At 37.7% G+C, this 72,089-nt stretch overlaps 1 protein-coding gene across 1 annotated transcript; it reads left to right on the plus strand.

The window, feature by feature from the left end:
• Nucleotides 1-2,436: 2,436 nt before the first annotated feature.
• On the plus strand, nucleotides 2,437-55,578 carry ZGRF1 (zinc finger GRF-type containing 1). Its single transcript, XM_068975563.1, has 27 exons — nucleotides 2,437-2,457; nucleotides 3,395-3,475; nucleotides 7,669-7,728; nucleotides 9,155-9,340; nucleotides 10,007-12,203; nucleotides 15,496-15,569; nucleotides 17,498-17,548; nucleotides 19,088-19,174; nucleotides 20,855-21,040; nucleotides 25,436-25,589; nucleotides 28,955-29,616; nucleotides 30,498-30,636; nucleotides 31,162-31,346; nucleotides 32,132-32,328; nucleotides 35,614-35,753; nucleotides 38,396-38,539; nucleotides 40,437-40,551; nucleotides 41,640-41,902; nucleotides 44,849-45,008; nucleotides 48,371-48,448; nucleotides 48,649-48,796; nucleotides 50,545-50,672; nucleotides 52,339-52,462; nucleotides 53,815-53,991; nucleotides 54,130-54,264; nucleotides 54,981-55,242; nucleotides 55,418-55,578. Exons 1-27 carry the CDS (start codon nucleotides 2,437-2,439, stop codon nucleotides 55,576-55,578), a joined length of 6,315 nt encoding a protein of 2,104 aa, XP_068831664.1.
• The last annotated feature ends 16,511 nt before the right edge of the window (nucleotides 55,579-72,089 follow it).

Raw genomic sequence — 72,089 nt, forward strand, 5'->3', positions numbered from 1 at the left:
CAATAATGTGTGTGTGAAGATATGTATGTATTTCTGTACTAAATTATCACAAAACATCTAATCTCTCCCCTTTTTTTGAAGTGTAATCCTTTAAAGTAATCTACCACTTAACAAGAGTTTGTACCGTCTCAATACCTTTTACATTGCAAAGCCCTCAAGTAATATTTCTAATTTAGGAAAACAATGGGGGAATTTATTTTGCAGTTGGTAGACAGCATATAAGTAATCCTAAAGAAGTAAATACTGGATTTCTAACCTGTAAATTGTGATGGTAATAACTTTTCAGGATTATGAGACTGATAAATATTATGTGTAAAGAATCCAGTCCCATTCTTGCCTGTTACAGTAGGTTTTCCAGTCACATAATGTAGTTTTTGTGAATGGGAACACCAGAATTTAGACTACTTAGTTTTGAATTCTGAATCTGCCATTTATTTACTTCATGATCTTAGGCAAATTACATACCTATGTACCTCACTTCCTGTTTTTGTAAAATGAATATAAAAAATAGTATCTGTACTATAAGGTGTAAAATTTAAAGCATTTTAACAGTGTTCTAGCATATAATTTACACTGAATAAATAATAACTGTTATTAAAGGGATCTAATGTTAACTGCTACATGCCAAGCATTGTGTTGACACTATGTAGTCTTAACTACATATATAGGATGTCTAACCCATTCAGTGGCTAGAAGAAAGTTGCTGTTCAAGCAGCAGTCAACGATGTGTTTCTTTGGACCTCTGTTATCTTCTTGGCATTCACTAGGCATCTGTCAATCCTGTTAGCTGGAGGGGAGCGATTAGGATATGGAGTTATATTTCTGAAAGGCAGTGCCTCTGTAGGTCTGGCCCTGTGCTGTGAACTATATCATGGGACAAGTATTCATATCTCATTTGTGTACCGTTTGCCCTGCCCTTTCTCCATTTAGCAGCCAGAGCAATCTTTGTAAAACCCAAGTCAGATTATGTTAACTTATTCTTGAAATTCTGCCTTGGCCTCCTACTGTCTTTTTAAAAAGTCCGAACAACTTAGCATAAAATAGAATGCCCTTCGCATCCTGTTATTGCTCACTTTTTCAGACTTATCTCTCACAACTCACTATCTTACACTTGATTATAAACTAGAGTTCTTTGATTATGCCTTCCACAGCTTTTTTGTACATGTTATTCTTATTTGGAAATACCCTCCTTGGGATTTTTCCTTGGTTAATGATTATTTCGGTTTACAGTGTATGCATTATGTCTTTCAGGAAACCTTGCTTGATGCCCTAGACTGAGTTGGGTGCCCCTCCAGTGCTTTTCCTTCCATATTTTTTGTAATTACTGTTTATTACCCTGCTATACTGAAATTCCTTGAGACTAGGAGTAGTATTTTGTTCATTTTAGTATCTTGGCCTAGCGCTGTGTACACACAGTACATAGCACACAGTAAGTAGTAAATATATATGATTTATAAATAACATGTAGGTGGCCTATTTTTGTACATTTTATACATATAAAGGATGAATTTAATCCAGAATTGCAAATTATTGCTTTATTGAATACCTGTAGGTTTCAAACTTGAGTGTGTATCACTGTCACCTGCAGTGCTTTTTAAATTACAGGTACTGGACCCCAATGCCAGCCTTTATGATTTAATAGCTCAAGACTCAAGAATTTGAATTTCTAACTAGCTCCCAGGTGTTGCTAGTGCTATTGGCCCAGGGATCTAAGGCAGTGGTTACAAATAATAATACTTTTCTTTGGCATCTCTATTTACTTCAGTTCATTGTCAGTGATATTAGATTTCCAGATTTGCCCACAATAACAGTTTTATCCAATAGCATGGGATAAATATAGTACTCATTGCAATTATATTGAAAAAGTTTTTCCTTGGAGAGTGTATTATAATGTATATTTGGTTTTAGATACTATGTTACATTGACTTTGAAAATGTAAAAGGAAAAATTTGAAATGCAAGGGGGCCATCTTGTGGTGATCATAGCAATTCAGAGAATTTTAAAATTGAAGCTCTTAGAGAAACCAAGCTTCTGGGGCAGGGAGAGAATCCATTTTCTGATATATATTATGGCACCTGGAAAAATGTCTGCAGCCTTCTCATCTGTGGGTTGGTTTTTTTTCTTTTGGCTTACCCTGGAAGCTTGTGGAATCTTAGTTCCCTGACCAGTGATTGATGCCAGCCCTTTGCAGTGAAAGCACAGAGTGCAAACCACTGGACTGCCAGGGAATTCCCTACATGTGTGTTTCCCTTGGTGATTACATAGTCTCAACACTTAAACACCCCTCCCTGGTCAAGAGTTTGTGGGGAAAAATTGTAGTTGATACTTATTCTGTTCATCAGGGTTGAATATTTGTCATTTTTCATTTTAGGTGCTATAAATAGTTGAATGACTACTGATTATTTTCTGCACCTGAACCTAATTTCAGAAGAAATAATGGAAAGCCAAGAATTTATTGTAAGTCTTATTTGTTTTCACTGTTTCCTTTTTCCTTCCTTCCTTTCATGTTTCACAAATGATTTGCCAGATTTAGCTAAAAAACCTAAAATAAATTTTTAAAAAACCCCAAACCTGGGACTTTCCTGGTGATCCAATGGCTAAGACTCCTTGCTCCCAAAGCAAGGAGTCCAGGTTTGATCCCTAGTCAGGGAAACAGATCCCACGTGTTGCCGTTAAAAGTTCACATGCCACAGTGAAGGATTCTGCATGCCGCAGTGAGGATAGAAGATCCCACATGCTGCAACTAAGACCTAGTGCAACCAAAGAAAAACGAAAAACAAAAACCCAAACGTAAAATAGGACACTGTGTTAAATTTGAATTTCAGATAAACAGTGAATAATTTTTTAGTATGAGTATGCGTCTCTTAAATATTGCCCTGTATTCTCTCTGGCAACCCTAGAGTTCACATCGGTCGTGTCCGACTCTTGGCGACCGCATGGACTGTAGCCTACCAGGCTCCTCTGTCCATGGGATTTTCTGGGCAATAGTGCTGGAGTGGACTGCCATTTCCTTCTCCAGTCACATTGGTTATGCAAAGTTCTTTGGAACAAATTGTTCGGAAGCTTGGAACCAGGGCATAATTTCTTTCTCTCGAAAGACTGGCACTTCTATTCTATCTAGATTAATGGTTCTTAACCTGTTTGGTGTCAGGACCCTTTTATACTCTCACCTCTCCTTTCTCACCTCCATTGTCTTTAATGACCAGGTTTCTTTCTTCCTTTTCTTTTAAATTGATGTTTCATTGTTATGATATCTGTGCTTTTATTTTAATAAATAAAAGATCCTTGTGATGTCTTACATATTTTTTGTATAAAGGAAGGGTATAAAAATACATATAACATTTAATACGTATAAGTAGAAACCATTTCTTTCCTTTATACTTTTGGAAATAAGGTACTATATACTCATCAAAAGATGAAGAAGTCAAAAGTGTGGCAAGATGGAATTCTGAAGATCACTCACTTAGGAAACAAAGTAAGTGCAAAACAGTGGACTAAGGAGTCTAAAAGTTGGGTTCTTTTGATTGAATATTAAGAAAAGTCTGTAGATAAAACCTTAGATATATCCATAAGCTGATATGATGTGAAAACAGAAGTTGTCAAATTATTCCTATATCACAGTGATTAATTTGTGGATTATAAAAGTCAGTTAATACTATTTAATTTCCTTTGATTTTTTAAAAAATCAGATTTTATATGAAACTTTTTAGGAATTTTGGCACTTTTTTTTTCATTGCAGTAGTAAGAGTTTAACTATACCAAAAAAACTACTATAAAATATATTTATACCACAGTAATGCTCACAGTGTAATGGTACCTATAGAGTTGACATATTTTGGAAAAGCTGCCAATTTCTGAAATTATCTGTAGGATTCTTTTCTTCTGTTTTTGGATTTACTTCATTATTTTCTGATATCCTATCAAGTTTTGAGAGAACTGTTTACTAGGATAAATCTTTGACCCTACTAGATATAGTGATCCTTCTATGGGTTTTTTTTCCCACCCTGATTATCATTATCTTCATCTGTCAAATTTAAATGTTCTACTCTTATCCGTTCTCATGACCTTATTTAATACCCTTGTCTCCTCATTCATCATATCACCTCTTCTTCGTTTGACTTGTGTGACACCACACTCCCCTAATGTTGCTTACTGTCCACTTCTAAGTATTTTCTGCTGGCTAATTGTCTTCCCATGATTAAAATTTTTACTCAGGACTCAGGCCTTCATGCTTTTGTAGAGATATATAAAGATACATAAATTATCTCTTTCTCTATGGAGGAGAGGGAGATTTATTGGAAGGAATTGTGTAATGTGATTGTGGAGGCTGACAAGTTCCAACATTTGTAGTTGGCAAGCTGGAGACCCATGAGAACTAATAATGTGGTTTTAGTGTTTATGCCAACAGGCCTGACACCCAAGAACAGCCATTATTTCAGTTTGAGTTATAAGTAAGGAAAAAACTGATGTCTTAGTTCAGAGAGAGGCAAGAGTTTTCTCTTACTTGGCCTTTTTGTTCTATATAGGCCTTCCACTGAAGGGATGAGGGACAGCAATCTACTGTAGTCATTTATTTTATTGAGGTATATTTCTGACATGTCATTATTTTAGTTTCAAGCGTACAACTTAATGATTTGATATGTGTATACATTGCAGAATGATCACAGTAAGTCTATTTCCCATCCGTCACCATCCATAGTTAGAAAAATTCTTTTTCTTTTCCTTGTGATGAGGACTTTTAAGATTTACTCTCAGCAAATAAACAATTGTTGTTTTTTAGTTGCTGAGTTGTGTCTCTTTGTGATCCCATGGACTATAGCCTTCCAGGCTCCTCTGTCTATGGGATTTTCCAGGCAAGAATACTGGAGTGGGTTGCCATTTCCTTTTCCAGAGGATCTTCTCAACCCAGGGTTTGAACCTACATCTGTTGTATATTTTGGACTTCCCAGGTGGCTCAGTGGCAAAGAATCCACCTGCCAATGCCGGAGATGTGGGTTCTATTGTTTCTCTTAATATTACCAAATTTAAAAGAAGAACTTTATTACAGATGAGTTGATAACATATTAGACACGTTGGCAAGATTGTATCCTCCTGAATGAAGCCAGCAGTTAAAGATCTCCATCTTCCCTCCTTTAATACATATCTATCACTCTGAAATTATCAGTAAAAGAAACTTTTTAATATAGAAAGACTACTTGTAAGAAAACAAACCTCTTAAGGAGGTACCAAGCACATTTAAAACATGCAGTGAATAGTAACTATTGTTATAGATTTTGTCTTCAAGGGACTTTTATCTAATTTTTATCTAAGAGCCTAATAATTAAAATATGTACAGAGATACGCTTAAGGTTTTATGAGATTATAAATGAGAGATGTTAAAATTTGACTCTGGTTCAAAGAAATCTTTCTGGATGAAGAGTATTCTTTTGAGTATTTGTTTCGTTTTGTACACAATTGATAGGTTTGAGGGAAGGAAGCCAGGATGGTGTCTTGGCTGTAACAATGTCGAGGTGTAGCACAGTGTGAAACACTCCTGGGAACTAGAAACAATTGACTGTGGCTGGAATAATGGTCCATGTTGGAAAACTGTAGAAGATACAGCTAAAGACGTGGGCAGGAGGCGTATTATAAAGGACTTTGTGTGCTCAGTCTGAGGTGCCAGTGAAGATTTAGGAGCAGAAGAATGATGTAATTGTGTTTCTGTTTTTAGAAAGATCCCTTTGGCAGCTATGTCTAATATACCTTTTAAGTGACTTAGGATGAAAGATTGGATTTAGAAAGACTTATAATAAAGAGGTTGTAGAATAATATAGACAAAACATAATGGGGCTCTGACCATGCAGGCGTTAGCATTGACAATGGAGAGAAATGGTAATGGAGAGAAATGGTAATAGAGAGAAACTGAAAATACAGAATCTGAAGGTCTTGGATATGAAGGAGAGGAGAATCCAGAGTGACTTTTAGGTTTCTGTATTATGTTTATGGTACTGAGTAAGATAGGATCTCTGAAAAAGAAAAGCACATTTAGAGGGAACAATGAAGATTCTGAGTTTCATTTTGAAACTATTTCATCGATTAGGCTAAAGCCTTTGACTGTATGGATCATAACAAACTGTGGAAAGCTCTTAAAGAAATGGGAATATAGACCGTCTTACCTGTCTCCTGAGAAACCTGTTTGTGGGTCAAGAAGCAACAGTTAGAACCCAGTATGGGACAACTGATTGATTCAAGATTGAGGACGGAGTACGACAGGGCTGTCTGCTGTCACCCTGTTTATTTAATCTACACGCTGAGCACATCATGAGAAATGCCGGGCTGGATGAGTTACAAGCTGGAATTAAAGACAGGCGGGAGAAACAGCAACAACCTCAGATATGTGGATGATACCGTTCTAACCGGCAGAAAGGGAAGAGGAACTAAAGAGCCTCTTGATGAGGGCGAAAGAGGAGAGTGAAAGACTTGGCTTAAAACTATTAAAAAGACTAAGATCATGGCATCCGGCCTCATTACTGCATGGCAAATAGAAGAGGAAAAGGTGGAAATAGTGACAGATTTTCTCTTCTTGGGCTTCAAAATCACTGCAGATGGTGACTGCAGCCATGAAATCAGAAGACGATTGCTTTTCAGCAGGAAAGCTATGACAAACCTAGACAACGTGGAAAAGCAGAGACATTACTCTGCTGACAAAAGTCCTTATAGTCAAGGCTGTGGTCTTCCCAGTGGCCACATAAAATTGTACGGTTGTGAGAGCTGGACCATGAAGAAGACAGAGCACCAAAGAATTGATGCTTTTGAACTGTGGTGCTGGAGAAGACTCCTGAAAGTACCCTGGACAGCAAGGAGGTCAAATCAGTTAGGGAAATCAACCCTGAATACTCGTTGGAAGGGCTTATGCTAAAGCTCCAGTATTTTGGTTACCTGATGCAAACAGTTGACTCATTGGAAGAGTCTCTGATGCTGGGAAGATTGAAAGCAGAAGAAGAAGAGGGCGTCAGAGGATGAGATGGCTGGATGGCATCACTGATGCAATGGACATGAACTTGGCAAACTTCGAGAGATGGTGAGGGACAGGGAGGCCTGGCTTGGTGTAGTCCATGGGTTCGCAAAGAGTCACACATGACTGAGCGACTGAACAGAGAACAGCATGGCTAGAGAGCTAGAGAGACACAGGAGAAAGCCAGAAAATGATCATCACCTTAGTTTCCTTTTTCTCCCATATCCTGCACATTCAGTAACTTTTACTTTTTATGCCTCAAACAATTGTCTTATCCCATTGCTGAGGACTTATTTCAAGTTCTAATCATCTCCTTGATCCTTCATATCACACCATTACAATAAGCTCTTTACTGGTACTGTTTCCTGATTTGCCTCCTGTAACTTACTCCAATTCGGTTTTCTCTCCAGTTTCATTCTAAGATTCTCCTGGTAGGGATTAATTTCTTGAATTTATGAGTATGCCTTTGCTTTTTTACACACACTGAATGGATGATTAGTAAACATTTGAGACAGATGCACTTTATAATCCAAGTTTACAAAGTGGGTAATCCTTTAAGACATGATTTATTTATATAACAACTTTTTATTTGCTTTGAAGATATTTAAGAAAAGTAGAATTATGTTGTGTCCTTTTTTTTAAACATTGTTAATATTTGTTTTGTTTTAATATAGGCAATTTTATATGATGACAAAGGAGGATGTTTGGAGAGTTTATTTCTTAAGTGCCCTGAGGTATTTTAATATATCTTATATTTAAGCTATTGTTAAAAAATCTTTTACTTCTTTTGTGAATATTGTTAAATAGTATAGTAATGGCACTAATGTTAGTAATTATAGATAGTATTTATTGAACATTTATTATTAGCTAGACTCTGCTAAAGGCTTTTAGATATTATTTAATCTTTATTCAGCCCTGTGATTTTTATAGACCAAGAGTATAGTACTGAAAGATTAAATAATTTGCCCATGTTTATAGAGTTAAAGTGGTAAGGCTAGGATTTGAGCTAAGAAAGTTATTCTAACTCTGTTATGTGGTTTTGATAATCAGAGAACTACAGTGGGATATATTTTGTGAAATTCTTATTTGAAATATTTTCTCAAATATTCATGTTTTTTCTCTGGAGAAGGAAGAAAAGGGAACCAAAAGAATATTTTAGTATAAACAATAAGGACAGTAGAAGTTATTTGTTCTGGATTTATTTCCCACTTTCACATACTTCCTAGCTAACCTAACCTCTTTGTGTTTGCCCTATCTGCTATAAAATGAGGACCATGGACATATTCTACTTGATTGGTCAGAAAATTAGAAATAGCATAGGTAAAGTGCCTCGCTGTTTAGTACAGTGATTCTCAAAGTGCTAAAGTGTATATTGTTATTATCATTGTGTTGATTTTGGCCATGGTACTTAATCTGTTTTAAAATTATATGACAAAAATGGTGGTGGAATTCTAATATTGATCAAAAGAGGGTCTAGGAGGAGCATTATTTTAGTAGATACTTAATTGATGGTAACAATGGTTATTGTTATTTCATTTAAAGTTATTTCATGAGTAAAGATTGAGTAGCTTATCTATGATAATACACAGATTTTCCATATTACCAGCTAGGTTGATAATCTTTTTGTGTTGCAGTCTGAAATGGTAATAGTACTGTATTCTGTTTATTAAACTGATTAGAAATGCTATTTTGATTAGAAATGCTATTAGGAATATAATTGTTTAAGTAATAGTTTGTAATAATTTGTGATAATTTTATATATCTAATTCAATTAATTTATAAAGATATACATATATAACTGATATTTAATAGCTCTAATTTAAGAATTATATTTAATTTTATGAATTCTAAGTGAAATCCTTGAGATGAAGCACAGTTTTCTTGTTTGTCTTTGTATCCCCAGCATGTAGCAAAAGTGCTCGTATAATCCTTAATATGTATTGCTGAATAAACAAATTAGTGAATTTATTTTGTTGTATTACTTTTTTGTGTGCTTGTTGATAGTTAACTAGTACATAGTAATAAATAGTTATTGATTCATTTAGCAACTATTTATTGAATATCCACTGTGTCTTTGCTTGTGCTTGAAGTTTATTGCAACACGTATATAATCAAATAATTAGACATATATGATTTTGATGTTTATTCTTTAAAATTTAGGTTAAACCTGGAGATGATTTAGAAAGTGATCGGTACTTAATCACAGTTGAGGAGGTTAAAGTTGCTGGAAGCACAGCTGTCAAGCAGGATGTCATTAAAGAAGCACCAGCATTAAATTCAAAGAGGTTTATGTCTTCTGGCCGATCCCTTGGGTGTCAGCCTGCTGGTTTAAAAAGGAAGTTTACTGTAAGTTTCTCTGTTGAAAATAATAAATCAATATATATTTATAAAATCATTTCAAGAAGTAGTGAATTGTAAAGCTGTTGCACTTGTATGATTAAAACTGTACTTCATAGTATAGGCTATGGTAGAAAAGACTTCCCTGGTGGCTCAGACAGTAAAGCGCCTGCCTACAATGCAGGAGACCCAGGTTTGATCCCTGGGTTGGGAAGATCCTCTGGAGAAGGAAATGGCAACCCACGCCAGTACTCTTGCCTGAAAAATCCCATGGATGGAGGAATGTGGCAGGCTACAGTCCACGAGGTCACAAAGAGTCAGACACGACTGAGCGATTTCACTTTTCACTATGGTAGAAAGGAAGTAAACTCTAATCTTAATACAAATGAGTGTTTGCATTTTAGCATAGCAAAATTTATATCTTTTCTTTTTTTTTGGCTGTGCTGGGTCTTAGTTGTGGCATGTGGGATCTAGTTCCCAGACCAGGGATCAAACCCAGCCCCCCTGCATTGGTAGTGCAATCTTAGCCACTGGACCACCAGGGAAGGTTCCCAAAATTTATATCTTGTTACTTTATCTTGTAAAACATGCACATTCTTTTTTCTTTTTTAGCCAGTTCATTTTACATTTTCTTTATCGTCTATAGAATAGCTAATAATTGTTTAATATTTTTAGGGTTTTCAAGGACCACGTCAAGTGCCAAAGAAAACGGTTATTACAGAAAATAGTGAACCAGCTGCTTCACTTGAGTCTGAGAAACCTGGTCCTGTTTTTCTTTCTCCATTGTACAGCACACCTCCTTTGTTTTCTACAATTGGCAAGAAAGATACAAGTAGTATGCCAACAGACTCTGAGAACATTGTCACTTACAAGAACAGAGAGCGAAATGGCATACCTTTTTCTTCAGTTATCTCTACTCCATCCTTCAAGATTAACCCAGAAATGCTATGTGAAGAAAATTATGTTTGCTCTCCTGTCAGTTCTGTAAATAAGCATTCAGATTCTTTACTGACCGAAGATGAGTCCATGAAAAGAGATAGTTTGGCATCTCACGGTTTAGGAGTTTCACAAAACATTAGAAGCAAAGCCCAGATATTAGCTCTTCTGAAGTCCACATCCACAAGTACGTCTAAGGAGCTAAATTCTGAGATTATAGGCCATTTCCCTCAGATACAGCCCCAAGGAAGTTTAGAAATTCCTGCTGAACCAAATTGCTTAATTGAACAGGAACAGTATGCTGAAGTGAAGAGCACAGAAAGTTTGCACAACCAGCATCAATCAGAAAACGCCATGAGAAGTAAAAGCCGGTGGGCCATGTATTTATCCACACAGAGTTCACCTGCACATTCTTCTACAGTAGATGGAAAAGATATGGAAGAGAAACCCAAGACCCAAGAAGGTAATTTAAACTTGAAAGACCTTTCGATGCAAAAAAGGATCCAGTTCTTTGAAACATGTGCTGAAAAGGGAAAAAGGTATAATGAAGATAAGCCAATAGATGATAATGATCAATCCTGGGATCAAGAAGGAAAACTAGAAATTCCTTCATTCTATGAAAACAGTAGCTTCCCAATTAATTGTAGCATTGTAGTAAATGATGGCTTATTGTTAGATTCTGACATTCAAAAAAATAATAAAAGATCTGTTGATCAAAATGTCCAGATAGGCAAAAAAGGATCAATTCTTCTTAGAGAAAAAGCACAGGAGACAAATATAAATGGAACAGCAGAAAAGAAGTATGAACATCTGCAAGTTGAATCTTCACTAAGTAACAATTCTGGGATCTCTGATGATATATTTTCTAAAAGTAGCACTAACGATGAAATCCTTAGTAGTGTTCATGAACCCATGAGTGATATATCACAGCCACTTGTGGAAGTCACATTTAATCTAAACAATTTCGAAACCAGTGACACTGAAGAGGAATCACAGGAAAGCAGCAAAATTTCCCAGGATTCAGAGGATTGGGTGAAGGCAACTTTGGTTAATAGCAGCGATTCAAGATGTGAGAATATAAGTTGTAAAGAAGTTGGCAGTGAACGTCTGCCTCTCTTAACGTCTATTGGGGGCAAACTTTCAGAGACATTTCCCGTGAAAGAGATTCTGCCTTCACAGTTTTGTGATAGAACTTGTGTAGGTTATGACACAGGAACTTGGAAAGCTGGAAACACTGGGAAAGAAAGAAAGGAGGTGTGTAGTGACACATTAAGCAATTTTGACTCATCTTTAGAGTGGACTGATGATAGATATGTAGAAAATGATGAAGGCGCTAATAAATCCATTAGTGCTTCCTTCCCAAGTAAATCTGAAAGTATGAACGCAAATTTACATATTCCTCATTTTTTAAACATAGCCACTGATCAGAAACCTGAAAACAACCTATTTTCAGAACAGGCTCAGACTCGGCCTTTTATTGTGGGAAGTGACTTAGACAAAAATACCAATCAGGTTTTACCATTAACCTCTAGCAGTGGTAACAGTATCCAGCTATTAAATGCCAAACAGATTCACTCTAAAGAATGTACTGCACTTGATAAATCACAGACCCAAGCTTCCAATTCTTTGTGTTACCCTTTGGGAAAAACACATATTTCCAAAGACAAAGAATCACATATTCCTGAATCTGAAGAGGTGGGAAGGAGTCAAAGTTTATCCCAGGACCATATTGATGTAGAAACTTCTGGAGAAAGCAAACAATACTGGAATAATATTAGAAATTCTTCAGAAATTTCTGGATTAGTAAATAGCATTTCTCTCTTAAAATCATTGACTGAACACAGTACGGCTTTGGAAGGCTTGGAAGCATTGAAAAATACCTCCTTTAAACAACAAGGAACTCTGCAGACATATGAGCCGGATAGCAATCCTGAAGGTTAGAATGGCAGGTCTCATCCTTGTTTTATTTGTTTATGGCTGTGTAATATTTTACTGTGTGGTTGAACCATCATTTGTGCAACCAGTCTCCAGTATTTTGTTACTGGAAGTAATGTGACAATGAGTAAGCTTTTATATCTGTGTAACTCTCTGGGTTTTTGCATGTTATTGCAGGTGTGTCTCCAGGGCAGATTCCTAGCAGTAGGTTTGTTGAGTAACTGTGTGTCTGTTAGATACTTCAGAATTCCCTCAAAGGAATCATATCATTTCTCACTCCCACTAATAATGTAAGAGAGTGCCAGTTTCAGCATAGCATTGCCAATAGAGTGTGTTGCCAAGCTTTTGAATTTTTACCAATCTAATGAGAAATGAGAGTATATTTTAAATTTGTATTTCTATTACTACAAGTGAAATTGAGCTTTTCATATACTTAAACATCATTTGTCCTTTTTCTCGAACTGTCTGTTCTACCTTTTTATCCAGTCTTTTCACGGTTGTTGGTCTTTTTATTCTCTTTTACTTGGAAGAATTCTTTAAAGATTAGAAATATCAGCGCTTTATCTATGATATATGTTGCAAATATTTTCTTTCAGTATGTTATTGATTGGCCTTTTGACTTGGCTTATGGTATTTGCCAACAGCATATATTTTAAAGAAAAATAATGTAGGACATAATTAATATTATGTATGTATGAACAAATGAACAATGTACTTTATAATATTCAAAAGTTAAAATTGAACTCTTATTTGACTATCTCAAGGAATCCCTGAGAAAAATAGAAATAAATTATTGTACCTAGAAAATGTTTTTTTTTAATGTAGTTAAATCTGATGGTTATTATTATAGTTTATTTTCTAAAAAACTAAAAATGAAAAACTATTGAAAAATAAATGTGGGTAGATGTGGTTATGAAATATCAGATAAGGATATAAATTTCTAATATAAGATTTAGGAATTACAAATTTTAGTTTTGGGAAATTTTTTCTTTTTTCTCATCAAGTTGGAGAAGAGGATTATAGTTAATTCTCATTATTTGTGTGATATATGTTCTATAAAGTTACCAAACAGTAAATTAGTGAACAGTAGGCCATTGCTTTTAGGAGAAATGAAGGTTAGGAGAAATGCAGGGTTAGTTTCCTTCAAACCTCTGGTCAGAACATTTCATCAGCTAATTAGTATAAAACCTTGGTTTTTTATTTATTTTTTTTAATTGAAGGATAATTGCTTTACAGAATTTTGTTGTTTTCTATCAAACTTCAACATGAATCAGCCGTAGGTGTACATATATCCCCTCCCTCTTGAACCTCCCTCCCATCTCCCTCCCCATCCCACCTCTCTAGGTTGATACAGAGCCCCCATTTGAGTTTCCTGAGACATACAGCAAATCCCCATTGGCTGTCTATTTTACATACAGTAATGTAAGCTTCCATGTTAATCTTTCCGGCATCTCACCCTCTCCTCCACTCTCCCCAGGTCCATAAGTCTGATCTCTGTGTCTGTTTCTCCATTGCTGCCCTGTAAATTCTTCAGAACCATTTTTCTAGATTCCATATATGTGCGTTAGAATACAATATTCATCTTTCTCTCTCTGACTCACTTCACTCTGTGTAAGAGGTTCTAAGTTCATCCACCTCATGAGAACTGACTCAAACTCGTTCCTTTTTAATGGCTGAATAATATTCCATTGTGTATATGTACCACAACTTCTTTATCCATTCACCTGTCAATGGGCATCTAGGTTGCTTCCCTGTTCCAGCTATTATAAATAGTGCTTCAGTGGACAATAGGGTACGTGTGTCTTTTTCAACCCTGGTTTCCTCAAGGTATATGCCTAGGAGTGGGATTGCTGGGTCATATGGTGGTAAAACCTTGTTTTATGTGTGTTTCCATTTAAAGATGCCTTACTTAATATATACTGGTGATTGATTAACACTGAAGTTATGACCACCAGCCCTCTAGCTCGTGCCTGAATGAAACTTATCACTTGTTTTCTACATGAGGGACACCATAGCCTTCTTGCACTTAGGAACACTAGGCAGCACTACACTTAGGAAACATTAAAAATAGCAAAGTCATCAATAAAAAGCCCTCAACTATGAAAAATGTACTAAACAGATCACAAAAGGGACCCTTGGAGCAGGAGCGCTGAAATTAGCAGGTGGAGTGTCTCCTTCTACCTCAGCTGGGAATGTGCACATCAAGAAACTCATTTTTTCATAGTTGTGCATGTCTGCAAATGACCTCAGAAATATAGCTTTGATTTGGGGGTTACAAATAAATTTTAGTAAGTAAGTGGGATATGTGAATAATAAGGATTGACTGTATTTTCTGACATAGATGTTTCTCTAACAAATGACTAAGTTGGTTTTCTTGAGACAGTTTGAAGAGATGAAATTTCTTATTAGAATTTAACAAATGACTTCATGGATTTTAATTCAGAATTAGAGAAGAATCCGTTTTACCACCATTTTAGGATGTGTGAAAATGTTAAAATAAAAACAAAACATATTTTCTCCAATATGTTAAAGTTTTTGTGAGATAATGGGATACATTTTAGAAATGTTAATTTAGAAGTTTATTCTTGAGTGAAGGCAGTGAAGGAAAAAATTTTCATCCAGTACCTTTAAAAAATTCTTTTTATAAATAAGCTCAAGTTCTAAAATTTTTGTTTCATTTAAATATAGTCTGCATATTTACAGAAAAATAAACCAAAAATAATAATTGGTAAAAAATGAAGTTTACACTGGATATAGCTACGTTTGTTTGTTTGATTTTACCAGAACTGAACACTTAAAAATTACAGTCTTATTGGTGACTTTTAGGGGAAAAAAAATCCCATTTTAAACAGATAACTGATAAGGTATTTTGACTTAGCCACCCTGTCCTCCTTTCCATTCTGCAGCCTTACCAGCTTTTCTGTCTCAGAGTCTTGACACTTCTTTTGCCTTTTTCCTGAACATCTTTATTCCTGCATAGCCGATCTTCTTATCCTCAGGTTTCAGCATTTCTTCCCATGAGAGATCTCTCCAGATCATCCTGCTAAAATTACTCTATCATATTGCCCTGTGTTATGAAATCCTTTTGTATCACAAGCTGAATTTATTTACCTTCCGTGTCCCTCTGTTTTCAAGGGATCTTGTTTGTTTTGTTCACTGCTATTTCCACAGTGTCTGGCATACTGTAATTTCAAAATAATGGTTACATTCCTTGTTTCACTCAGTTTTAGAAAAAATTTTAGAGCACTACTATATGTTTGATGAATAAGATCATTGGATTTTGTCCATTATAGCTGGGAAACCATTGACTACAGTAGTTTCACAAGCTATACCAAAGTCTCCTCATCTGAACCGGGATCCTCATCAGGTACATTTTTTTTTTTCTGTCAGTATATTTATTATTTTCATATAGAATGCTCTAGGATTTGTAATGATATTATAGAAATACCGAGGGTTTGAAGCTATCTTGGTTCACCATCTCCCCTGTATCTCAGTGATTTTATGCATCGCTTGGCCAAAGGAAATACCTAGCAGTTCCATTTATTTAGTTAGTAGTATTAAAAACTTATCATGCCCAATTAACTTGGCAAGCATTTTGGTTTTTCTTTCCAGTTTTATGGAGATATAATTAACAGTATAACATTGTATTAGTTTAAGATATATAACATAATGACTTGATATAGGATATGCACATATGATTGTGAAATGATTACAATAAGCATTTTATTTTTAAACATTTACTAATGGAATGCATGTACTTGTTGGACACTGTCCAGTTTCTCAAACCTTGGAATAGATTCAGTTTCTAGGTCCACACTGATTTTTGCATGGTAATTGATTTTTATCATAGTAATTTCCTAAAACCCAGCTTCACAAAGATAAGATGTCACTGACAGAAATGACAGGAGATTTGATGTTGAAACTGAGCTACCTTGAATTAGTAGTTTGTTCAGTTTCTGACAGATGTCTAATGACATGGTGTTTCCTTCAAATTTAAATCATCTTGTGGAGCCCCCATTGAGTACACTGAGGCACCCCAAAGTACCTTGTTACACCAGTTTGGGAACCATGGAAATAATGTAAAAAATAATACTGGGATTTCCCCAGTGGTCCAATGCCTAAGATTCCAAGCTCCCGATGCAGGGGACCCAAATTTGATCCCTGGTTGGGGAACTAAGATCCCACATGCAACTCAGAGTTTGCATGCTGCAACCAAGCTTTGGCACAGTCAAATAAATTTTAAAAAAATTAATAATACTAATTAGGGGTGAATTGAAATTCTAGAATAAATTATCTAAATTAGTGTTTCCCAGTGAAGATGCTTTTAGCACATTTGAAGAAACAGTTCTTTTATTGTTTCATTTACCCCTAGTTTGTATCATATTTTATTTTTCATGTTACTGTTTTTTAAAAAATATTATCAAATTTTTCCTCATTTTTTAAATACAGAAAAAGGTAAAAAAATAAAACTTACCAAACCACCTGTATGGTAAAGAACCTTCGTGCCAGTGTAACAGATATAACAGACATGGGTTTGATCCCTGGTTCAGGAAGATCCCCTGGAGGAGGAAATGGCAAACCACTCCAGTATTCTTGCCTGGAGAATCCCTTGGACAGAGGAGCCTGGCAGGCTCCAGTCTGTAGGGTCTCAAGAATCAGACATGGCTGAGCGACTTAGCATGTATATCACCTGGAGATAATTACTGTTAACAGTTGCAGCTTTTTTTGGCGTATTAAAAAATGTGGTTAGATTAATGGGTACAAATAGTTTTATTCTAAATAGTTTTATATCCTTTCTGCTTAATATCATATTTTATTTTCTCACATTATTAAAAACTCTTAAATGTACCTTTTAAAGGTTACTTACCATTCCATCCTGTGGATATCCTATGCTTTGGACAAGCTGTTCCCTATTTTGGACATTTAGATGATTTCTAGCATTTTGCTTTTGTAAATAAAACTTTAGTAGATAATTTTGCACATAAATGATTATTTACATTTTAAAGTGTTTCCTTAGATTTAATTCTCAGAAGTGGAACTGATAATTTGAAAGGCCAAGAACAACTTTCTTAGATGTTGATATAAGTCAGATTGAAATATTTTCATGTTTTAATGTCAAATGAATATTTGTTTCACTTTATATTTACCAGTACTAACATCTTTTAAAATTCTTCCTAAGTGAAATAGTATTTAATCAACACTTACCTTTTATTTCTTTGATTACTACTAATGGTATCCTTTATTTTTTCTAACTTACTATTATCTTTTGGCTTATATTAATGTTCTGTTCCTAAGATGATAAAAGAAAATGAAGCTGAACCAAGTGAATCACTTCAGTCTTTGCAGGTGAATTAACTTTAAAAATGTAATCAGATACTGTATCTGTATATATAGGTATGGCATGTAATTATATGTTTGTGTTTTATATTGCCAGTTTTCGAATTTATTTGTAATTAGTTACACTTTTCTACTCATTTAGATGAGCCTACAGGCTTGTGTAAGTGCCCTGTGTAGCCAATAGGATTTGGTTAAATAACAAATCTTTTATCATAAAGCTAATTTTGCAAACTTGCAAGCATTACCTAATCCAAGAATTGCCATTGACAGTTACAGCTGCATCTGCAGGCTGTGTTGCTTAAAACAGCACGGAACAAAACAAAATTCAGTGTGGTGACTCAATCATTTTTCACCCTTATATTAGTATTACAAGATCAAATGTATAACATAACAGCAGCTTCCTCATTTAACTTACAAATGATCACATTCTTACTTTATTTTTCCACTTAAAAAAATACGGTTTAAACTTTTTCAGTGAAGTATAAATTTCAAATTAACACTGTCACTGTTTTTCCCTTCAGGATGAGTTGCCATTTAAAATAAATGTCATATATTTTTAAAGCAAAATGTTTTATAATCTCACAGTAATGACAAAGGTCTTAGAATCTTTTGCAAAATAAAAGTAATTTAAATCTCTTCAGTATTAATATCGAAGTACATTTTTGTTTTTATAATAGCTTTCTTGCTACAACTCTGAAACAAATTCTTCATATATAGTAGTGATAGAAGGCACTCTCAAAATTTAAAGGTAGGGTGCTCTTTGAGGATATGCTTAATGCCACCTTCACTTTTGTTATGTAAGTGTAATTGCTCACACATAGCAAAGGAACTAGAAGCTATTATGCCATGCTAATTAAGTTTTAAAATTCACTAGTATTAAAAATGCTAGTTCTAAAATATGAGTTGAATGTTTCTAAGAGCTACTTGATTGGCAGTTGTGCTTATAGAGTTATAAATGAAAGTGACCATGTGTGAAGAAATACAGTTTACCTCTTTTGGTGACAATTTTTTTCTTCATAATTATTAAACATAAAATTACTCCTAGAGTTGAGTTCATTTGTTAAGTCTCAAAGTCTCCCAAGTCTGTAATTCACATTAGAAATTATGGCTATTTTAGTTACTTGAACTAAAAATGACTAGTTGCTGTGGTCTATATCTTGTGTTTTAGAGTTGCTAGAAAATGATTCATTTTTTAAATAAAGTGTTACACTTTTTATGATTTTCCTCTTTTAATTTCACACTAATTTTTGAATTAAATAATCTGCATTAACATAAATTTTAGTATGGGATTTATAACATACTGTTTTAGAAGATTTCAATTAAAGTTCAGAATTAGAATTTTCTAATATGCTGAGGTTTTACATTAACTAGTATTGTCCTTTCTTTGCTAGAGCACTCCTTTGCCAGGGGTAGTTTATTGTGTATATGTACAGAGAGATGCGAGATAGAGGTGACGTGTGCTTTAAGTTTGGGAACATTTTCCCACCAAACTCATAAACCACCTATAAAGTTATTTTAGTTAACACACGAATTGATATTTTATCCTAGTTCTTTCCCTTGCGCACTGAAGAAGAGACTGCTTTTCTAGCTGTTATTCCTAAACAAGTGGAGAGAGAAGCCTGTAAAGACCCCAAGGTAAAATTTATGAATTGATTTTTTTACTCATTATGTTTTCCTGCTGTTTTTGACACAACTTTAGAGTTTTCATAGACAGGTTAGTGATCAAAATGAATTAACCTGATTTTAAGAACAAGAAAAACTAATGACGGCTATCCCTTTTTTGGTCTTGAGCCCTCTCTCTGTCACTGACTAATGCATTATATACACATAGGATACCTTAGGGATTGGACACAATGATATATATAAAGTACCATTAATGAATGTTCAGTGCAGAACAAAGTGAAGATGTCCATAGCTTTTCATTTACTATAGTTTACTTCACCACTTTTACTTCAGGCTAAATGGGTAGAAGTATATATAATCAAAGCTCTAAGTAGTACTACCCACTCCACAGCAAAAATTGATAGAGATAACAGGATATATATGGGTGGGTTTTGTAAATAATGATTCTGTTCTTAAAACTCAACATACCTCTGGAAAAGATAGGCATAGTGGCTAACAAAGCAAGGCATCTGTTTGCTTATAGAGAATTTGTATTCCCCATCAAGCAAAGTAGTAATATACAGTCTTTAAAGGTTTAGACTTTTTTTTATTGATATGTGTTATATTTTAAAATTCAGAGTGTTTTCAACAAAACTCCTGTTCCAGAGGCATTTTAGTTCCTTTAAAATGTGTGGTTTAAAATCTCCATTTTTAAGTAAGAATGTTCAGATTATATATTATTGTCACTTTGTTAATTTATCAGTTAGAAATAAATTCATTCTTTACATCCTTTCCTTCAGCTCTACACACTATTTTTCCATCTTCTGGGTAGACTTTGTCACCTTGTGTAGAGTAAAAATCCTAGAACCCTCAAGGGGGCAGCAGAGAAAGCCATTTGCAGTCTGAAAGCAGACCAGGTCTCGGGTGGGTGAGAGCACCCCTCGGAGGTACATGTCCATCTTGATATTCTTAGACCTCGTTTGTCCTCAGAGCTACAGGAGCTGATTATCTGGGAGGCTAAGAGCCCAGCATCTCCCTTGCTAATAGCCTGATAGTTTACAAAACCTTTAAACAAAGGACATGCTTCCTCTGTTCCTTCTCTTTCTTCCCTTCCTACATTCCAAGCATGGTGTTAAATGCACACGATACCTTGATGAAGTGGAAGAGTTTCTGCCCTCAAGGAGCTTGCAGTTCAGTTAGTATACAGAAAAGAAGAAACTTCATTGTAGCATAATATGATGGCTATAGGGGCTTCCGCAGTGGCTCAGTGGTAAAGAATCCGCGTGCAGTGCAGGCGCCACGGGAGACACGGGTTCAAACCCTGGGTCAGGAGGATCCCCTGGAGGAGGGCATGGTAGCCCAGTCCAGTATTCTGGCCTGGAGAATCTCATGGACAGAGGAGCCTGGTGAGCCACAGTCCATAGTCATAAAGAGTTGGACACGACTGAAGCAGCTTAGCATGCACTCACACACATGATGTCTGTAATGCAGAGCTGTGGGGAATTTCCTGGTGGTTCAATAGTTACGAGTCTGTGCTTTCACTGTCTAGGGCCTAGGTTTGATCCTAAGTTGGGGAACTAAGATCCCACGAGCTGTGTGTCATGGCCAAAAAAAAAAGTAATACTTAATAGAAAACTGAATTATGCATTGTTTTCTTTGTATATATGCATTGTAAATACATTTCTCACTGCTCGTTTTAATACTTTACTGTAGCCTGTTGAGTTTCAAGGGCACCAAGTGAAAGGATCTGCTTCTAGCACTGTGGTGGTCAGAGGACACAGCTCTCAGGTCGAATGCAGTCAGGTTTTGGATGGCACTGTGTATGAAAGCTGCACAACAAACGCTTGTTCTTTGACACCAGCGTTGCCTGGCACTTTTTTGCAGACTGACTTCTTGCAGGTATAATTATTCTTACAGTCGCACCTTGCCAAATCATTTTCTTTATGTCAATACTAAATTTTGCAGAGAAAGCATATTTACATCTTCGTACAGCTGTAAGTTAAAAAACAGCTTAGTAAATTCACATGAAGCATCATAAATCAAAGTAAGTAAGATAAAACTGTTTGAAAGATTTACTGCCTTTTTTAGAATCAGGAACTTGATTATTTTTCACTTCAGAGAATATTAGGAATTCATGACAAGAGCAAATAGGCAGATTATATGTAGAAAATATATTTTATAACAGCTATTAGATTTGTTTTCCTTCTGATATCCACCCCTCTCCCCTGCTAAGTAGGTGGTAAGTACCTCTCATTGCTACCAGATAGAAGAGGTTATTGAGAAAAGGATGTATACATGTATTTGAAACAGTATCTGTTAAAGAGATTTAAAATTTTTCCATTTTATATTAAAGCATAAAACACATACAGAATAAGTGCACAGCTCAGTAATTACCACAGGGTGAAGACAGCCGTGTAACCTCCACCCTTAAGAAACAGAGCATTACCATGGTTATTGGGGTTTATCAATTTGTTTATTTCTTATTAGGAGCTCTTGTAGTCGGTACTTTGGTTTGACTTTCTTCCATATTGCTAAGCTTACACTGTTTCCCCGTCCTTTTAATATATTGTAATTCAGGGATACCATTAGTTCTTAGTTTCATCAAAGGTAAGAGGTGTTTCTATTTCTCATTTCTTGTTTGTTTTGTTTTTGAGAGGAGAATAAAGAAGTACTCCATACTGAAAAAGAAATTTATGTCCATTTGTTTTATTTTTAAATATTTTCACATACATCAGTATGGTCATGTTTTACATCCCAAGTTTATAAAAAGTGTTCTAAGGCAAAATGACTGGATTTACCAAAAGAGATAAGAACTTTTAGAAGTGTGACAGATTGCTTGCACACAGCAGTATCTGAACTTAAAAAATTATCTTGTATTTCATAAAATCCCAAGATACTATAATTAACTGTAAGAAGCACCATTATAGTGTATGATACTAAGAAATTAACACTAGTCAATTAACCTTACACAGTGCTTTTTCACTGCCTTTTAAAAAATGTGGTAAAAAACACATACTATAAAATTTACAATCTTCACCATTTTATGTGCACACTTTGGTAGTGGGAGGTACATTAACAGTGCTACGAAATAGATCTTCAGAACTTTGTTCACCTTCACTTGGATTTTTAATGTTATATTTAGTGAAAGACTCTTAGATTTATTTGAACATAGAGTTTTATTGTATATCACACTGCTTTGTTTTCTTGTCTTTCCATGAATACAATACTTTTTGTTTGATTCTAAACCGTAGTTTGATCTTCTTGAGGACATATAAACAATAGAATTGCTTTAATATGTCCAATATTAACAAGGCACAAATTCATATTTGTGATCATTATTTGACCAGTATGACTCTTGCATGTAGTTGCACTTGCACAGGCAGAGATAACTGTGTCCCAGCTGTTGTCTGTGCTATGGAGATGTAAAATGTCTTTATTTTCAAGGTGTATGCCCACCTCAAAGATGTTAAGAGATAAGAAATATGAGCCATACGATTTGATGAAATATAATATACTCTACTTTCCCTGAATGGAATTGGCTTCATAACATCTCTTTGTTTTTCTGTGTCTCAAGTTATAACTATAAACTATATATATATGTATATATAGATAGTTAGGTAAAGTTATGGATGTATACACACTTTTTTCTAAACTGATAAATGAATCTCTATTTTCTAGTTTCCAAATGAAGAAAACTTTCCAAAAGGAGATACTAGCTTTACTATTCAAGACAATTTTCAAGTGAGAGCTGAGTTTAATAAGGACTTGACTAAAAATGATTGTAAGTATATTATAAATAAAATATAATATTAAAAAGTTATTTGACATTGAACAAACTAGTATATAAATATTCATGCTTTTTCCCCCCCCCAACAGCAATTTTAGATTTCCCTCCTAAAGATTCAGACCATTTATATAATTATTTGGATAATAATTTTAAATCAACAGAGAGGACTTCGTGGGAAAAAAATAAGGTATAATGTGAACAAAGTTGTTTTTCTTTCTGCTTTGTTTTTGTGGCCACACCCTGCAGCTTGTGGGATTTTAGTTCCATAATTAGGGATGAACCCATCCCCGATAGTAAAGCGTTGAGTCCTAACCACTCGACTGCCAGGGAATCCCCTAAACAGTTTTAATAGTTGTCAGTAAAAAATTTTGGTGAATCTTAGAAACAGCAAGTGTAATTACCCTGAGACTGAAGAGCTGGGTGGGTTCAAGAATGTGAACGAAGGGCATAGTAGCTGGATTGTGGAAAGTCACAGGGAAAGCAGTAATCAAATGAAATTGGGAAAGTGAGTAGGACCAGATACATGAAGTCTTGCAGGTCAGATTAAGAGGTTTAACATTGGTCTATGTTCCATTGCGAAATTACTGAAGGGTTTCAGCAGAAAACTCATTACATTTACATTTTTAAAAGGTTTTGCTGGATGCTGTATGGAAGATGGATTTGATGGACACTGTGGTGGAAGCAAGGAACCCAGTTAAAATGAGCTGTAGATGACAGTGACTTGAAGAAGAGACTGCGGCAGTGAAAGTATAGAGGAGTTGGTAGTTAGATGTAAGATAAATTTTGGAGTCAGAAGCATGGATGTTGCTAGATTGGATGTAGAGAGCAGAGTGAAGGAAGGGGAGGAGAAAGCCTCCTGGATTTCTGACTTAACAAAGTGGACTGAAGTGGGCTTTACTGAGTGCAGTCAGCTGCAGGGCTCTATTCGTCTGCTAGGGCTGCTGTAACGGAGGGTGAGTGACTTAAACAACAGAAATTTATTTTGTCACAGTTCTGGAGGGTAGAAGTCCAAGATCAAGTTTCGGATGAGAACTCTATTCCTGGCATACGGACGGCTACCTTCTCACTATGTTCTCATGTATACTTCCTTGGTATGTGCACATGGATAAAGAGAGTGCAAGAGAGTGAGAATTCTCTTCTTATAAGGACACTAATTCTGGTGGATCAGGGTACCACTCTTAGGGCTTCATTTAACCTTTATTACCTCTTAAAGGCCCCATCTGCAAACACAGTCACACTGGGAGACGGGGAAGAAAGCAATAATAAAAGGTGTTGCGTCGTACTGGGGACCCACTAAGAGGCCTGTAAAACAAAACTCAGGATTGTCCTCCCTGAAGAATAAGAAAAGTAAGGTATTCACATACCAGTTCCCATCTCTTTGGCTGAAGGTTACTCCTTGTTGTGTTAACCACCTGGCACGTTTTGCCTGCTCTACCTGCTGTCGCAGCCACTGTCCTCAGACAGAAAGATGTAGATGCTGAGGTAGGAAGCCTGGGACAGGTAGAGGAGCAATTCCCCAACCGTAGATTACCTCCGAGATAGGCCAGGGAGACATGGCAGGACGGCAACAGCGTCTGCTACAGTGGTTAACGGTGGGACTCTTAGGAATTTTTCAGTGGGCTGTGCTTCCTGCCATGCAGAAGAGTCTGATCTACTGGGAGAGACACAGAAGCAGACTTGCAGAGAAAGAGACAGAGTTAGTGGCAGCAGAAGCCCCGATTCCAGCTGGTTTTGAGGCCCTGGCCCCAGCTCTGTTCAATTCATACTGGATTTTTTTTTCATTGGAGGATAATTGCTTTACAGTGTTGTGTTGGTTTCTGCCACATATCAAGATGAATCAGCCATAGGTATAGATAGGTCCCCTCTCTCTTGAACCTGCCTGTCACCTCCCACTCCATCCTACCCCTCTAGGTTATCACAGAGCACTGCAACCCATATTAGATTTTTAAGGTGATTAATTTCTAGAAGTAGCAACAAAATTAAATCCTATTAGAAGGAGAATAACATAGAGATGATATGACTGTTCAGATATGGAATATATTAGGAGTTTATTCCATTTAGAAGCAATACTTTGAAGTTTAGATCAACTGTAGATATACCCTAGACCTAAGGGCATAAAGAGAAAGCTGTTCAGGCCTTGGGTTTGCAGGAAGTGTTGCCTTCCCAGCTCCAGACATGAGGTCTGCTTAAGCCTGTGTCCCTAAGACTGGAACCTGATCTTCACAACCAAATCCCCATAACTTATATCAGTCCAAATCAGAATCTGACCCATTTCAAATAAATCTAACAGGTTTATGTTCTGTATTTCCCTTTCCAATATCCTTGTTTATTTTAGTGCATGTATTCTGTCCTGCCCCTTTTGGAAGGAACTTTGCCCCACTATAGCTCTGCACAATGTGCTTGAAAGCATTGTTTTTATAATACAGTTACTAGAATTTGTTCAGGCTATAGGGGAAAAATGCAATAAGAGGATTTGGTCTGTAGTTTAGTCTCTTCTTTCCGGGTAGGTGATGTCACCAGAACAGAAGATCTCAACATTAAGCCCTGTTTCTACTTTATCTTTTAACTCAAGAGATGATGACTTCATGCTAGAATTCTCTGAGGAGTCCCTGAAAACGCAAACTTTACCTGGTAATGTTCACTTTCTCAACGTACATAATTGTTCCTGTAATTATCTAATTATGGTTCTAATCTATCTGTCCATGTAAAATGAAATTTTTCATTTGAGAGATTGCTGCTGCTGCTGCTAAGTTGCTTCAGTTGTGTCCGACTCTGTGTGACCCCATAGACGGCAGCCCACCAGGCTCCCTGGTCCCTGGGATTCTCCAGACAAGAACACTGGAGTGGGTTGCCATTTCCTTCTCCAATGCATGAAAGTGAAAAGTGAAAGTGAAGTCGCTCAGTCGTGTCCGAGTCTTCGCAACCCCATGGACTGCAGCCTACCAGGCTCCTCTGTCCATGGTATTTTCCAGGCAAGAGTACTGGAGTGGGGTGCCATCGCCTTCTTCGTGAGAGATTGCTACTAAACTAAAAATAATCTTGAAACCAGACTCACTGTCTTATACCCTCATGCCTTCCCACACTCTGCTTTGACTTTTTCTGTTGAGGACAGCTCTTACTTCCAAATCCAGTACTCCCTTCTAGTTCTCTGGTACCTTCCTTCTTCTTTATCCTCTCATCTTCTCATCTCAGACCTCTACCATTGCCAACACTTCTCACAGCTGTAATTCCAGAGCCTGGCCCCTCTGTAGCCCCTTCCCCTCCCAGGGAACGGGTTCATTGTGAATGTCAATCATGGTTGACCTTCTCATAACCTCTTAGCTTCCCCTCTTTTGCTCTGGGATCCTGGCATTATCAGGGAGCTCTTCAACTGCTGCGACCTCAACTGCATTCTCAGGCTTCTGTGTCGTCATACATTACACCTGTTCCCTATGAGTAATTTCCTGCTTCTTGATAAGATAATATATCTATAGGATCTCTTCCACTAACTTCTGTTCCTCTCTGTTTTCTTGCAATCTCATCAGTGTATCTTCCTTTGATTCTGAAGTTAGGCTGAGTGAGGAGTAAAGTTGTAGGTAATTTTTTGGTTGTGGGTGGATGATATAAAAATGAAAGCTGTAAAGTGTCTGGAGAATTGGGTTGGGGAAGGTTTAGTGAGTGTGGGTGGTAGAAGAAGCAAGGTAGGAAAGAGTCAGTGTGGGAAGAGTGAGCATTGAAAACAAGTGAAGTGATAGTGACAGACAGATGGTCTACACAGACCTGCCATGACTTTTACTATTTAATCAGGTTTTAACTTTCCTGTCAATGTTGCTTAATCAGTTTGTTAGGATTACATCATAACACTTTACAAAAGAATGCCATTGACTTACCTGCTGTCCTGCTACCCTCCCAAGTGACTGCCAGGGTTTATTTCCAACGAAACAGAAACTCTGTCAAGAAGGAACATTATTATAAAATAGGAAACCATAGCATTTTAGGTAAAAACTTCAAGCTGATATAGTTCTCATGCAGTATTACTATTTATTCAGCAAATATTACTGCTTTTAATATTTTCAGGAATATATCAACTACTAGTGATGCTGAAAGGAATTCTGAAACTCAGCCAAAATCTGCCATAACATGTGTTTACCACAGTTGAACTCTTATCACATAACAATGTATCAAAATAAAGCTAAAAGTCTTCTTTACCTTGAAGGTCAACATATTAATCCATGAGTGTAATAAATATATGAGAGGTTATAACACATCAATAAATAAACCTTGAACTTCAGTCTCTGGAGAAGGAATATAAAGTTGAGAACAAAACCTAAGTTTGGTTTCTTGTCTTAACTCTGCCAATTGGTAGTTATGTTACCTCTAGGCCTTGGTTGGCAACCTCATCTGTAAAGTGAGAATGATGAATCCCTTCTTGGTTGTAAAGTACTTGAAAATTTCAGTGCTATATAAATATAATGCAGTATTTGGTGGGGTAGGTGTGGTGGTGGTGAATGGAAATTATTAGCTAAGAAAAGAAAAAGAGAAGGATTTCAATATCAACCTTAAAAAGGTTTCAGAGTCTAAAATTAAGTTTGAAATTTTTATTTTTTTGAGACCAAAACCATTAAAATTTTTTTTTAATTTATTTTTTTTTAATTTTAAAATCTTTAATTCTTACATGTGTTCCCAAACATGAACCCTCCTCCCACCTCCCTCCCCATAACATCTCAGTGGGTCATCCCCATGCACCAACCCCAAGCATGCTGTATCCTGCGTCAGACATGGACTGGCGATTCAATTCTTACATGATAGTACACATGATAGAATGCCATTCTCCAAAATCATCCCACCCTCTCCCTCTCCCTCTGAGTCCAAAAGTCCGTTATACACAGCTGTGTCTTTTTTCCTGTCTTGCATACAGGGTCGTCATTGCCATCTTTCTAGATTCCATATATATGTGTTAGTATACTGTATTGGTGTTTTTCTTTCTGGCTTACTTCACTCTGTATAATTGGCTCCAGTTTCATCCATCTCATCAGAACTGATTCAAATGAATTCTTTTTAACGGCTGAGTAATACTCCATTGTGTATATGTACCACAGCTTTCTTATCCATTCATCTGCTGATGGACATCTAGGTTGTTTCCATGTCCTGGCTATTATAAACAGTGCTGCGATGAACATTGGGGTACATGTGTCTCTTTCAATTCTGGTTTCCTCGGTGTGTATGCCCAGCAGTGGGATTGCTGGGTCATAAGGTAGTTCTATTTGCAATTTTTTAAGGAATCTCCACACTGTTCTCCATAGTGGCTATTCTAGTTTGCATTCCCACCAACAGTGTAGGAGGGTTCCCTTTTCTCCACACCCTCTCCAGCATTTATTGCTTGCAGATTTTTGGACCGCTGCCATTCTGACTGGTGTGAAGTGGTACCTCATTGTGGTTTTGATTTGCATTTCTCTGATAATGAGTGATGTTGAGCATCTTTTCATGTGTTTGTTAGCCATCTGTATGTCTTCTTTGGAGAAATGTCTATTTAGTTCTTTGGCCCATTTTTTGATTGGGTCATTTATTTTTGTGGAATTGAGCTGCATAAGTTGCTTGTATATTTTTGAGATTAGTTGTTTGTCAGTTGCTTCATTTGCTATTATTTTCTCCCATTCAGAAGGCTGTCTTTTCACCTTGCTTATAGTTTCCTTTGTTGTGCAGAAGCTTTTAATTTTAATTAGATCCCATTTGTTTATTTTTGCTTTTATTTCCAGAATTCTGGGAGGTGGATCATAGAGGATCCTGCTGTGATTTATGTCTGAGAGTGTTTTGCCTATGTTCTCCTCTAGGAGTTTTATAGTTTCTGGTCTTACATTTAGATCTTTAATCCATTTTTAGTTTATTTTTGTGTGCGCAAAACCATTAAAATTTTTTAAAAGGAAATGTGATTTTCTTTTCTGGCACAAGGCAGAAGGTAATTTTTGCTTTTTTGTATGGATACCCACTGTTTTCTAAAGATTGAGTGATATCTATAATACATTTTTAATCAGCTCTTTTTTTTTCAGTAATGAAAAAATCAAGTTCTCTGGAGAATAAGAAGAACCTTCAAAGGCTTTCCTTTGAAGTAAGTAGAACCCGAGCTCCGCTTGTTACTTTGCCACCTGCCAGTGGGCCACCTGACTTAGATTCTTGTTCATTTATGATGGACTGTGACAGGCAAAAGTCTTCCGGTTCTCCCATATTCAGCCTGTGTGAAGAGTCAGCAGTTCCTTCTTTTAGCTTTGGGCCCAAGGACCAAAGTGAAGCTTCTTTCTCTAACGAATCTAGGGAAGTGACTCCAAGTGATGTTTCACTTCTTGATAATACATCTACTCAAAGCAAGTGGCTGAAATATCAAAATATACGCCAGTGCAACTTGACTGCTCCAGACAGAGTTGATGAGAAAGTAACAGATGGCTTCTTTGCTGAGGCTGTTTCTGGGATGCATTTTAGTAACACAGGTGAAAGAGAGAATGATGCTGTGAATGAAACTTCTTTAGACTCTGTGCATTTACAAATGATGAAACACATGCTTCTACAGCAGCAGCAGGATTTTAGCAGTCAAGATTCGGTTTGCAGAAAGAAGGCATTTTCTTTGAATATAAACGAGGCTTCTAAGACTGAGGAAATTCAGAATTTGTTAGGAGAGTATGCCTACTACAACTGCAGTCTAACAGGAGATTTACAGGTGAGGAAATGTACCAGCGTTTTCTTGGTGCATCTTTTCCAGTACTTATCTGAATTTCAGCAAAAGAATTACCAAAGTCATACAGGTGAAATGATTTTAGTCTTAAAGCCAGTGGCTTTAGGATTTTTTTTTAGAGTTTTCCAGAACTCTTGCTACAGTCACATTTTTAAAAAAAATTCTTTTTATTTATTTAATGAATTTATTTGGCTGCACCAGGTCTTAGTTGTGGCCTATGGGATCTTAGTTCCCTGATCAGGAATCAAACCCAGGCTCCCTGCATTGGGAGCATGGAGTCTTAGCCACTGGACCACCAGGAAAGTCCCAGTCACATCTTTGACTTAAGACCTTTCTAGAGGTTGAAACCACTAAATTAACATATTTGAGAGTGTTTGGTGCAGTATCTGGCACATAAAAGGTATTTAAATTATAGTTCTGTTTCCACCATCACTTCCACCACTACTATTACTGTTGTTTTCATTTTTACTATCAGCTCAGTTTTGATTATTTTCATTTCACTATCAGCTCAGTTTTGCTGACCAGATCATTATTACGGTAAAGGTACATCCTATTTACATTGGTTATGAACAATTCTTACTGTAATTGTGACCAGAAGTAGAGATACATAATGATTCATTCACATCAGATAAATTTTTCCTACAAAAATATTTAAAAATTTATTAAGGGGCCAACAAGAAAAGTTAGTCTCATTTATCATTAAAAGTGCGATGTCATAGCCTTTCCTGCTATACTCAATTTCTCATTTAAAATTAGAAAATGATTTTCATGCATTCTGGAAATCAAAAGAAAAAATACCTATAGAATTTGCTTATGAACAGTATTTTTCTGGAGTTATTGTAATAACTTGAATTATTGCATTTCAGGAGGTAAATGACTCTGAGCTATGCTTCCCAAGTGGACAGAAAGTAAAATCTGCATGTCTTCCCCAAAGGCAAATTCACATACCGGCTGTTTTTCAGTCTCCTGCTCATTATAAGCAGATTTTTACATCTTGTCTCACAGGTATGAGACAAGATTTTTTAAAAAATTTTATTATGATTGATTGCTGCTTAATGTCAATAGTATAACTGTGAGAAAGTGTAGTATCTTATATTATGAATTTTTACATTAAATTTCTGCTTGAGATTTGGTATTTTCTATATATTTAATCCAGGTTTTGACAGTAACATATTTTAATTTCAGATCAAAATTGTCTATTTAAGACAATTTAAGAGTGGGAAATGACAGCATTATCTTTTTCAATATGTAGTATAAAATTTTTTTTAAAACTAGAAGTGTTAGAGGTAGTTTTGATAAATCAAGTAGGAAATTTTAAGTATGGTGTGTGATTAGTTTTGATTGTTTTTTAATACAAGAGTAATACTCGTCTTTTTAAAAATGGATGTTAATGTTATGTTACAGTTTACTCTGTCAAAGGCTATTTTCAGATTTAACTAATAGTACATATCTGATACAAATGTGAAATTATTTTGTATTTAATTTTCATCTGTATATATTTTTAAATTACCTTAAACATTTTTTTTGTAGAACATTTAAATATATTGCTATTTGGATTAGCACAAAGGCTGCACAAAGCTCTTTCGAAAGTTGACATATCATTTTACACATCATCAGATGGAGACAAACTGAAAAATGTAGACAATAATGTGCCATCCTGCCATCATCAGCAGCCTGCAAAACTGGTCATGGTTAAAAAGGAAGGTCCAAATAAGGTGTTTTTCCCTCTTCCCCTCCTTTTGTTAGACTTACTTGTTTATAAAAGTCTTGGTACCTGTTGCTGTACAAAAGGTTAAAGTGTTAAGTCTTGACTAGGAGTCTTCTGCTTGAGGCATTTAGTAACTAACATATAGTAAACACTCAGTACATTTTTTCTGAAAGATGATCTGCATTCGAGGATACAAAAATATGAGTTAAGATCAGCTTTCAGATTGCTTGGGAACTTGCTGCAAAGTAGCAGATGGAGAAAAAGATGTAAAAGGAAATTTTATATAATACTGGAATTTATAAAATAGGAGGGATGCGCAAATTACAGGAAGAGCACTGAGAAGGGAATGTGTCACCACCTGAGGGCTTAGCGATTGCAGGGATGAGCCTGAAGAAAGTAAGGGCTGAAACTGGTCTCTAGTATGAGTAACAAAACTGATAAGGCCAGAGGAATAGAGAAGCATACTGACTTAATTCATATTGCTGATAACATTATTATGGAAGAAGTTAGTAAAATGTGTATAATGTTGACTGCTGGTTTGTACTTGTAACTGTACTTTCACTCATAATACAACTTTCCTCCACTGCTTGCGTATTCCACTTCATCGTTAGTTGAGTTTGTAAATTTGGACTTAAGTTTAGTTGCAAAAGCAAGAATTCATAAATAATATTGGAGAAGTCTCCAAGCAGCTTTTAGAAAAGTCTTGACAAACATGGTACTAAGACAGCAAAATAAATAAATAAATAAAAACATTATTTTTCTTACTAAGTTTCAGTATCTTTGTCCCCTCAGGGTCGTCTCTTTTATACCTGTGATGGACCCAAAGCTAACCAATGTAAATTTTTTAAGTGGTTTGAAGAAATGACCCCAGGATATTCAACACAGGAAAAATCTCTACCTAGCATGGTTTTAAGTGATATAAAAAGTATTGGCTTCTACTTAAGAAGTCAAAACATACCCCTCTATGAGGAATGCCAACTTTTCGTGAGGTATGTTTTATGATGCTAAGTAACTGCCTCTAATTGTATCAAAATAGTAACCTCACATCACCAGTTTTCAAAGAGATTGAGTTAGGAAAAATATCTAAAAGATACCTCAGTTTTTATAACTATAAAATGGGAATAATTCTCTAAAGCTGTTTCTGGTCCCGTCTAAATATTGAGCAGATATTTGGGATGGCTCAGTGGTAAAGAATCTGCCTGCGAATGCAAGAGATGCAGGAGATGTATATTTGATTCCTGGGTCAGGAAGATCCCCTGGAGAAAGAAATGGTAACCCACTCCAGTATTCTTACCTGGAAAATCCCATGGACGGAGGAGCCTGGTGGGTTACAGTCCACAGGGTTGCAGAGAGTCAGACACAACTTAGCAAGTAAACCACATTAAACAAACATTGAGCAGTGTCAGCAATATCAAGATTACTGGCAGGAATGCCATTTTTCTAACCACTTTTACATTAATCATAATCCTAAGGAAAACTCTGAAACAAATCCCAAGAATAATTTTTATCAGTGCAGGATAATACATAGTGATCATTCACAAACCTCAGCTACATAGTTTATAGTGTCATAGAATGCTACTTTTTGGAAACAGTTGTTATAAAAGTTGAATTACCCAAAAAGTAAAATAATGATCATTTGGATGATAATTTAATAATAACAGCATTTATTGGGAGCTTGTATATGTCAGGTACTCTTCTAAACACTCTGCAATATTATTTAATTGTCATAATTTATAAGCTATGGAAATATAATCTATTACTCCATTTTACAGTTATAGAAACTGAAGTATTCTTTTAGATACCATTCCTATCTGTCTCTTTTAAAAAGTAATGACGTTTCTGTGAGGCTTGTCTTTGACACAGTATATTTTTATTGTGTATATATAGGAGATCCAACCAGTCCATTCTAAAGGAGATCAGTCCTGGGTGCTCTTTGGGAGGAATGATGCTAAAGCTGAAACTCCAGTACTTTGGCCACCTCATGCAAAGAGTTGACTCATTGGAAAAGACTGTGATGCTGGGAGGGATTGGGGGCAGGAGGAGAAGGGGATGAAAGAGGATAAGATGGCTGGATGGCATCACTGACTCAGTGGACATGAGTTTGAGTGAACTCCGGGAGTTGGTGATAGACAGGGGGGCCTGGCATGCTGCAGTTCATGGGGTCGCAAAGATTTGGACATGACTGAGCGACTGAACTGAACTGAACTGATATATACATATGAAAGTGTGTTTCCCGATGGCTCAGTGGTAAAGAACTCACCTGCCAATGCACAAGTAGAAAGAGATACAGGTTTGATCCCTGGGTCAGGAAGATCCCCTCGAGAAGAAAATGGCAACCCACTCCAGTATTTTTGCCTGGGAAATCTCATGAACAGAGGAGCCTGTTTGGCTACAGTCCAGTTCAGTTCAGTCGCTCAGTCATGTTGGACTCTGTGCGACCCCATGGACTGCAGCACGCCAGGCTTCCCTGTCCATCACCAACCCCTAGAGCTTGCTCAAACTCATGTTCATCAAGTCGGTGATGCCATCCAACCATCTCATCCTCTGTTGTCTCCTTCTCCTGCTTTCAATCTTTCCTAGCATCACACTCTTTGCAAATGAGTCAGTTCTTCACATCAGGTGGCCAAAGTATTGGAGTCTCAGCTTCAGTATCAGTCCTTCCAACGAATATTCAGGACTGATTTCCTTTAGGATGGACTGGTTTGATCTCCTTGCACTCCAAGGGACTCTAAAGAGTCTTCTCCAACACCACACTTCAGAAGCATCAATTCTTTGGTGCTCAGCTTTCTTTATAGTCCAGCTCTCACATCCATACATGACTACTGGAAAAACCATAGCTTTGACTAGACAGACATTTGTTGGCAAAGTAATATCTCTGCTTTTTAATATGCTATCTAGGTTGGTCACAGATTTTCTTCCAAGGAGCAAGCATCTTTTAATTTCATGGCTGCAGTCACCATGTGCAGTGATTTTGGAGCCCAAGGAAATAAAGTCTGCCACTGTTTCCATTGTTTCCCCATCTATTTGCCATAAAGTGATGGGACTGTATGCCACAATCTTCATTTTCTGAGTGTTGAATTTTAAGCCAGCTTTTAAACTCTCCTCTTTCACTTTCATCAAGAGGCTCTTTAGTTCTTTTTCGCTTTCTACCATAAAGGTGGTGTCATCCTCATGTCTGGGGTTATTGATATTTCTCCTAGCAGTCTTGATTCCAGCTTGTAATTCATCCAGCCCAGCATTTCTCATGACGTACTCTGCATATAAGTTAAATAAGCAGGGTGACAATATACAACTTCAGCGTACTCCTTTCCAGATTTGGAACCAGTCTGCTGTTCCATGTCCAGTTCTAACTGTTGCTTCTTGACCTGCATACAGATTTTTCAGGAGGAAGATAAGGTCGTCTGGTATTCCCATCTCTTTAAGAATCTTCCACATTTTGTTGTGATCCACACAGTCAAAGGCTTTGGCATAGTCAATAAAGCAGAAGTAGATGTTTTTCTGGAACTCTCTTGCTTTTTTGATGATCCAACGGATATTGTCTATTTGATCTCTGGTTCCTCTGCCTTTTCTAAATCCAGCTTGAACATCTGGAATTACATGGTTACAGTCCATGGGGGCTACAGTCCATGGGTCACAAGAGAGTCGGGCATGACTTATTGACTAATCAGAACAACAGTATATAAAAGCATATAAACATACACACTCTTTGGTTCTTTCCTTTTCATACTCTATTTTAAAGAAATTTTTAAAAAAACATTCGTACTTTGAAACTTTCAGGTGCAAAATAAGTCCTGTAGATGTAATATACAGCATGGTGACTGTGGTTAATATTATTTTACTGTATATTTGAAAGTTGATAAGAGTAAGATTTCTCATTACAATAAAAAAAATTTATACATGCAATGAGTTCTTCAGTGCTTTTTAAAAAAATTCAATATATTTGTTTATTTGGTATGCCTTGCATCATGTGGGATGTTAGTTCCCCAGCTAGGGATCAAACTCAAGTCCTCTGCAGTGAATGCTTGGCATCCTAATCAGTGGGCCACCAGGGAATTCCCCTTTATTTATTTAAAAATAAAAAACTTCATCCATTTTTTTTTTTACAAGAAAAAAACTTTGTGATTATGTGGTGATGGATGTTAACTTATTATGGTGATAATTTCATAGTATACACATAAATCATGATGTTGTACACCTGGAATAATGTATGTTAATTATCTCAAACTTCATACTTCAATATTCAAATTCAGTTTTGTCTCGTACTCATTTTGCAGAAAAGGATTTGATTTTCAAAGAAAACGGTACGGTAAACTAAAGAAGTTTACTACTGTAGATCCTGAATTTTATAATGAACCTAAGAGCAAACTTTATCTTAAACTGAGTCGGAAAGAAAGTTCATCTGCTTACAGCAAAGGTGGGTTGATATGATGCTGCTGTGACTGAGTCTAGCCTTGTATCTCAGTTATATGTGTGGTGTGTTGTGTGCTCTTTGTATGAACTATAGGTAGCTATAATAGGTACTAGATTTAGCTTTGCTTTGTTGACTCACTTTGATCATTTAAAATAACTAATCAAATAACTAAAGCAAGCTAGGTGAGGATAAATCACAGGAGTAGGTCGTGAAACCAACATAATAATTAACCCAAATTAGTGTACATAAGGTCCTTAGAAAGCATATTTTAAGTTTTAAGGTTTTTAAAATGTTTCTCAAGTGATATAGTTCTGTAAGTAATCTTATAGAATTTATCTTTTTTACTTAATAGTATAATATATTGCTGCAATATACAGATATTATTGATGTTGATCTAAAATCTAGTCTAGATTACTTGTTTTGGTGTATAGCATTTTATTTTGTGACTGTGCCACAGTTCATTCATTCACTCTTCCATCGATGATCATTTGGTTTCTAAGGTCTGCCATTGTGAACAGTGTGCCATAAATATTCTTATACTATCCTGTAGATGTGCAAGAGTTTCTTTTAGATATAATTCCAGGAATCAAAATGCTGTTACAGGAAATGAAAATGCCACACAAACCTGTAGGCTGTAGTGCCAAACTGATTTCTAAAGTGGTGACATCAATTTATACTCCTATCTTGTGACTCAGCATACTCAAATGAGTATAAAATGATCTCATTGTGGTTTTAGTTTGCATTTCTCTGCTTGCCAGTGATGTTGAACAGCTCTTCATGTGTTTATTAGTTATATATTTCTCCTTACCCATTTTATTATTGTGTTGTTTATAATCTTTTCATGTAATCTTTCGTTGATATATAAATATATATATGGTGACTATCTTCCTTCATGTATAAAATAGTAATAATAATACTACCTATCTGACATTTAAAATGTCTGCTGACCCAGAACGTAACATAGGTTATTGTGTTTTACTTAAAACACAAAATTCCCATACATACATGACCTGCTGATGGACTCTGATCTATTTACCTATCCTAGGTGCTTAGCAGTTACGTGGATTGCTGCCGCATTTCTCATGCTCAAAGTCCTTTTGGTAGCCTTAGTTTTTTCCCCAGAGTTTAACCTCAGGATGGATTCTGGAGTCAACTGCTCCAAGAGTGATAGGATTATTCCATCATCTATTAAATAATGTTCCCGTTGGCCTTCTGTACCTGTAATTCCTTGGTTGGTAAGCTTGGAGTTAACCTAGGAATCTGCTGGGGGAAATTCTTTGTGTGTGTGTTTTTAGAATTCCTTTCTATCTCTGAAGGATTAGTGGTTTCCCAGCTTTGTAAGATTTTGTAAGATTTTATCATCCTTTTTGTCCCGTTCTTTTTGTGACTTCCTTAAGAATCTCTGACAAAGTCTGGCTTTCCCGGCCCCACCGCTGGCTGTTTTCTAGCACTGTACTGGATTTGGATTTCATATGTCTTCTGTCATTTCAATAGGATTTAGGGAGAAAGGAGAGGTTTTTTTTCTGTCAGCTATTTTGAATTGGAGATCTTTTTAAAATTGTGAACATTAAATAAAAAAGTATTTGCAAATAGGAAATTGCTTAAGTATATGTTACCTCAATTGGCAGATATTTTTAAGTAAATTGGGTATAAATTATACTATAGGTCAGCTTTTCCTCAGTTTCCTAAATATATTTCCTTAAAAAAAAATAGTTCTGTAGGGGTGAGTGAGTTAATATAAGAATTTTAAAAATTGGTTCCACATTAAACAACCTTAAACAGTAATTTTCTCCTTCATACTTATAGTGATTAAGTTATAAAAGAGTGAGTGAAGTTGCTCAGTCGTGTCCAACTGTTTGCAACCCCATGGGCTGTAGCCTACCATGTTCCTCCATCCATGGGATTTTCCAGGCAGGAGTACTGGAGTGGGCTGCCATTTCCTTCTCCAGAGGATCTTCCCGACCCAGGAATTGAACCTGGGTCTGCCACATTGTAGGCAGACGCTTTACCATCTGAGCCACCAGGGAAATCACTAAGTTATAAAGTAAAGCAGCAAATACAGCTATTAATATTATAAGTAAGTTTTAGAACAAATGGAATTGACTCGTTGTAGGTGTAAATTCAAACTGATGGTAGAAATAATGCAGGGGTAGTCTGGAAAGTAGCCTACTAGCCGTGAGTGCTCAGTGTACTGTGGAGAAGAAAGGAGAACATTAATTAATCTGGAGCATCTGTTAACTGGAAGTCTATTAAGAGAACTTGTATTCTATCCACAGATTGCCACATTTATTTGAGCATGGAAACCATTAAAGGGCAGAGCATCTTTTTAGGCTAATATTCTCCCTTGGAAAAATCAAATGTAGCTATAAAACTGTTTTATAAGAGAAAAATGAGTTAGATGTTGTTTTTATTTATAGTGTTTTTTTTAAAAATAATTATGAAGTAACTTTAAAAGCATAAAATTGAGTTAAAATCGTGGGAATGAAATGGTACCAGTTCAGGTCTCTGTTTGGGTGGAATCATGTCAATTATAATAACCATATTTGTTTTTTGAAAACCAGTGTAGGACTAAGCATCAAAGAAAATCCGAGGTAGCTTTGGATTGAGGGTTGTTCTGAGACCTGTAAAAGTGTTTGTCTTTTCAGATGATCTTTGGGTGGTTTCAAAAACCCTAGACTTTGAATTGGATACCTTTATTGCATGTAGTACTTTCTTTGGACCATCATCTATCAATGAGGTAGAGCTTCTACCTTTGAAAGGTTATTTCCCTTCAAACTGGCCCACTAACAGTAAGTATTACTATGACCATATTACTTTATATTTAAAAAGAATGAAAGACATGTGATGCACTGTAAGCAAGCCTGCCAACTTTGTGTGGCATCATTTGATTAAAGCCAACAAAAAAGGAGAAGGAAATGGCAACCCACTCCAGTATTCTTGCCCAGAAAAGTCCATGGACAGAAAAACCTGGTGGGCTGCAGTCCATGGGGTTACACCACTGAGCACACAGGCATGAGGCGGGTGGAGGCAGATGGATTGGTAGCAGTGAAAAAGCCAACAAAAAACATCCGCCTCTACTTCCTGTTGGGCTTCCCTAATAGCTCAGTTGGTAAAGAATCCACCTGCAATGCAGGAGACCCCAGTTCGACTCCTGGGTCGGGAAGATCCACCGGAGAAGAGAAAGGCTACCCACTCCAGTCTTCTGGCCTAGAGAATTCCATGGATCATATAGAGTCAGACAGCCGGGAGTCGCAAAGAGTCAGACACGACTGGGCTACTTTCACTTTCACTTCTTCCTATTACTGTATACGATGTTCCTAAAAACATGTATACAGAATATTTCTATAGCTCAAGTCCCAGAGCACTAACAAACAGTACAGTAAAATCTTGACCTCTCACTTAAGTGTTCTGTTATAGTTGAATTTTACATGGTATATACTTGATTTCTAAAAATATAAATAAGAATTTTCTTAATTTCTTACAAGTTCTGGTTCTTGATTTATTTAATTCTCTTGGTTTATTCTTGTAGTATATATTTAATAAACCATTTTTATATTGAGAAGGTCTTGTAGATTTTACAGGAGATTTTGTGAGCAGTTGGATATGATGATTTTCATTTTGAGGCTATTTTATCATCTGCCTTTAGAAATTCTTTTTTCTTTTTGGCCATATTGTGTGGCATGCAGGATCTTAGTTCCCTAACCAGGAGTCAACCTGTACCTGTGTATTGGGAGCATGGAGTCTTAACCTCTAGATTGCCAAGGAGGTCCTAAGAAATTCTTAATAACACAATAGGGTATGAGCCTTATTTATTTATTTTTTAAATTATTATTAGTTTTTAATAAAGAAAGCTTTAGTAAGCTCAAACTGAAAGTGAAGGTCACTCAGTTGTGTCTGGTTCTTTGCAAACCCATGGACTATATATAGTCCATGGAATTCTTGAGGCCAGAATACTGGAGTGGGTAGCCTTTCCCTTCTCCAGGGGATCTTCCCAACCTGGTAAGCTGAATCCCTATCCAATTCTATGAATCTGTTACTTCTCTATACATTTTGATCTCTGGAATAATTTCTGATGGTTCAATTTGATCCATAACTAATTAAGACATGGCATTTAATGACCCATTTCACCTATTTCATAGACTTTTTAAACTTTATTTTTTTTCCCCCTTTAGAACTGAATAAACCTCACCAATCAGCTTGAGTTCAGTAAGAGCCTAATTAAGTGAACACTTGTCATTTTTCGAATGCATATTTTCATATTTGTTGCAGTTGTTTCCTCACCAATAAACAGCATTCTAATTTTCTGCTTTCCTTATATTTCTATAAAATAACTGAGAAAAAAAATGTTCAAATTACACACACGCTACTATATAGTACAATGTGGTATGCTGATTAAATGGAACCGCCAGCTGTTAAGCAGTGTCGCCATGCCCTAACAGTTGTTCTTGTTTCATTAACTGATATATGGAAGTCCAAACTTGATATGTTATGCAGTTTATAAAATATGAATGAGCAGGTAGTATACTGGTTTAATGGATAAAAGGACTTCTGCATATACTTAAGGGTTTATTTTATGTTGTGACTAATCCATATAACTGAGTTTTATGGACATTTAATAGTTTTTTTTTTAATTTTTTTTGTCCATTTGTTTACATTAAATGTTCATGTTTTGTATTCCGTCTATAGCAGTGGTCCACGCCTTATTGGTTTGTAATGCCAGCACAGAGCTGACCACTTTAAAAAATATTCGGGACTACTTTAATCCAGCTACTCTGCCTCTAACACAGTACCTGATAGCAATGTAAGTCAGTGTTTACCTTTGGGTCATTGGTGGTATTCAAAAATGGTGACTAATCATGAGTATGAAAATGGAGTAAAAGTACATTACATAAATTTTTGCCAATAAAGTGTTAATTTTCTTTCAGGGATTATGGGGTTCCTCTTCATTAGTAGTTAAAAAGAGAAAGGGGAGGTACACATCATTTCCCAACAATTAATCTGTTTATTTATTTATTGTGGTTGGGGCTAACAAGGGTTACTGCAGATATTTTTCATTTTTTAAGGAATAATTTCTTAAGGATCTTTTGAGTGTTTTTATTTTTTTATTTATCTGTACTTTTATGTTGCAAATTATTAAACATTTAAAATTATGTAACATTTTACAGCTTTAACACAGTATATGTATTGATACTGATCTTATTCTTGACATAACCTATATCTTCATTTTTAATTTCTCAACCACCTTGTCCCTTTCTTTAAAAAATTGGAAGTGACATGTTGAATTCACTATAAAGTGATAGAAAAAGTCTACATTCTAATTTGGAATGTTATGATCTAACTTGTGGTATTTCATTTTTTTTCACCATAATGAAGTCCTAGGTAAAAAAGTAAATATCTTTATCCATTATGTCATTTGTCTACTTTGAAATGAATTCAGTCTTTTTTTTTTAAAATTCAGTCTTAATAGAAATAAAACCAGTTTATTTCCATTTTACCTTAAATGGAAGCTATATTAATTGTCTTAGTTGGTTTTGTTTAACAGAACATGGGCTTTAAAGTTAGCATACCACTTATTAACTGTGTGCTTTTGGGGGAAAAGGTTAATATTTCTATACCTCTATATGGGATAAATAAGTACTTAGTGTTGTTGTGAAGATTACATCAAGTAACATAAAATGCTTAGCATACTGCCAGCGTATAGTAGGTTTTCAACAAATGTTCTGTTTTCATCCACCCTCCTCCAAACTGGAGTATATGTTCATTTGTGTCTCCAAAAAAACCATTCTCTGTGATGCTTATAAAGTGAAGGCTAAGTTACAAATAGGTCTACTTACCTGGTTCAAAAGCCTTTCATTAAAAAAAATCTTTTTCACGCTGCCTTTTTACTAGGTCTTCATCAACTACAGTGAACAACAAGAGAGTCAATAAGAGAAAGTTTATCCCACCAGCCTTCTCAAATATCAACACAAAATTTGAACTACTCAGTACAGAAGCAACATTGAAGTTGGCTAGTGAGTTAATTCAGGCGCACAAGTTAAACAAGGATCAAGCTGCAGCTCTAATTCAGATAGCGCAAATGATGGCGTCACGCCAGAGTGTTGAGGAAGCGAAGGAACTGGCAATTCACACCCTCCCTATCACGATCATCCACGGTAAGAAGCAGGAAAGAAAACAGTTCTAATAGTAAATACATTGTTATATAAGCTGTGTCACTCAATCTGCACCTTTGTAATTTCCTAGTCAAACAAGATTCCAGAATAACTCAATAGATTTTTTCAAACCTGAACCCCCGTCAGTATCTTTCTCTCTATAGATTAAGTGATTTTCTCTTAACCCTCCTCCCTCTCTCTTACTCTTTCTTTCCCCCCATTAGATCAGTCACTGAGATGTCCCTTCTAGTTTCCTCCTATTTTTCGTACTGATGTTTCATTTTCATTTCACATTTTCTATCCTCTCCCGCTCATTTGTACCCACTCAATCCAGGCCTTTAACATACTTCCATATCGCCTAGTTAGTGAGAGTGTGGGCTCTCTTAGCTCTCATTCCCTCCTCTGTAAAATAAAGTTTGATAATAGCATCTGTCTCATAGGTTTGGGGGATCAAATGTTAACATAGATAAAGAGCTCAGAATGGTACCTGGCACATGGGAGGCACTTAGTAAAGTTAGCATGTATTAGTTATCATGATCTCACACAGCTTTCTAATTGATCTACCTTTAGTTTTTCCTTTCTTCATATTTTCACTCAAGTTGTTGTTCAGTTGCTAAGTTGTATTCAACTCTTTGCAACCCCATGAACTGCAACAAGCCAGGCTTCACTCAAGTTCAGTTGCTCAGTCGTGTCCGACTCTTTGCGACCCCATGAATTGCAGCACGCCAGGCCTCCCTGTCCATCACCATCTCCCGGAGTTCACTCAGACTCACGTCCATCGAGTCAGTGATGCCATCCAGCCATCTCATCCTCTGTCGTCCCCTTCTCCTCCTGCCCACAATCCCTCCCAGCATCACAGTCTTTTCCAATGAGTCAGCTCTTTGCATGAGGTGGCCAAAGTATTGGAGTTTCAGCTTCAGCATCATTCCTTCCAAAGAAATCCCAGGGCTGATCTCCTTCAGAATGGACTGGTTGGATCTCCTTGCAGTCCAAGGGACTCTCAAGAGTCTTCTCCAACACCACAGTTCAAAAGCATCAATTCTTTGGTGCTCAGCCTTCTTCACAGTCCAACTCTCACATGCGTACACGACCACTGGAAAAGCCATAGCCTTGACTAGACGGATCTTAGTCGGCAAAGTAATGTCTCTGCTTTTGAATATGCTATCTAGGTTGGTCATAACTTTTCTTCCAAGGAGTAAGCGTGTTTTAATTTCATGGCTGCAGTCACCATCTGCAGTGATTTGGGAGCCCCAAAAAATAAAGTCTGACACTGTTTCCACTGTTTCCCCATCTATTTCCCATGAAGTGATGGGACGGGATGCCATGATCTTCATTTTCTGAATGTTCAGCTTTAAGCCAGCTTTTTCACTCTCCTCTTTGACTTTCATCAAGAGGCTTTGTAGTTCCTCTTCACTTTCTGCCATAAGGGTGGTGTCATCTGCATATCTGAGGTTATTGATACTTCTCCTGGCAATCTTGATTCCAGCTTGTGCTTCTTCCAGTCCAGCGTTTCTCATGATGTACTTTACTCTGCATAGAAGTTAAATAAGTAGGGTGACAGTATACAGCCTTGATGTACTCCTTTCCTAATTTGGAACCAGTCTGTTGTCCCATGTCCAGTTCTAACTGTTCCTCCCTGACCTGCATACAGATTTCCCAAGAGGCAGGTCAGGTGGTCTGGTATTCCCATCTCTCTCAGAATTTTCCACAGTGTATTGTGATCCACACAGTCAAAGGCTTTGGCATAGTCAATAAAGCAGAAATAGATGTTTTTCTAGAACTCTCTTGCTTTATCCATGATCCAGCGGATGTTGGCAATTTGATCTCTGGTTCCTCTGCCTTTTCTAAAACCAGCTTGAACATCAGGAAGTTCACGGTTCACATATTGTTGAAGCCTGGCTTGGAGAATTTTGAGCATTACTGTACTAGCATGTGAGATGAGTGCAATTGTTCGGTAGTTTGAGCATTCTTTGGCATTGACTTTCTTAGGGATTGGAATGAAAACTGACCTTTTCCAGTCCTATGGCCACTGCTGAGTTTTCCAAATTTGCTGGCATATTGAGTGCAGCACTTTCCCAGCATCATCTTTCAGGATTTGAAACAGCTGAACTGGAATTCCATCACCTCCACTAGCTTTGTTCGTAGTGATGCTTTCTAAGGCCCACTTGACTTCACATTCCAGGATGTCTGGCTCTAGATGAGTGATCACACCATTGTGATTATCCAGGTCATGAAGATCTTTTTTGTACAGTTCTTCTGTGTATTCTTGCCACCTCTTCTTAATATCTTATGCTTCTGTTAGGTCCATACCATTTACTCAAGTAGTTTTTCTTAAAAAAAAAAAAAAATCTGATTAAGTCCGTTCCATTGCTTAAAATTCTTCGTTGATTTCCATTGGCCTTTAAAATATAATTCAAACTTTTAGCCTTAGCAAGCAAAACTCTTTGCGATTTATCCCCTTGTCGTCTTTGTCAGACCGCCTCCTCTCTTGCCTTTTTGCTACAGGCCATACAGAAATACTTACCAGCTTCATGCTTTGTCACCTCTCTGCCTGGAATGATCCTTTCCTTAAGAGTTGGGATATCTTACCCTGGAAGACTTAGTTCTCCTATTCTTTTTATTTTTAGGAAGTGTTCCCATCTCCACCAAAGGAAAGAGAGATGTTCTTTCTCTAATGCCAATAGCGTTACTTAACCGTATTGTTTTATCATTGTTCTTTACTTGTCTGTCTTCCTAAGTAGACTGTGGTCTCGTTAAATGTGAAAGTCTTTGATTATCTATGCATTTACTCCTTGTGCTAATTAAACACAAGGTGGGCACACAATATTTTTAAATAAATTAATTAAATGAAGGAGAGAGGGAGATGGATGAATGAGATATTTCTTGTGCTTTTCAGAAATTTATTTACAATATTGCCTTTACTTTTCTTCCCCCCTTCAAAATAATTAGGCGTTTTCGGAGCAGGGAAGAGTTACTTGCTGGCCGTGGTGATTTTGTTTTTTGTGCAACTATTTGAAAAATGTGAAGCTCTTACAGTTGGAAATGCAAGACCGTGGAAACTTCTAATTTCTTCTTCTACTAATGTAGCTGTTGATAGAGTGCTTCTTGGGTAGGTAGGACAGGTGTATTCAAGTGCCTAATGTTTTAGGTTGCTGTTGAGAGGCAGTCTACCATGGGCCCTGAATGTCCATGCACATTTGTGCTGGGCATGCCGGACAGGCAAGGCCTTTGTCTCTGACTCAAGAACCAGAGTCCATGAAACGAAGAGGCTGACTTAATAGTTTGTAAGTAGGATAAAATACATACGAAACGTGACAGTTTTGACACAGGATGGGATACTCTTGTAAAAGTCTAGCCAAGGAGATATGTTTTTGGGGGAGGCAATCCCCCTAACCCAACACATTTTCCCGGTTGTGTTTGCAGTAAGCAACCTTGACTGATGATGTGATATCTCCCTCCAGGACCAACAGCAGAGTTGCTGATTTCTTGTTACAAAAATAGTGGCTGTCCAGGCTCAGTGTTCCCTTCCTACAGTCCACTGCAGTGCAGGGGTCCGTCTGCATTCTCTATGTCTCCTCATACGACTTGGGGACCACAGGAGACCACTGCAGACACGTTAGTGCTTATGCTGCTTCCTATGCCTTGAGTAAAAGTCCTTTGTCTCTGACCCAGGAGCTTAGGGTGGCTACTTTGAAAGTAGGCTAAAATTGCAGAACCAAGTTAGAGGTTGTTCTCTCGTCTACCTTCCTGTATGAACACATAGTAGTAAAATAGCTAACAGTTTGATTAGATTATGTTTTGGTTTCAATAAGAGGGATCCACCTTTAGTTTTACCTTTGTCCCATCCTTGTGCCAAAATCATCAGGTTTCGTATGTGATTTTTTTCCTTGTTGCTGTTGTTTAGTTACTAAATCATATCCAACTCTTTATGGCCCCATGGACTGTAGCCCACCAAGCTCCTCTGTCCGTGGGATTTTCCAGGCAAGAATACTGGAGTGGGTTGCCATTTCCTTCTCCAGGGGATCTTCCCGATCCATTCTTCCAGGGGTTTAACACAGGGATTAAACCCATGTCTCCTGCATTGGTAGGCAGATTCTTTACTACTGAGCCACCAGGGAAGCTTGATCTTTTTTCCTACTTACAAACTAAAAGGTTAGCCTCTTGCTGTTTCATGGAAGCAATAGTGCAATCTGTTATACAGGGTAAAATTTTTGTGTAAGATTTTTAAAAAATGCAAAGAAGGTATTAAATAATGTTTTACCAGTATTCCAACGTTTAATGATCTGAATTTCAACATAAATGATAAAGTTTGATTAGGAGAAATAATCCATTATTTATAAGTATAGCTTTTTAAAAAATTAACTTTTATAATTGCATTAGGTAATGGGTATAGTAGAAAATATGCAGCCCTAACATTTTATTACATTTCTTTACAGACTTTCAATACATATACACACAGTCATTTTGTTTTCCAAACTTAGTTTTCAACAGTATATACTGTTTGTTTTGTGTCCTGCTTTGTTTTTTTTACTCAGATTATTTTTTTATGGTATTGTCTTAGAAACCAAAATTGTCATAGCTCTATTTTTTTAAAATTTAAATTTATTTATTTTAATTGGAGGCTAATTACTTTACAACATTGTATTGGTTCTGCCACACATCAACGTGAATCCGCCATGGGTGTACATGTGTTCCCCTTCCTGAACCCCCTCCCACCTCCCTCCCCATAGCTCTATTATATGCCATGATTTTTGATCTATAAACAATTTTTGATCAGTAAGGTCTTTACAAGCTTTTGCTATTATAAATAATATTGTAACCAAGATCCTTAAACATAAATCTTTGTCTCCATTTCTGATTCTTTTCTGAGGACAAACCTAGGCCTAGAACAAAAGATATGAACATTTTAAAGCTTCTTGATATTCTTTGTAAGATTGCCCTCTAGGCAAGTTCTACCTGTGTGTACTATTCTAAGTAATCTAACAGTGGCTGAGGATATTTTTTGACTCAGGATAATGAGCAGTTACTTGGGGACAAACTAGAAAGAACTTTAGATTGCTTAGCTTGAGATAAAAATTTAACTCTGATCTGTTTAGAAGAGAAAAATCAAGAAGCTAGAAGAGTGAGGACTGACTATGAAAGGAAACAAAAAACAGAGAAGAGATTCTTTAATGCTTAAGCCTCTGATGAGGGCCTGAGGATTGTGGACTGCAGTTAGGATCTGTATCTATCCCAACTGCGTGTAAGCTGGACCCAGACATTTCTTCACACTGAACTGACATTTAGCTATGTACTTGGATAATGCATTTCAACTGCAATGGACAGAATAGGATGAAGAATTTCTTGAGAAGAAATAAAATATTTTTTGCCCATGATATGATGAGGATACTACACTGTTCTCATAGAATTAACACACTTATATTGAAAAACATACATAAACTAGTTTTTCAGACTGAAAAATATCTGCTATCCAAGACAAAAACTTAAAAAATGCAAAACTTGAAGTCTATTCATGTATTGATTGACATCAAACAAACTGCTTCAAGATTATCTAGGAGAACGATGTTTGGAGAGCCATAGTTTCTTTCGTTTTCCAGTTCTTTATTCCCCATTTGAGGTGATAGATGTTTCAGAAGTCTGGATGTTCAATGAGTCCCTCCTCTGTTCCTCACATAAAGCAGGAGCTGTAAGATAGGTAAGAGGGAAGGGAGAGGGCTGCTGCTGCACAAAGCCCTTACTAGGGGGGTCACGGGTGTGGAAGAACAGTCACCCATATCTTTTGGAGGTAGACAGACTTGCCCAGGTTTGATTCATGATTGCCTCACTTATTAGCCATGTGGCCTGACTTAACAAAATACCTGACTTAGAGCTGAGTTTCAGTTCCTCATCTCTAAGATGAGATATCATGCAGAGCTGTAAGGAGTATTAAATTATCAAGGCAAGGTATATAAAGAGGCTAACACTCTTCCCACTAAATCTTGATGTTAAATATATGGTAGCTATTGCTTTCCACGATGTCTTTAGGGCAGTTTTGTCTTTTTTGTTTATTTTTGTGGGGGTTTTTTTTTTTTTTTTTTTGGCCATGCCATGAGGCTTGTGGGATCTTCTATAATTCCTCAACCAGGGATGGAACTGGGCCACAGCAGTGAGAGAACAAAGTCTTGATCAGTAGATTGTCAGGGAGTCCCTAGGGCAATTTTATTTGTGATAAATTCTAACATCAGTATTTTATGAACATTTCATGAGCCCTCAGCATAAGATAATACATATTTTTTAAAATTCTCTGAAATACATTTTATAAAAAGTTTTTCAGCTACATTGCCTTTGAGTTTAGGCATTTCACATTAAACTACATGACTATAAAATACATTGTTATACAAAGTTATTTTAATAATGTGTATATTATATGAAAGTTTGTTTTAGATTCTGTTTTCTAAACAGTAAATCTGTTTCACCCTGTTTTCTTTAAAGGCTTCTTAGTCTTGGATTTGAAAAGTTTGTCAGAGTTGGGAGTGTCAGAAAGATTGCCAAGCCAGTTTTACCTTACAGGTAAGAATGCCAAAATCCAAAAGTCACAGAATGTGCACAGAAGTAGAATTTTACATAACTCTTACCTTAAATTTGTTTTTTGAAGAAGACTAGAGAAAGCCTTTTTCTTGGTGTTAATTTAGGAACTCTTGTGTTTTGCTTTTCTGTGATACTACTAAAATAGAATAAAAGGGTATTCTTTTATGTAATTGTTTTTTAAGTTTGTATGCTGGCTCAGAAAATGAAAATGAACAATTAAAAGAACTACATGCACTCATGAAGGAAGACTTGACCCCTATGGAAAGAGTCTATGTGAGGAAAAGTATTGAGCAGCATAAACTGGGGACCAATAAAACCTTGCTGAAACAGGTGAGAGGAAACAGCATCAGTTGTTTATTTCTTTAATTTATATATATAATTTATATTATTTTTATTCCTATTGAGAGAAATATTATTCCTATTTATTTCCCTTAAATAAATAAAACCCAACTATGATAGCTTACAGTCAACTAAAGTGAGCCTGTCTGTGCAATCCATGTTTTATTTTATTGACACTGGGCCAAATATCCAAGTGAATTTTATCTTTGATGCTCTCCTAGAAAACCAAGCCCTTCAGGGTCTGTCTGAAATGTGTCCAAGAACCTGGGAGGCTCAGACCATGGATCCCAGGTATTGGGAGCCCACGTTGGACACATAGGGTCTCTGGCTGTAGCAAGTAGTATCATCGCCCTTGTCAAGTTCTGGCTCAAGACAGGGTGTCAGCTTTGAGGACAGAGGTCTTCAGTAGCTTTCTCCTATAAAACAAAGCATGGGGGAAGAAAAGGGAGTGGAAGAAAAGAGGGTTGTTGACTTGTTGGACAGGGTGGACATGGGTCACTTTCTGCAAGAGGTTTGGGACAATCAAGGTGCTTGGCACCATTTCAGTGAGCTACTGCTGAAATACCATTGCTTAGCAAACAAAATCTCAGTAACTGAAGACAACAAACTTCATGATTCAGTGATTCTACGGTCAGGTGGTGTAGGTCAAACCTCTCATTCTGAGAACAGCTGTCTGTGGCATGATGGCCCTCTCCTGACAGATGGCAGAAGTGCAGGAGGGCAGGCTGGATCCTATAGATACATGTAAAGCTTTTGTTCATAGCATGTCTGCTAGCATTGCACTTGCTATAACAGGGTCATGTGACCAAGCCCAGCATCAGTGGGGCTGGGAAATATACTTCACCTACTTCTCTGGTGGGAAGCGCTGCAAAGCCATACAGTAAAGGGTGTGGATGAGTAATAAATACTCTCATGGTGAAGGAGAGAAAATTGGAAATAATAATGTCTACAATAAGTTTTGGTTCTAGGAGCCCTCAGAATGCTTCAGATTAGCTTTTTATTATCCCAAGTATGGACTTAACTTCCCTCCTTTCTCCCCAACCAAATCCAGAAGGGCTTAGTTTGACTACACTCAGCTAGTGCAAATTAGTCATTTATGTGAACCTACTTGAGCTTCTCTGGTGGCTCAGACGGTAAAGAATCTGTCTGCAATGCAGGAGACCAGGGTTTGATCCCTGACTTGGGAAGATCCCCTAGAGAAGAGAATGGCAACCCACTCCAGTATTCTTTCCTGGAGAATTCCATGGACAGAAGAGCCTGGTGGGCTATAGTCCATGGGGTCGCAAAGAGTCAGATACGACTGAGTGACTAGCACACACACACTTATTTTACATCCTTATCCAACATACTGATATGTTACTATAATCTATTGCTCATTGGTGTCACTTGTTCATAAATAAAATTCTTTTTTTAATAAATAAAATTCTTTTAAGAGGAATTCCTTATGTGGGAATAATGAAAATGTAGATGTCAAGTGGCCTATTTTCTGATTGGTGCTGATTAAATTAGGACTAGCTCATTTATTGGAGAAGGAAATGGCAACCCACTCCAGTGTTCTTGCCTGGAGAATCCCAGGGATGGTGGAGCCTAGTGGGCTGCCATCTATGGGGTCACACAGAGTCGGACACAACTGAAGTGACTTAGCAGCAGCAGCTCATTTATGATTTTAGCCTAGAAGTTCTTTGGTAAGTATATTCTTTTGTTTAATAGTTGTTAATAACATTCTCATTACAATGAAGGTTCGAGTAGTCGGAGTTACCTGTGCAGCCTGCCCGTTCCCATGCATGAATGATTTGAAGTTCCCTGTGGTTGTCCTGGATGAGTGTAGTCAAATAACAGAACCTGCTTCTCTCCTTCCCATTGCAAGGTAACCTAAGGGGTTCTTTTCCAAAGACTCTCGGATGTTACAGTTATTTCAAACATTTCCTCAGTTGAAACTCTTACCAAACTTTTGTGAAAATTCCTAGCAATGCAAGTACTAAACTGATTCTTTAAAAGAATGTAAAAGGAAATTTGAGGTGGGGAGGAGTTAGTATATCAAAATTTGGTTAGATCACAGTTTAGACACCTGAATCACATAATTCATAAAAGCCTTGAAAGTTCTAGTGCTAGGATTCTGTTGGAACATTGCAGATCTCTTAACCAGATTAAAGGTGCCTCTTTAGTCACGGTTTAAGAACCTAACTCTACTGAAGAATACCTTGATATAATTCCAGTGTTTAGGTTCGAGAATAGTTTTTAGATTATGAAAGTAGATAACATATATAAAGAAAAATAAGTTGAAAATGAAAATTTATCTACTAAAATTTAGGAAACTAGGAAGTCTTCTAAGCTGTCTCAGCCCATTGAAATACTGCTTTTAAAGCGTCTCTTTCTGAGGAATCCTAAAGGTAGAGGAGGGTGTGCTAAACTAGCCCAGACTAATAGGCTCAAGCCCTAGGCCTTGTTCTGTCCCTCTCTGTTGTTTTGCTTTTTCCTTCTTTATAGTAAATATTTAATCTTTTGATTTCCAGTTTACAAGTGTTGAAAATACACAAGAAAGATTTTACTTCACCAGTACTTTTATGTTAATATATTTTGATGCAATATATATGGCAATAAATCTCTACACATCATAACCAAAAGTATGGGGTTTCTTCCCTTAAAAAAAAATGGGGATGTAACATTAACAAACACTTTTAAAATAAAGCACACAATTATTTTGGTAAATTTATAGATTTTTTTCCCCAGGCGTAAAGGATGAGGGAGGAGGGCATCAACTGTTATGCTCTGCTTGAGACTTGGGAGGTTCCTGCATCGGGGGCTTTCAGGGTTTAAAGTGGGACAGTCCTGGGCACCAGGACCAGTTGGTCACCCTAATCAGGAGCCAGGGATGGAGAGAGTAAGGCCCTGCATAGAGGGTAGAGGAGCAATATTTATGGAGCATCTACTGTATACTAAACACATTACATGCTTAAATCCTTACAATAGCAATAATCCTTGTAAGGTACTATTATATCAAGGTTACTGATGAAAATACTGACACTGTAGAGATTAAATAACTTGCTGTGTCCATAGAATATAATAGAGCTAAAACTTCGATATAGGTTTTTCTACAAAACTTGGGTTTTCCCCTGCTATATATTACTCCTATTTAAAAAGACATTTAACCCCTGAGAACCTAATAGGCTTCATCTGTAAAACAAAAGTTTAAGCTAAATGACTTCTAAGAAAGTTTTTAAGTCTTAAGTTTATAGATTCTAAAAATCATTATTGTCAAAGTGTGTTCTGTGAAATACTGATTCCTTGCCAAGGCAGGGAACACTTAATAGGTTTTATGTGGAAAAAAGTAAAGTTATGTAGAGGATTCTTTACTTAAGCATAACTTTTTAAAGCCTTTGAATACACCTAGTAGCACTATTAAGCCTTGTATGTTCTCAGTACACTTCATGGTATTCAGATTCTTTGAAATACATTTTAGAAAACAGTGCAGTAAATGATATTAATGCATATTTTTCTCATTGCTTAGATTAATTTTTAGAATTTTGTTGTAGGTTTGAGTGTGAAAAGCTGATACTTGTTGGAGATCCCAAACAGCTTCCTCCTACTATTCAGGGTTCTGATGCAGCTCACGAAAATGGACTGGAACAAACTCTTTTTGACCGACTCTGCTTAATGGTACTACTTCTGAATTCATACAGTTATCATTTACTGATTATTCACTGTGTAGGTTGATAGAAAATACAATATATTTAGGGCAAGACCAGGTCCTTGCCCTAAAATTGTTTTAATTGGAGTCGTTTAGAAAGTACTCATCTTAAAGAAAAGGAGAGCACTAATAACCTAACAATAAAATGAATCTTTCCCCTGTGAATTTTAGTAGTGGGTAGTAAGTATATTGATTTTGCTATAAAATAAAAACAGGCTATGACGTTTCTCTCATCCATGTCCACTGTTGAAGAGCCCAAGTGCATCTGCGGGTCTGATGCTATTTCTTTTCTCTTTTTTCATTTCAGCTTTTGATGCTATTTCTATATCCAACTTTTGAGAAACTGTCAAACTGTTTTCCATAGCAGCTGTACCATTGTACATTCCCAACAGCAATGTGCAAGAGTTCTAATTTCTCCACATCTTTACCATAATGTTATTTTTCATTTTTAAAAAATTAATAGCTATCTTAATAGGTGTGAAGCAGTATCTCATTGTGTTTTCCCTAATGTATGATGATGTTGAACATCTTTCATGCACTTATCTTTGGAAAAATGCCTGTTCAAGCCCTTTGCCAATTTTGAATTGGGTTGTTTCTGTTGTTCAGTTGTAGGGGTTCTTTATGTATTTTGGATATTAGTTCCTTATCAGATATATAATTTGTAAATATTTTCTTCCATTTGATGGGTTGTCTGTTCATAAATTTATGCCCTAAAAGAGTTTTGGGGATTGATTTTTTTCCTCACTTATTTTTCTGCTTTGTCCATGTGATCACTAACCCTGCATTTTATTACATATTATTATCAGAGTACCTTGTAACTTTTCAAAATGTTCAAACAGTATTATAGAACATTTTGCAAATAAAGACCAGGAGAGCCCTGAAATAGATGGGAATTAGTTTATGACGTGTTAGCAAAATTGGAAACTTGTTTGAAGATTCGGAGTGAAAAATAGCTTGTACCCAAGGAGGAACATTAATGGGTTATCACCAACAATTTCTGATTTGTTTTTAAAGATATCTTTTCAATTTAGTGTTAGGCCAACTCCACATAGGTTCTGAAGGTATAATGTTAGATACCAAATTTACTAGTCTAAGATTTGTTTGTTTTATAATTTTAATATTAAAAAGTTTACTATGAAAATATTTTTATTAATTTTTTTTAAGTTCTTTTTATTTATAGTCCATTTTATCATGGTTGTAATTTATTTACTAAGAGCACAATATGGCAGTAGTTTTAAACTTTAAAATATTATTGTGGATTTTTTTTCCCCTAAGGAAAAAATGTTTTAATTCCTTATTTTTCTGTACTTAAATTTCTTAGGGTCACAAGCCAATTCTGTTGAGAACTCAGTACCGTTGTCACCCCACAATCAGTGCTATTGCTAATGATCTGTTTTATGAAGGAAATCTCATGAATGGCATTTCCGAAACAGAGAGGAGCCCTTTACTGGAATGGCTTCCGACTCTGTGTTTCTATAACGTAAAAGGACTGGAACAGGTAAATAACATTAATGTTGATAAGAGTCAACCCAGTTTAGTTTCCTGTTTTAATTGTATTGTTGTTGTCTGTATGACTTTCTTGGACTTTCTGTAGCATTTCTGGGAAATATAATCTAGGTTCTGTTTCTTATTCCAGATTGAAAGAGGTAACAGCTTTCATAATGTGGCAGAAGCTGCTTTTACACTCAAGTTGATTCAATCACTGATTGCAAGTGGAATAGCGGGCTCCATGATTGGGGTGATAACATTATACAAATCCCAGATGTACAAGGTCTGTATTACATATCATGATACTTATCATTATTAAATATTACAATTTCATATTATAATATTTGTTATTACATTCATTGTGCTTTAGGTTGTATTGGTTTGGTGCTAGAAAAGCTTTTAGGACTTTAAGGGATTAAAAAGCAGCATTTAGATTTTTGTCTACTGTGGCTTTTTTCTATATAATTAGATGTAAACCTAACAAGGTTTAATTAAATTCCGTTTACAGCTGTTGGGGCAAAAATGCAAATAAACAAATTAGAGGGAAGGAAATACGGTGTATGCTTTGTGTTTTGAGACAGATGGGATTGAATCTGTTTTCCAAAATGTTCTTTCACTATTGTTACATTTTATCAGTAAATCAAAGATAGATCCCAGATATTAATCTACTCACAAGCCAGTTACTTCTAACTAGTTTTAATTTATATTAATTTACTTTTAGTATTTTTCATGTTTCATTATTAGTTTATTAACTCTAAATTACCATATCCAGATGAGTTTCCAGCAATAGATAAATCATCACTTTGATTTTGGTTTGTAACTTATATTATCACCTAGTTATTTATCATTTTAGAGACTAAGTCTCTGTGAGTAATAACAAAATGAAAGTTACCCACTATTAGTTAAATGATAATGGCAGCCAAGGGCAGGCGGAGAGGTGTAGGTTCTTCACGAAGACACTGTCTGCACTGCATGATTCTGGTCATCTTTCCTCTGTAGCTCTGTCATCTACTCAGTGCTGCGGACTTCGACCATCCTAACATGAAAGCTGTGCAGGTGTCCACAGTAGATGCTTTTCAGGGAGCTGAAAAGGAGATCATTATTCTGTCCTGCGTAAGGACCAGACAAGTAGGATTTATTGATTCAGAAAAAAGAATGAATGTTGCATTGACCAGAGGAAGGAGGCATTTGTTGATTGTAGGAAATTTAGCCTGTCTGAGGAAAAATCGACTATGGGGGCGTGTGATCCAACACTGTGAAGGTAAAACAAAAATGTATTTAATTCAAGCATTTTGAATTAAAACTGACTTTTGTGTTAGTGCCTGGGGTGTTTCAGGTAGGAACTACTCTGAATTTGCCACTATGGGTGATGAATGAAATGATGAAATGGACACCACTGTAAAATATAGTTGTCTCATGTTTTGTATCTTTTGAAGGGAGGGAAGGTGGATTGCAACATGCAAGCCAGTATGAACCACAACTGGACCATCTCCTTAAAGATTATCTTGAAAAACAAGCAGAAGAAAAACAGAAGAAAAAGGCTGAAAAAGATAAATTGACAGATAAAAAATCTTATTCACAAAAAGACATGGTATAGTTTGTAAAGTTCAAATTAATTTTATACTATACATTTGTATATTTTTATTACTCCCTAACTCTTGTAATTGGGAAAAAAAGATTTAAATATAAGTAAAATCTGCTCTTCATGAAAAGTATAATTACTTAAGATAGGCAAATGTTGAAGGAACTATAAAATCTCACCAATAAAAATTCTTTCTGAAAATTATGGCTCTGTTTCTAAAGAAATGAATTTTTCAAGGAGCAGAAAAAAGCTTTTATGGGGATGTTACTTCAAAAATAAGTGATTATCTCAAAAACTCATCTTTTAAAATGCATCTACACAGTTACACTGACATGCTCGTTTCTGAACTACAGTGCTATCAGAATCTTAAGAAATATACTGCCCTATCATTCTGTAAGTAAAAACATATTCTCAATAAAACTTCCTTTTAAAAAATATTTGTTTATTTGGTTGTGCTGGGTCTCAGTCGCAGCATGTGGGATCTAGTTCCCTGACCATGGATCGAACCTGGGCTGCATGCCCAGATTGGGAATGCAGAGTTTTAGCCACTGGACCATGAGGGACATTCCTTCACAATAAAACTTTTAAGAAGTATAAAAGAAAGGAAAAAAAGTATCTAAAAGTCCGTTCCTAGAGATAGCGGTGCTCAAAACCGGCCATGACTCTGCAATAGTAGGTGCTCAATAACGATCCGTTGGATGAACAAAGAATGAATGAAAGACTCCCTTTGGCTCATTTCCTTCTGGTCTTTTTTCTGTGCATTTGTTTGCACAGTAGTTACTGGTATATATTATAATGGATTTTAACCATTATAAAAATAATACATTCCCCTTATAGAAAATTTGAAAAATTCAGAAGAGTACACAATGAAAAATAAAAAGCATCTAGAAATTCCCTACACAGAGATAATAATTGCTGATTTATTGCTTCAGTCTTTTTCCTATGCTTATATTCTATATTTATGTATGTAAATAAACCACTTGTATGATTTTTAGGCATTATTAACAAAGGAACATTTACTTATCCTTCATGGAAAAATAGCAAGGGCTTGATTATAATTAATATCAATGAAATATTTGTCTTTACCAATTACAAACTCATGGCTCAAGTCACTCAATATTTAAAGATGCAGGACTTCCATGGTGGTCCAATGGTTGAGAATCCGCCTTCCAGTGCAGGGGACATGGGTTCAATCCCTGGTCATGGAACTAAGATGCTGCATTGCACAGGGCACTAAGCCTGCACTGTGCACCTAGAGAGCCTGCAAGCTCTAGAGCCTGTGAGCTGCAGTAGGAATACATTTCCACAGTATGAATAATATGCCACAATACAGATCCAGCACAGTGAAAGAAAGATGCAGAAAATTGCTTACTGGAATTACTTCACTATGAAAAATGACCCAGGCTACCTCTATGAACTCTTCTTTTGTTTGGGAGAAAATGAATCTAACAAAAGTTGTAATTCTCCAAGCCTTGTCCACAATGTATTAATGTTTACAACAGCAGGTGCTCTTTAAATGTAAATAAAAGCTGTAACTTGAGTTCCAGGTTATACACAGCTGGATAGGAGACACCCCAGAAATCACCCATTGCCTACTGCAGACCCCTGTGAGCTCCACGTGTCTTCAGTAGGTTAACTAGGACAGAGACCCAGGCCTGGAGATAGTGTGTGAGATGCCACCTGGAGATAGTGTGTGAGATGCCACCTGCAGGCTAGTCAGCTGCGTGCCCCAGCTGAGCTCTGCATCACCATCTGGGAAGACAGGAGTGGAGAGAAGCCTTTAGCGATCTGTCATTACCCTAAACAGGCCCCACTGAGCCAGAAGTTACTGTCCTACCCTGAATTGTGTGTCTTACAACTGGAAGAAAAGGAGTAACCTTAATGGACCAGTTTACTCCCAGGCTATCTTGAGAATTCAAACTTGAGCACCACATGATGTCAACAATATGAACAACAAAGGAGCCACATTTTCGTGATGTGAAAAGATGGCAGAACAGAAGGACTTTGAGCTCTTCTCTCATGAGCACACCAAAATCACAACTAACTGCTGAACGACCATCAGTAAAAAGACTGGAACCTAGCAATAACAAAAAAATATTCTACATCCAAAGACATAATGAAGAAACTCAACAAGATTTTATTTGATATAATTAAATCCCAAACACTCCAGGTGGGCAAGCCGCAAACTGGAGAACAATTATATTACACAAGTTCTTCCACAGGAGTGAGGGTTCTGAGTCCCACATCAGGCCTGGGGGTCTGGCATCAAGAGGAGGAGTCTCTAGAGCATTTGGTTTTGACATCTAGCAGGGCTTGAGTGCAGGAGCTCCACTCTTGGAGGGCACACACAGTCTCATGTGCACCGGGACCCTAGGCAAAAGTAGTGACCTCATAGGACTCTGGGCCAGATCTACCTGCCGGTCTTAGAGGGTCTTCTGGGGTGGTGTGGTGCACTGTGGAGCTCACCAGTGACAGAGGTACTGGGGAGCATCCACTAATGTGAACGGTCCTGGAGGCTGCCACTGGGGGAGCAAGACCTGGCCCCACCCAACAGCCTGTAGGCTCCAGTGCTGGGACATCTTAGGCCAAACAACAAACAGGGTAGGAATACAGCCACATCCATCAGAGTCAAGCTGCCTAACGATTTCCTGGGCCCATAGCCACCTCTAGACACATCCTCTGACATGGCCCTGTCCACCAGAGGGCCAAGACCCAGCTCTACTCATCAGTGGACAGGCACCAGCCCTTCCCATCAGGAAGCCTGCACAAGCCTCCAGGCCAGCCTCACCCACCAGTGGGCAGAAACCAGAAGTAAGAAAACTAAGATCCTGCAGGCTGTGGACCTAAATCTACAGATGCAGATCAGACCTACCCTGCGACCAGCTGGTCCCTGGCCCTTGCTAGGACACATAGGACATCCCCCACAGATGGCCACTGATCCAAGGTTGAGAAACATAATTAATCTTCCACATATAAAAAATACAGATATAAACAGACGAAATGAGATGGCAACGGAGTATTTTCCAAATGAAGGAACAAGACAAAACCCCAGAACAACTAAGTGACATGGAGATAAGCAGTTACCTGAGAGAGTTCACAGAATATATGAGGCAGAACAGATAAGTGAGCTGGAAGATAGAATGGTGGAAATCGCTGCCCTGGAACAGACAAAAAAAGAATGAAAAGAAATTGCAACAGTTTAAGAGACCTCTGGGACAATGTCCTGCACTCTGAAAACTCTAAGATGCTGATGAAAAAATCAAAGATGATACAAGCAGATGGAAAGATATACTGTGTTCTTGGATTAGAAGAATTAATATTGTCAAAATGACTATACTACCCAAAGCAATCTACAAATTCAATGCAACTCCTATCAAATTACCAATGGCATTTTTCACAGAACATTTTTTAAAAATTTATATGGAAACACAAAAGACCCTAAATAGTCAAAGCAATCTTAAGAAAGAAAAACAGCTAGGGGAATCAGGCTCCCAGACTATAGACTATACTACAAAGCTACAGGAATCAAAACAATGTCGTACTGGCACACAAACAGATACTGATCAATGGAACAGGATAAAAATCCCAGAGATAAAATCCATGCTCCTGTGGTCAATTAACCTGTCACAAAGGCAAGAATACAGAATGGAGAAAAGAGAGTCTCTTCAGTGAGTGGTGCTGGGAAAACTCAACAGCTACATGTAAAAGAATGAAATTAGAACATTCTCTAACATCATATACTCAAAGTAAATTAAAGACCCAAATGTAAACCTGGATACTATAAAATTCTTAGAGGAAAACACGGGCAGAACACTCTTTGACATAAATCGTGGCAATGTCTTTTTGGATCCACCAGCTAGAGCAATGGAAATTAAACAAATGAGAAGAAATAAACTTAAGAGCTTTTTTGCACAGCAAAGTAAAACATGAACAAAATAAAAAGACAACTTACAGAATGGGAAAAAATATTTGCAGACAATACTACTGACAAGGGATTAATCTCTGAAATATACAAATAACTCATATAGCTCAATACCAAAAATACAAACAACCTAATCAAAAAATGGGCAGAAGATCTAAATAGATTATTTCTCCAGAAAAGACATACAGATGGCCAACAGACACTTGAAAAAATGTTCAACATCACTTACTATTAGAAAAATGCAAATCTAAACCACAATGAGCTATCACTTTACACCAGTCAGAATGGCTATCATCAGAAAGTCTACAAATAATTAATGCTGGAGAGCATGTGGAGAAAAGGACATCCTACATGGTTGGTGGGAATGTATATTGGTACAACCACTAGGGAGAACACTATGGAGGTTCCTGAAAAAACTAAAAATAGAGTTACCACATGATCCTGCAATCCCACTCCTGGTCATATACCCAGAGAGAGCCATGATTCGAAGGATACATGCACCCCAGGACTCACTGCAGTACTATTTACGAAAGCCAAGACATGGGAGCAACCTAAGTCCCTGTTGGCAGATGAATGGATGAAGAAGATGTGGTATATTTATATAATGAATACTACTCAGCCATAAAAAATAATAAGACTGTTCTCTACATTTTTATTTATAAAAACGTCTGTTTGTGCATCATAGAATGAAACAATCCAATTTCTAGACTGAAATCCACTCATCAATTGCCTTTGCTTTATACAGGCCTTTGGGTATATGTGTTAGGTTTTTTCTAACATTTCTTTTACAAACACCACATTGATCCCTAGGGAGGAGGACAAGTAGTTTCCCCACTTTATAAGCAATAAAGCCAACAGAGAAATTGAAGTGGTCCATCTAATCGACCATACATAGTACAAGACAGGGCTAGAACCCACACCAATCCAGCTGAGGCTTTTCTACTACACTGCACTGCCTGAGTGGTAAGTCATTCACTTTATCAAACTGTGAAAGACTGGAACCAAAGAGTCTACAATCCTCTCTGATTAAACCAGACTGATTTGCTGTTAATTTAACTTGGTTAATTTATATGCAACACTTTACTAATAATTTGTTTGAACAATCTATACCTTCCTGGTAAATAAACTTTGCTAGAAAAATGGGATTGTTGATTTTTCTTTGAAGTTCTACATTTGCTACTAGAAGATCTGTTTGGATATAATGGAAGAAAAACTGATTTATCAACAAAAAGGTAGTAATGTGACTGAGCTGGTGATTTTTATTATCAAAAGTTAATGAAAAGCTAATAATTATGATTCATATTCTGCTCCACTCTGCAGCGAACCCCTGTCCTTAGAAACATATGTTTCAATATTTGAGTTACTTGTGAAAAATCAGAAGTTAAAAGCTGAGATTATGAAGCCCAGCTTAAAACTTCACGATAAAACATAACTATTGGTATAGTTCTTTAATATTTGAACAAAAAGAATGTTTGATTTGGAGATGCCAAAGGAAACCCCACATGCTTCACGCTCTTCTTGACTACAGTTTAATTTAAAGACAGCTGTGAAATAGCTTTATACTAATTTGATTTTTTATATTAAATAGGAATGAAATGGAAATTGGTGATTTTCTCGACAGATATTGGACCCTGAAAATTAAATAATTGCTCTAAAAGCATTAGCTCAACACTGATTTGAAATGCCTGCTTTGTAATTAGTCTTGAGTGAAATGTATGTTTAGTTCAAGTTGTGTTTTTTGGTTTATATTAGTATGATTTGATTATAAAGTAAAGGAAAAATACAATCCAAATATCACTGCAAGCCTTTGAATTCCTTTCATCCTAAAACACCAGTTATGCTGATTTTTAAAATACTCTTCTATTAGTCTCTTAATTATTGATATTCTTTACTATTTTCCTAACTGAGCAAATCTGGTCTTGATAATGTAGTAAATGAAGGTCTGCATGTGTGTGTGTGTATGAAAAATTAAGAAGCAGTCAACTCACAGGTTAAAGAATTAGTGGGGAAGACTTCCTAAGTGAGTTTTAAGGTAACAATTGCTTATTAAAACAAAACCTTCAAGTCCATTGGTTTTATTGGCTGAATGAAGATGGATTTGTAGATTCTTAGAACAGAACAGATTCTTTGGCTCCACTGAAGTCAGTGCATTCACTAAGCATCTACTCTGTGGCTGGTCTGTGTTACATGGAGAGCAGCCTGGTTCATTCTGGAACAGACATGTGCAGCTTGGTTTATTTGTCAGCCCAGGCATGAAGAATAGGTGAATCTGTTACATATCACGCTACCCCTATATGGGGCAAGCTACAACTCTCCTAATAGAAAACTGGGTGGAATCCTGGAAGTAAGAAAATTGGGCTTTTTGGGGGCCTAATTTTGGAATATGTACTTCTAAATAAACCAAGAACCAACAAGGCCATGACGTATTGGGAGCTCAGATACACCTGAGCTCAGGTTCCCTGTATCCTCAGGTTTCTTATGATAGAGTCAGTATCAGCCTTTCACACTTTGGGTTTTGAGGTTGAGGCCAGACACTGAGGACCAAGTAAGGCAGTGAGAAGTAAGAAGAGGGATGGCTATACATGGTGAGGAAGACACATACATGGTTGACAAATTCTGAGGCATGAAAAAATTCTAGGTCTTTCAACACAGTTGTGTACATGTGTAAAACCAAATGACATCTGTTGGTCTTTGACTTCTTTTCACTGTCACGGGCCCTATCCAGTGTTTTGAATGCATAATGATAATCTGGACCCATATGGTGACATCACATGAGTCAGAGTATCAGGCAAAGTATAATTACTGAGTCTAGATATTGTATGTGACTTGCTTTTATGTGCTGGCATACGTTATAAGCAAGCTGACTGAATATAGAGTCAAGGACAAAACGACATATTGCAAAGAAACTGCACATATAACTTTAGAGCCATTGGCTCTTCAGAGTGCCATTTTGCATTTATAATTTGGGATCAGCACCATCACAGGAGATGCTAAGTGTTTAGACAATATAATCAAGTGATCTGCCTTTCTTTTCTTTGATTGCCTTCTTATTAAGCATTTTTTTCCTATATTTCAAAACAAACCAAATAGGATATGTTTCTCTTGCCGTCTTCTACTGGGTCATTTATGTACCTAAGCATCTATAACTTGAAGGAGACCTTCATATGCTAAGTATGATGACCTTATTTTGTGTTGTTTGTATTCACTATAGCGCATCTATTGCCTTCTCCTTGTTTTTTTAGTTTTATTTATATATTTTTAATAGATAATAGCATATGTGTGGGGTCAGTATTCAAGAGGAACTGAAGGGAAGAGAGTGAAAAGTCTCCCTCCATCCTGTGTCCCCAGCTACCTAGCTCTCATCTCCAGAGTCAACTGATACCATATTTCCTTCAAGAGACAGTTAGCTAACATGGAAGTCCACACATATAAATGGTCTCCCCTTTTACATGGTAGCCTACCGTGCTGCAGTCCACGGGGTTGCCAGGAGTCGGACACGACTGGGCAGCTGAACAACAAGAAACGACAACTACCACACACATCTTCCAGTACCTGGCCTTTTTCACTAAATAGCGTATCTACAGTTATTCCATGTTGTCTGTACTTTTTAAAAATTGCCTGAGATTTGTCATCACCTAAATTACTTCAACATGTCGCTGACCACAACCTCACCCTCACTTGACCTCCACATACTTGCCAGGTCCACCAACATCTCTCATCTCCTAACTCCTTACTATTCTACCAGCCTCCTTTTACCTTTCCCTGTCTGTCAAGACACCATTGTGTTTAATCATTCTCAACAGTCCTGATGCCTTGCCTCTTTGCTGCAGGTTCTTCCAGGGATTAGTCCAAACATCCTTTTCCATTTTCTTACACCTGGGCAGCAGGGTGCTGGAGAGAAAATTATACTAACATGCAGATGTTGCCACAATACATTTATGATAACTGATCTCACAGGTCCCACAGGCCCAGAAATTATACGTCCTTAATAAGTGCCTCAGCTCTTTGTTTACAGTCACTCTTCCCACCAAAATGATTTTTCTAACATGCAAAAATCCTATGAATTCAATCAATCCCTCCCCTACGTGAGGTAACCACTAATCTACTCTGTCACCATAGATCAGTTCTGCCTGCCTTAAAAGTTCATGTAAATTGAACCAGTGTCTGTTCTTTTGAGTTTTTTTACTCAGCATGTTTTCAGGTGTATCCATGTTATTACATGGACCAGCAGTTCATCCCTTTTAATTTGAGCATATTCTGTTGTACGAATTTTGTTGTTGTTTAAAATCTGTTCGCCAGTTCTTCACTTCCGAGATAATTTCATCTTCTCTAGTTTCTCTGTTCTCTCTGAAATTCCTATTAGTCAGATGATGGACTCCTGGAATGATAAGTATCTTATCCTTACTGCTGTTTATATCTTTGACTTTTTCTATAGGAGAGTCCTTTGAATTTATTTTTTTGCTTTTAAATTAAAAATACTTTATTGGTGCTGCAGTCCGTGGGGTTGCAAAGAGTCGGACACGACTGAGCAGCTGAACAACAGGCTGAGTGTAGGTCTGCTTCTTTTACAAGAGGTAGTTCCTGTTTCCCCAGTTTTCACGAGGTATCAGCCACACATATAAGCCTTTAGGAAAGTACGCCAGAAAATGTTGCCTCCTTTGGCTACTTACTGCAACCAGAAATATAGGGGAAAACTAAATGAAGAAAAAACTGCAACAGAAATCATTCCTTCAGAAGACAGTTTTGGACCTCCCGGGTAGTCCAGTGGTTAAGAATCTGCCTGCCAGTGCAGGGTACACAGGCTTGATCCCAGGTCTGGGAATGTGCTCCATTCCACATGCCATGGAGCAACTAAGCCTGTGCACCACAGCTGCTGAATCCAAGCTCCAGAGCCTTCGAGCCATAACTACTGGGGCCCGTGCACCTAAAGCCTGTGCTCCGCAACAAGAGAAGCCATGCACTGCAGCAAAGAATAAGCCCCACTTGTTGCAACCGGAGAAAGCCCAAGTGTAGCAAAGAAGACCCAATGCAGCCAATAAGGAAAAAACACACTAATTCCCTCTGAAAACAGTTTTGCCAAGAGCACTGTTACTGATCTGCATGGCCTTGGCACAGCCATGAAGTACATGCCGTCTGATCCATATTAATGAATAAAGAGGAAATGAAAAAGATGAGAGTCCTCATGCCTTGTTGACCTCAGTTTTGACTTAGCTTTCCTACAGTGATTAAATTCACTGTATGTTCTATAGGTACAGGTTTATTTCTTCTTAAATACTGAATTAGAAATTTCCAGCTGCCAGCAAATTGTGACTGAGATCATATCAACGTATTCTTTCCTGGCCAAGTGCGTGGAAGAAGGAATGTATTACTGACTTCTGATTAGACTGTCTGCATATGTTTTCATTATTATTTTAAAATTCTGTATGGCATATTTTTATTTCATCCCTATTTTGTCAGGAAAAGAAAAACACTTGGGATAAGAGGAAAGGAAAAGGCTGTTATTTTAATACCATGTTACTTCATAATTAGCTTATTTCAAACAAAGGGATTGTTTTCAAGCATCAGCACAGGGAAAAGTGAGCACTGTTGATGCCAATTTCATGAGACTGAGGATGAAAGTAAGATTCAGAACAAAATCCAAAATACCATGTGATTCTTTGGGAGTGGCCAGCAACTTAAGGAACTGCACTTAGCCCCAAAACAATGTCCTTGAGCCTCCATGACTCGTTTTCTGAGAAATAGTGTTGGCCTCAAATCCAGTACAACTCAAATAATTGGTATAAGAGCAGTGGTCCCTAGGTTCATGGAAATATTAAAGCTGTACTTCCCTCTAATTTTTAGCCACACAGATTCTCTACAGCTGGGAAATTTTTTAAAAGGGAAAAGCTATATTCGAGTTAAGGCAGTAACAAGAGTTCAAGTGTGGGTTAATATTGACATAAACTTTTAGTTTCTATTTCTAGCCTGTTTCATTTTTTTTTTCAGAATTTCTTAGTAAACATTTACCATGAAAATATCTCTTGATTTTTCTGCATGATATTGCATTGTGAGGTTATTCTTTCTTTTCCTTCAAGAGAAAATGAACTCTCAAATCCTCAAAAATAAAAACCCCAGAGAAAAAGAGAATTTGCTGAGAAGAATGCCGAGAATTATCCTCTTGCAAATCCTTTCCTTTCTCTTATTCCAAGTCCTGCTGTCTCATGGACTGACAATAGTACAACATAGTTTCAGTGTGGTGATTGCTGCTTTAAAAATGCAGAGTTAAACAGAAACCCACAATAGCCTCCCTTGAGGTAAAGATGGTTTCTGTCAACAGAGAAAGCCGAAGACCTAAAAGCATAGGCAAGCAAAATTCAGAATTAAACATTTTCCGGATCCTGATTATTTTAAAAATAGAAGCTTTAGATGCCATATATTCAAGCACAGAATAACAGAAGAGGCAAGTTTTTAATCACCTCTGAGGACTGGTCAAGAAACACATTTAAGAAAGATTAAACACAAGTAATTTCCTGTTAGCAAATATTATTAAATAAGAGAATTATTACTTTGAGACATTGGTAAAAAATCTTTCTTTAGAAATTCATCAAGTCCCTGGGATCTCATCTCTCTGGGAAAATTAGACGTGATTTGCCCAGAATAGAGAAAATAATAGCATTGAGAAGCTTTTCTTTCTTTGTGAAACCCCGGGAAGTGAACAAAAATTAAATTTTGAGAGAGCAGTATGGAAATACATACATTACCATATGTAAAATAGGTTGGAGAAGGAAATGGCAACCCACTCCAGTACTCTTGCCTGGAGAATCCCATGGACGGAGGAGCCTGATAGCCAGTGGGAATTTACCGTGTGACACAGGGAGCTCAACCCAAGTGCGTCTTGATGGCCTAGGATGGCCTAGGCTACGGTGGGATGGAGATAGGAGGGAGGCTTAAGGAGGGGACATATGTATACCTGTAGCTGATTTATGATGTAAGGCAGAAATCAGCACAATATTGTAAAGTAATTATCTTCCCCCCAAAATTGTTTTTTTAATTAGCACTGAATGTTTCTCTTCCATACAACATTTCCATCATAGTTCAAGAACAAGTTTTAAATGTTTCTGAAAAAAAAAAAACAAACCACGTTACAATATCCTGTGTTTGTGCTCAGTCCTGTCCTACTCTTGGTGACCTGATGGACTGTAGCTTGCCAGGTTCCTCTGTCCATGGAATTTTCCAGGCAAGAATACTGGAGGGGTTGCCATTTCCTGCTCTGGGGGATCTTCCTGACCTGGGGATCAAACTTGAATCTTTGCATCTCTTGCACTGGCAGGCAGATTCTTTACCAGGGAAGCCTTTTCCAGGATTCTTTACCTGGGCAGCCCTACAATATCCCATGTTAACCCAAAGGGTCCAACTTCTAGGGCCTTAACTATAACTGTGAGCTATACTAACTATGATATAACTTAACTATGATATAACTTAACACTTAACTATGATATAACTCCCCCTACTTCAGACATCTCTGATCTGAAATTTACTCCCAATCTTTAATAATAAGAGTAGAAAAGACAGAGGCACTTTGCAGAAGGCCAGTGTTGTTGTTGTTTTTTAATAACAATTTCTGATTATAAATGTTCCAAAATTTGCTCGGAAAACACAAAAAGAGAACATTTAAATTACCAATAACAAAAAGATAGCCACTATGAATACTTTTTTGTCCAGGATGTATGTGTTTGTATTTCCCTACAATCATTCAGAGATACATATCATATGTACTGGGGTCACACTAAGCGTTATATAGAAATTTAAAAAAATTAAACATCCAGGCTTCCCTGGGGGCTCAGTGGTAAAGAATCTGTCTGCCAATGCAGGAGACATGGGTTTGATCCCTGGTCCAGGAAGATCCCACGTGCTGCAGAGTAACTAAGCCTGTAAGCCGTAACTATTGGGCCTGTGTGCTAGAGCCCTGGAGCCGCAACTACCAAGCCCTGCCACCTAGAGTCCACACTCAGCAACAAGAAAAGCCACGGCCAGAAGTCCTGGCACCACAGCTAGAGAGTAGCCCCAGCTCGCAGCCCCAAGACAAAAGCCTGCACAGCAAGGAGGATTCAGCACAGCCAAAAAGTAAAGTAAATAAAACTTAAAAACTAAATATCAATCAAAAATATGATCTTAAACTCTGCATGACATTTTGGTATTGTGGCAGTATTGTATTTATGAGTCAATCTCTACTCTTGGCAGATGTGGACAGCTCAAACGATTCACAGGTACACTTGGCAAAGTACAATTTTGCCTGACAAAGTTAAGGACAAGCAAACAGAAGCAGGAATGCGATGAAGCAGAAGAAAAATGGGAATTTGGGTGTCTGGATCCAGGTGATGGGGCCTAAGGCGTCGGCACTTCGTGCCTCTCGCACTCCTTCCCCAACATTTTACACACCCGACATCTAGCTAAAATGGGCACTGAACATCAATTCGGAAGAGAATAAAAAATACCAGGGGAGCGACAAGCAGTCTGGAGAATGAATCTCGAAATGGCTGTAGGTGGGAGGAGAAATACTGATCCGTATAGATACAGTAATTTCCCAGCAAGCGCATAAGAGGTCCTTTTACTACTCGGGAGTCCAGGGCTTTCCCCCAAAGTACTGAGTCTTGGCTTCACTTCTAGCTGCTAAATAGCTAAATCCTCACAACGAAAGTCTTGGGACCCAGGCCTGCTCGTCTCAAACTTGGCAGCCATCAGAACTACCGGGGGAGGTGTCTTACGCGTCTGTTTATTTCGACTTGGAGAAGCACACCGTCGACAATTTTGAGCCTGAAGGTTAGAAGTGGCCGAGCCTACGCGCCCGTAACTGGAGCCACAGGTGAAGGCCCCAGAGCGCATCCCAGGAGGAATGCGAAACGTCGCCCAGCCCCACGCGGTGAGGGCTCCTCCGCGGACCCCGCCAGAGGGCACCAGGACCTCGCCGCGCGCGCAGCGGCCCCGCACCTGCGGCCAGACCTGCAGACGTTCAGGTGCCACCCCGCAGGCCGCCTTGGGGCGTAGGGGGCTCCGCCTCCAAACCCAGCCGCTTTCCGGCTCCCTTAGCCAGCGCCCGAGCCTGAGATCCTGTTTTGTGTTTTGTTTTAAAAGCCTTCCCCGCCCCGGTACTTCTTGAAGGCGTAAATGAGAGAGGGTGGGAGGGGTGAGGGGGAAAATGGAGAAAAGAGGCGCGGGAGGACTGAATGCCTTCTTTAAATTACTGCTGACACCTCGGTTCCAGGCCCCTAAAATCTCAATCAACAATCCATTAGAACTCAACAGGAGTAAAACGAAATCCTCGTTTAAGTGTATTTATCCGATCTCCTTTCTCTCTTTCAAATGCTAAATCCATTTCAGCATATGCCCCCTTCTTTCTCTAGCCTTTCTCTCAGACTGGCAGCCCATACCACTCTTGTAAATATGAAAGATGCTAATCATATGACATATCACGTCTCCGTCGGAGCCGGAATAAAGCCTTCAGATTTGGGATCATTGCCTCCAGACAACAGCTTCATCAGCCGGAAAGTTGGTTTTTTTCTCCTTTCCTTCAACTCTCAATCCCTTCTTTGTCTGGAGTAAAATGCAGCCGACTCGAGCCACCCAGGCCATATGGTTCACTCTGTATTTTCTTAGTTGAATTCTGAATTGTTTCTGTGACTTGCGAAAGTTTTTTTGGAAGTGCGTATAAAGACATAGAGCTACTTGTGCAGGGAGCGCTACCGGGCGCGCCGCGGCCGCCCCCTCCCGGCCTGGAGCCCGGGCGGCTGGCTGCGCGGAAAGTGATGCCGGCCACTGCACGGGCGCGCGGCTAAGACCCGCGGGCCGCAGCTGCCGGTTCGTTTGCTATGCGGATTCCGCGCCTCGCGGAGGGAATGAAATTTGGGGTGGGGGGAAAGAAAAGATGAATTAATCAGGTGCTAGGGTCGACCCCGAATGGTTTGTGTCCTAAAGCATCCTTTTGGATCCATGAAAATAAAACGTAGCCTGGCTCTCTTCCGACACTGTATTACATTACAGTCTTATTGTCTACCTAACACGGTTTTCTGACATGTGTTAACTTTTTCATTTTTTGTCTACCGATTTGAATGTAAGCTCTATGGGGGTAGGAATGGTGTCTATTTTGTGCAGGCGTTGTTCCCAGGGCTTGGTGCAGTGCTTGGCTCACACTGGTTGCCAGTGTATGTATAAGGGAGGGATGACTGAATGAGTGCGTTAAGGTAGAAAGATGATATTGTCCAAAGGAACAAATTAAAGAACTTTCTCTGCTTAGGATTCGAATTTATTCATCCCAATCTGACCGTTTTAATTTATATCATCAACAAACAATAATTTCCAGAAGAGAATTCAGTGTTTGGGGAGGGTACGTTTTTCCTTAGTGGGGAGAGTAGAGGGAAAATCAGCTTTCAGATCTTTTTTCCATTGCTTTGAATGAGTTTTGTGTTTTTCAGGTTTGGGACTGTCCCTGCGAGAGAGCAGGCTGCCAAATTTCCTTTCTCTCTGTCTAACTCCTTACACAAACCCCAAAGAGTTCTTTCACCAAATCATTAAATTCTACAGAGGTGGTCAAGCTCGCACTGCTTTTCATGAAACGGAGAAAGAAAAGGGTCCTTGAAGTTTAGAAGATGCCCAAGGAAAACTCCTTGAATGACATCAAAAGAATGAGTTTCCATAGCTGTTGAAGCACGAGGGCCATGTATCCGCACAAAGAGGGACCGGGGCACCGGGACGGGCTCACAGCTCTGTCCCAGGACAATTGGGTCACTGAAATAGGGAATTAATTACCATTGGAGAGTGGGCAGCCCATTCACCACTGGCTGAGTTTTATTAAACGCCAATATAAATAACAAAACAACTCTTGTGGCTGCACTATTCCTACACGCCAAAGGAAGGATTATGCCGGGGATTAACATCTTAAAGTCTATGAGACTTTCTGACTCAAGGCTCGGAGCTGGTAATCGTGTTTGTCTCCTGGTTCAGCGATTAGTGCTCTCTTTCTTGCACTTTCCCCTGGATAGCCAATGTCCCTTTTTGCAGGCACAGAGGGGTGAGGGGGGCTTCTCTCCCTAGTGGGCCCCCAGCCCCCCATTCAAGCGCCGGCTGTTCTTTTCCCCTTACCTGAGGAAAACAATCAGAAAGCTGGCGGAGACTGGTCAAATCTCCTACAGCGACTTCTTTCCTTCGTGGGAAAGAAGAGGAGTGCTCGGGCAGCGGGTCGCCTACCGAGTGCAGAGAAGCCTGCCGGGTGCTGCCTCTCCGGAGCTGGTGGGAAGAGGGTAGAGAGGGCGCAAAAGGAAGGGAGCCTTTCAGCACCTGCCGGGTGGATTTCAACACCATCAAGAAGACCCCGTGCGTCAAGCAGGATTCCCTGAATGGTTGGCTTGGGGCGCCAAAGCACATTATACGGGTTTAGGGCAAGGGAATAAGGGTCCCGAGAGACGACCTCCTCTGCCTTGCACCTCCTCTTGTAGATTCTCCTGGCCGATCCCCAAATACGGAAGGGGGTGGGGCTGGCTCACTGAAGCTGCCGCGCACCATCCTAGCTCCGACCTCTGCAGGACTAGAGTGACAAACCCTCCCCCACAGGACCCGAGGGAAAGATCCAGGATGAGACAGAATTCCGCACAGGGGTCCAATAAGAAGTCGGGGAGGGAGGGGGTGATGAGTTTACACTGTTATTGTTCTTGACCTCCTTGCCTCCACAGAAGGGGACCCCCAAAATATCCGAGCCCACTCTGCCTCCCAGCGCTTCACCATCTGCTCATCACTAGTAATGAACTTTGGCATGGCGAAGAGCCCTCCGCGGGGAAGGGCGGGGGGATACAGAGGGGGCTAATCATTTCCACTCGGTCTTCAACCACTTTGGAAACCGGAGTGTTTCTAGTCCCCAGCAAATAACTAAAGCTATTCAGGACTGACTAACTTTTTCTTTCCATCTTTCCGCCTTTCGGAGAGCTAACCGGGTGGATTAGGATTTAGGCTACAAAGCCATGCTTGGCAGAAGCATCATGTAGTCCTTTTTAGCAGAGCAGAGCCCCTCCCTTTCCTTGCAGGCAGGACAGTTGGTTTACTGTGAACTGGCGGACGGGCTGGCTGGGGAGGCAACTTTTGCTCTTTCTGGGAAAAGGACCTATCTTCACACCAATCCCTCCCCCCCCTGCCATTCACCTGCAGCAGCAAAAATATGGTGGGGTGACCATTCGTCCTCTTTGGCCACTTGTGAGGTCGAAGTGTGGATGGGATGTGTGGATAGGTCCCACAGCAACACCTACCCTAAACTTTAGGGCTCTTGGGTCGTCTCAAAGTTCAAGCTTCTTAAAAACAACAAAGCCTTTCTAAAGGTCTCCACCCCCCTCGCTGCTCCCCTTACTTCACTTTTCTCTCCCTACACATTCTCGGGCCTCCTTTCTTTTTAAGGCTTGGGGATGAGTTTAAATCACTGGGCTCCCATTTCTTGATAACTGCCTGCTTTGAGCTTTTGTTCTCTTAAAGTAGGGATTGCACACAGAAAGAGGGGCTGAAGATGAACAGTTTGACCCTTTAGGACAGTTCACGCAATGGACAGGAGCGGCCCTCGGTCACCAAATTCACTGACGCTATTCACGCG

This window comes from Capricornis sumatraensis, chromosome 7, assembly GCF_032405125.1.
Source record: "Capricornis sumatraensis isolate serow.1 chromosome 7, serow.2, whole genome shotgun sequence".
In the NCBI taxonomy this organism is placed as follows: domain Eukaryota; kingdom Metazoa; phylum Chordata; class Mammalia; order Artiodactyla; family Bovidae; genus Capricornis; species Capricornis sumatraensis.

What these genes read in the sequence shown, in the direction of transcription:
- ZGRF1 (XM_068975563.1), top strand. Translation starts at nt 2,437, where the DNA reads ATGGAAAGCCAAGAATTTATT. An exon ending in CTTTCTCAACGTACATAATT is followed by an intron (nt 25,590 to 28,954) that starts GTTCCTGTAATT and finishes TTTTTTTTTCAG; the next exon opens with TAATGAAAAAATCAAGTTCT. An exon ending in ACGTAAAAGGACTGGAACAG is followed by an intron (nt 53,992 to 54,129) that starts GTAAATAACATT and finishes TTCTTATTCCAG; the next exon opens with ATTGAAAGAGGTAACAGCTT.